Here is a 60,948-nt window from a genome sequence, read left to right on the forward strand (position 1 = left end):
TGAGCTGCTCTGTGGAAGAGAGTAAGAGATTTGAAATTGGTGGCAAAGTTCTCTCAGTACGTACAGAAAGAAGGCAAAGTCGATGGGCGCTGCACGAGAGGTGGGGTCAGAGACCACACAAACCCTCCTCAGTGGTGACATGGCCAGATGTGACTTTAGAAAGAATAGAAATACCTAATGAAACAGAAGTATCGAAAACATGCGCCACGGCGTATGTGGTGTAACTTCTAACTTCTCACGAAAAACCTCCAGCGAAGTCCACACCGCTCCCTCCTGCTTTGGGCATCGTGGGCCCTGGAGCCCAACAAGCTCTGCCACTAACTGATCTTACAGGCTTCAGCAAGTTACCTACTTAGCCTCTCTGGGCTTCAGTTTCCCCATCTATAAAATGGACACAATAGCAGTATCTACTTCAAAGGACTGTGGCAAAGATTCAAAGAGATAAAACAACTAGCCTGGCACATGGTAAGTGCTCAGTGATTGTTTGTTATTATCATTGTCATTACTGAAGCAAAGAAGAGGGGGTGGAGAGATGGGAAAAGGGAAGGAAGGAAGGAAAGAAGGGAGGGAGGGGGGTGGGAGGGAGGAGAGAGGAGGAATTTAGTTCTGCGTTTATTAGATTGCGTGGGACCACTCACCGCTCTTTTCCCTTTGATAATCCATGGCCCTTGTAATTTTGATTCTGTAATGAGAAAAGGAAAGTGATGTAACTGGTTCTGCACATCCACGCTGCCTTCCCAGCTCAACTTACCGCAGATCTTAAAATGCTGAAACCATCCGATGTAATATTGCCCGATGCTGAGACAAGAAGGACCTGCCTGGCCAAGTTCACATCGGTCAATATGTGCCCAGCAACTTGGTCCTTGGGATAAATCCTCAGGTATTCAAGGGCCCACCTCATAGGATTGTTCCACAAGCATGACCAGTAGAGTGAACACCTAGTTTTCAGCGCTCCAAAGGTCCAACCCCAGTTTTGAGGGCTGAGTTTTAAGGGCTGAGCTCAGCAGGCTCTGTGAGAAGGAGCTGAAACATGTTTGATTAGATCCATGATCCAGGAGTGGACTGAGTCAAAGGCTCGGAGCAAAGTTAATCTCTTGCATCCAAAATGGGCCTTTCAAATCCTCAAAGCAGAGTGGGTATTACTTTGCTTCTACCACGTCTAAAACAGTTTGGCCTTCAGTCCTGGCAAGACTGATCCCTAACGGCAGGTATGAGAAAGAAATCAAAATTGGCCTTGTGCAGGATGACTTCTGTAGCTTAGACAGACTTGTCATCTGCATTTGTTTTCTATTACTGTATAACAAATTACCACTAACTTAGTGGCTTAAAACAGCATAAATTTATGTCTTGCAGTTTCCGCTAGCCAGGAGTAGCTTAGCTGGATCCTCTGCCCAGGTCTCACAGGGCTACAGCCAAGGTGATGGCCTGCGTTACGTTTCTCATCCAGGGCTCGGGGTCCTTTTCCAAGACCATCCAGATTGTTGTCAGAATTCAGTTGCTTGGGGCTGCAGGACTGAGGTCTCTGTTTACTTGCTAGCTGTTGACTGGGGTCTGCTCTCAGCAAGAGGCCACGCAGTTCCTTTCAACATAACCCCCTAGGCAGTTCACAACATGGGTGTTTGCTTTCTTCCAGGCCAGCAGGAGCTCATCTCTCTGACTTCCAACCCTTTCCTCTCCAAGTCAGCCACGATAGAGTCCTATGCCATGCACAGTAACAATCACGGTAGTAACTATCCCATCAAATTCATAGACTCCACCCACACTCAAGGGGAGGGAATTACACAAGGTGTGTCCATAAGGGGTGGGAATCTTGGGGGCCATCTAGAATTCTGCCTACCACACCATCGTATCCCTCAGAGGGATAGGGACAGTGGAAAGGGATAGAGAGTACTGCTTTATGAAACAGACAGAAACTAGCCCCCCACAAAAGCAAATGAACTCTTAGTCATATACACAAGCCCCTCCAAGTACCCCAGGACTAGTCAGGTGTCCTACTCTTTTTTTATTTATTGTATCTTTTATACTCTTTCATGTTTTCAGTTCTATTTTCCATCAGTTTATCCAGTTGCTCAGAGTATTTGGTTGAAAAATTTTTCCTTTCCTCATTGAATTACATTGACTCTTCTGTCAAAATTCAGTTAACTGTGTATATGTGGGTCTGTCTCTAGACTCCATCTTATTTGCTTATTTATCTACCCTTATGTCACCACCACACTGTCTTAATTACCATAGCTTTCTAGTAAATCTTGAAATCAAGTAGCATAGGTCCTCTAACTTTGCTTTTTTTCAAGATTGCCTTTGCAATTTGGGGTCATTTGCACTTCAATATAAATTTTAGAATCAGCTTGCTAATTTCTACAAAAAAAAAGCACGTTGGGATTTTACTGGGATTGTATTGAATCTATAGATCATATTGAGAAGTGACATCATTATGTATTGAGTCTCCCAATCCCTGAATATGATCTATCTCTCCATTAATTTAGCTCTTCTTTAATTTCTGTCCACAATATTTTCTACTTTTCAGTACAGAAGTCTTGGACTTTTTTAAATGTTTATTTATTTTGAGAGAGAGAGAAAGCACAAGCGAGGGAGGGCCAGAGAGAGAGAGGGAAAGAGAGACTCCTAAGCAGGCTCTGAGCTGTCAGTGCAGAGCCTGACTCAGGGCTCACAAACTGTGAAATCATGACCAGAGCTGAAACCAAGAGTTAGACACTTAACTAATTGAGTCACCTAGGCACCTCCATTGGACATTTTAAATTAAATTATTTCATAGGTCTTTAATTTTGTGATGCTAATTTAATTTTAATTTTAATTTTTATTTTTTTAGGTAGGCTTCACGCACAGCATGGAGCCCAGCTGCGGGCTTGAACTCATGACCCTGAGATCAAGACCTGAGTTGAAATCAAGAGTAGAATGCTTAACCGTCTGAGCCACCCAGGTGCCCATGTGATGCTTTTTTAAATAGTATTTTTTACAATTTCATTTTCCAATTATTTGATGATAGAATATTGGGGTAGGCAGAATAATGATCCCCCAAAAGATGCCCATGTCCTAATATCCCAGAACCTGTAAATATGTTACATTGCAAAGGAAAACTAAAGTTGCAGACATAATCAACTGACTTTAAAATAGATTATCCTGGATTATCTGAGTGAGCCCAATGTAATCACTTGTTTTTTGTTGTGAGATGGAATTTAAAGAACTGGGGTGCCATGCATGAGAGAACACGGGATAAGAAGCAAGCTGGTGGGGAGGAGGGTGGATTCTAGAGTAATTCATTTCCCTTCTTTGGGCCACATTTTCCCCCATTTTAAAGTGGGGGGGGGGGGCGCTGGCCTGTGCACTCCTAGAGGACAGGGACTTATGTGATTCACCTCTGTGTCCTCCTCACTGGTCAGCAGTGGGCTCGGTTTGGAGAAGCCATTGATTAGCGTTTGGGGATGAATGCATTACGAATGGATGGATAGGTAGGCAAACAGGAGGCGGGATGAATAGATCTCTAAGAGCTTTTCTAGGTTCTGAGGTTGCCCCCAGGGCCCCCGAAATCGCTGAGTACAGTTTAGAATCCCACATTTTCGTAGCTTTCCCGCCAGCAAGCCCCGGCTGCGGACTCGCGCAGCATCTCGGGCGGCGGCGCGAGGCCAGCCAGGGCTTGAAGTCTTTTCTCTGAATTCATTTTCCTTCTCCTTGTCCGGAATCACTCCGCGGGGACTCCGGGCACCGCGCGCCCCCCCCCCCCCCCCCCCCCCCCCCCCCCGAGTCTGAATCCCTCCGCGGCCTCCCTCCCTCTCTTTCGGGACGTTGAAAACATCTGGACCCCGTGGCACTCCTACCTTCGGGCGCGACATGATACGATTCCACAGGACCAGACCCAAACTGCCACCTCGCCGCGCGCGAGCCCCTGCGTCCCGTTGCCAAGGCGACAGAGGGTGCCGGGATCCGCCGTGCTGATTGGATGAGCCGAGGCGCCTCCTCTCCGCGCGATTGGTGCGCCTGACCCGGGGCGCGGGAAGGTCGCGCGCCCCAGAGGCCCAGATCCCCCTATTCCCCGGACCTTTCCCTCCCAGCCCGTAGCCTCCGCGACCCGGGGGCGCACCCAGCCGGAGACTGGCTGCCTTTCGCAGGCACTTACTGCGCCTCCCCCAGCTACGTTTCGCTTGACCTAAGAGCACCTAGCCTGAAAAGTGGCCAGTCTTTGGTAAATGCAACGGCACTGTTTCTTTACTCGGTGCCTAAGTCAGTCACCTTGTCGGTTGGTCAGTTGGCAACGTGGCCAGGCACTCCTGCTTTTGCTCAGCCACTCTCTCTAATTCTTAGGCACCAACTCGATGCCAGGAGTCACCTCAACGCCTGCTGACCAGTCTGCTAGTGCCTATCCATAACAATTCATTCTTGGCACTGCAGCTAAAGAGCATTAAAAAAAATTTTTTTGTTTTTAATGTTTATTTTTGAGACTGAGCCAGAGACAGAGTGCACGTCGGGGAGGGGCAGGCAGAGGGTGACACAGAATTTGAAGCGGGCTCCAGGCTCTGAGCCATCAGCACAGAGCCCAACAGGGGGCCCGAACTCAGGAACTGTGAGTTCATGACCCCAGCCAAAGTCTGCCGCTTTACCCACTGAGCCACTCAGGCGCCCCTATAGAGCATTCTAGAACACGAATCCCATCGTGTCTCTACACTACATATAGCCTGAAGTAGCAATTTGTTTGCCATTGAACCCTGTATTGACTCCCTGTCTTTTCCTGCCTCACTTCGCCACTGTCTTGGGATCTATATACCAACCATAACTGATTAGAAACTGTTAAAAAAATGTGTTGTTTGTTTTATAACAACAAAATATAAGTTATGTAGGAATATATCTAATAAAATATATGCAAGGTGCTTCATTAAACAACAAATTATTAAGCCTCTAGTCTTTCTTTTAATTTTAAGCCTCTAGTCTTATGGCATGCCTCATTCTTGACACTGAGGATACAACAATGAACAAAACCAACAAGCAACTGCCCTTGTGGAGTGTATGTTCTCACAGGGAAAATTACAAAACGTTGAAGGACATTAAAGAAAGCCTGAATAAATGGAGGAATATACCCTGTTCATGGACTGGAAAACTCAATATCAAAAAAATGTGTATTTTCCCAAATTCAGTCAGGATTTTTGTGAAACCGTCTCAACCCAAGAGAGGCAAATATCAATGGAATAATAAGGGGATCCTAGAAACAGACACAGGTGTCTGTGTGCATGTGTGTGTGTGTGCATGTGTGCGTTTTAACTTGATGTACAATAGAGGTGGCATCATAAGTCAGTGGGGAAAGGATGGGGAGCTCAGTACATAGCGTTGAGAAACTGGCTTTCTGTAGGAGTGAAAAACAGATGCCTAATTCAAGCAGGTTAAAGAATAAATATGGCAAACAAATACTTCAGGTTATTAGAAAATATACATATATATAATATTTTATGATGTCATGGTGGAGAAATATTTCTTAATAAAGCACAACTCAGCAGAAAAAATCTGTGACCCTCTCACAATCTAAACTGCCATACAACAAAAAAACATTGTAAGTTCAACTAAAAGACAAGCTACAGGGGTGCCTGGGTGGCTCAGTCGGTTAAGCGTCCGACTTTGGCTCAGGTCATGATCTCACGGTTTCATGAGTTCAAGCCCCGTGTCGGGCTCTGCGCTGACAGTGCAGAGCCTGCTTGGGATTTGCTCTCTCTCCCTCTCTTTCTGCCCCTCCCCAACTAGCGCTCTCTCTCTCTCTCTCAAAAATAAATAAAGGTAAAAGAAAAAAAAAGACAAGCTACAGATGAGGAGGAAATATCTGCAACACATATAACAAAGGACCAGTACTCAAAGAACTACAAACTCTTAAGAAAAAGACTACTCTTACCTCACAAAAGAAAACTGGACAAAGTACATGAATAGAAAACTTTCAGCAGAAGAAACTCAAGTAGCCAATAAGCAAATTGAGATATGTAAATCAAAACAATTATAAAATATTATTTTAAACACATCATCTAGATAAAAATAAGAACATTTAAAAAAATTTTTTTAACGTTTATTTTTGAGAGAGAGAGACAGAGCATGAGCGGGGAGAGGCAGAGAGAGAGGGAGACACAGAATTGGAAGTAGGCAGGCTTCAGGCTCCGAACTGTCAGCACAGAGCCCGATGTGGGGCTCAAACTCATGAACTGCGAGATCATGACCTGAGCTGAAGTTGGACACCTAACTGACTGAGCCACCCAGGCACCCCTAATGTCAAGTATTTTTAAGGATGTGTGGAAATCAAATCTTTATATGCTGTTGGTACAGACACACTTTGGAAGGCCATTTGCAATATCTCATAAAGTTGAAAATGCACACAACTCACAACCTGATTCCACTACTGGACATATATTCTAGAAGCTCTCTGAATACAGCTGCACAACCTGGGGACTATCACTTTGAGGCAAGACGTCATCCTTCCCTAAACAAATTCTCATCCTTGTTCATAGGTTATATGTACAAGGATGTTCATTGCAACATTCTTTTTTTTTTTTTTTTTTAAGAGAGAGAGAGAGCCCAAGCGGGAGAGGGCCAGAGGGAGAGAGAAAGAGAGAGAGAGAGGGAGAGAGAGAGAGAATCCCAAGCAGGCTCCACACTCAGTGCAGAGGCCAATGTGGGGCTCGATCCCACAACCCTGGGGTCATGACCTGAGCCAAAATCAAGGTTGGGTGCTCAGGGAGCCTGGGTGGCTCAGTTGGTTAAGCATCTGACTTTGGCTAAGGTCATGATCTCACGCTCGTGAGTTCAAGCGCCGCACTGGGCACTGTGCTGACAGCTCAGAGCCTGGAGCCTCCTTAAGATTCTGTGTCTCCCTCTCTCTCTCTCTTCCCCTCCCCCCTCTCAAAAATAAATAAACATTAAAAAATTAAAAAAAGAGTTGGATGTTCAACCAACTCAGGCACCCCAAAACATTCTTTATAATCATAAGAAATATTAGAAACAATCTAAATGTCCACTCCTAGCGAGATGGATTAATAAAATGGAATATATTCTAATAAAAATACTATAATGCTAAAAATTAATGTTCCAGATCTGTATCAACATAAAAATAACCCCAAACTTACTGTTGAGTGAATAAAAGAGACTTGCAGGATGACAAATATTTTTAAAGGTTGAAATTTGTATTAATTATAAACATACAAAAGTGTATTCTACATACTTACGGATATATTGGCATTCAAAGTTTAAAAATACTAGAAAGATGCACACCAAACTCACAATAGTGGTTTCCTCTAGGGAGAGTGAAGGAAGAAGGGAGAGGAGAGGAAACTCCAACTGCTTTAAGTTTATTTGGAACATTTTGTTTTATTTAAGCAACACAGTTGAAGCCAATTAGCCAAAGTAGTCTTATCCGGATTTATTTTTTGGTTTTTGCCATAATAATAAAAGAATGTCAATACTACCATAGAGGAAGAATTTTAGGATACTTTGGGAATGCGTAACTGTGGGGTCTAACCATCTTTAATTGGAGTCAGCAGACTGGTGGGACGAAATGGGAGCTAGTCTGGTAAAGGGGATGGGAAGAGCATTCCAGACAGAGGGAATGGCATGTGCAAAATTGGAAATCAGAGAGAGTGAAGCATGTTTGTGGAAGTGAATGCCGATCAGTGACCAGGAAAGTTAGGGAAGAGGGGAGAGATGAGGCTGCCAACCCTGTATGTTTTGCTGTTTCCTTTTTTGTTGTTGTTGTTGTTGTTGTTTTTTACAAATGTGGAAACAGAGCCCTAGTGAGGAGAACAGAACCCGGGCTTCCTAACTCCCAGTCAGTTGCTCCAGGCAAATCATAATGACAATGGTAACAATGAAGATGTTTTATATGCCTGTCTCTCTACGAGGTACTTGAAATATGTCCTCCTCGGGGCGCCTGGGTGGCTGGGTCAGTTAAGCGTCCGACTTCGGCTCAGGTCATGATCTCACGGTCCGTGGGTTCGAGCCCCGCGTCGGGCTCTGTGCTGACAGCTCAGAGCCTGGAGCCTGTTTCAGATTCTGTGTCTCCCTCTCTCTGTGACCCTCCCCTGTTCATGCTCTGTCTCTCTCTGTCTCAAAAATAAATAAACGTTTTAAAAAAAAAAAAAAAAAAAAAAAAAAGAAATATGTCCTCCTCATCTCACTAGATACCTATCGAGGTTTTTCCTTCCTGTGTTACAGCTGATGATACCGAGACTCACAGAAGTTAAGAAATTTGCTCCAAGTCACAGAGGCAGAAGCCAGATCCCACAAGGCCTTGTGTGCTATGCTAAAGAGATAGAGCTTTTTCCTAAGGGCATTGGCCAGTGTATGATGTTCCTATTGTAGCTGTAATTAGCACAAACTCAGTGACCTAAAGCAACACAAACACGTGAGTTTACAGGGTTTTTTAAAAAATGTTTATTACTTTTGAGAGAGAGAGAGAGTGCACAAGCAGGGGAAGGACACACAGAGAGACAGAGGGAGACACAGAATCTGAAGCCGACTCCAGGCTCCGAGCTCTCAGCGCTGAGCCTGACACGGGGATCCAACTCATGAACCCGTGAGGTCGTGACCTGTGCTGAAGTGGAGCCACCCAGGGGCCCTGAGCTTACAGTTTTTGAGGTCAGAAGTCTGAGGTGGATTTCATTAGGCTGAGATTAAGGTGTCGGCAGGGCCGGGTTCCTAGGAGTCTCTAGGAGAAAATCTGTTTCCTTGCTTTTTCCACCTGCATTCCTTGGTTCATGGCCCCCTTCCATCCTGAAAGCCACCAATCCTACCACTCTGACCTCTGTTTCTTTTCTTTTTTTTTTTTTTTATAATATGAAATTTATTGTCAAACTGGTGTCCGTACCAAACCCCGTGCTCATCCCAACAGGTGCCCTCCTCAGTGCCCATCACCCACTGTCCCCTCCCTCACATCCCCCCCATCAACCCTCAGTTTAGTCTCATTTTTTAAGAGTCTCTCATGGTTTGCCTCCTTCCCTCTCTGTAACTTTTTTCCCCCCTTCCCCTCCCCCATGGTCTTCTGTTAAGTTTCTCAGGATCCACATAAGAGTGAAAACATATGGTATCTGTTTTTCTCTCTATGACTTATTCCACTTAGCATAACCCTCTCCAGTTCCATCCACGTTGCTACAAAAGGCCATATTTCATTCTTTCTCATTGCCAAGACCTCTGTTTCTATCGTCATATCCCCCCAGACTATTCTCCTGCCTCCCTCTCTCACTTATAAGAACCTGGGTAATTACATTGGGCCCACCCAAATAATCCAGGACAATCTTTCCATCTGATGGCCAGCTCATGAGCAACTTTAATTCCATCCACAGCCTTAATTCCCCCTTCCCATATAACATAACATATTCACAATTCCCAGGAATCAGAGCATGGACGTCTTTGGGGAGATCGTTATTTTGCCTACCACAATGAACCACACTGAAGTATTTTTTTTTTTAATTTAATTTTTTAAAGTTTATTTATTTGGAGCGAGAACTGAGATGTGCTGTACGTGTAAGATACACACTGGATTATGAAGACTTAATACACTAAAAAGGACGTAAAGTGTCTCAATAATTTGAAAATATTGACTACGGGTTGAAATGATAATATTTTTGATATATCGGGTTAAATAAAAACTTATTTACAACCTGTTTCTTTCTACCTTTTTAATGTGGCTGCTAGAAAATTTAAGATTACGCGTGTGGCCCACGTTACATTTCTGTTGGGTGGTGCTGGCCTACACTTGTAGCCAATGAAGGTAGGAACCGTCTCTGCTTTAGCCACCTCTGTGTCCCTAATATCTAGCATATAGTAGGTATTCAGTAAGCATTTGTTGAATAATTTCGTTTTTATGAGAACCCCGTGCACAGGGAGAGATGAGACAGGCAGACCCATGTATAGTGTGAATTCAAGGGAGAAAGAAATGCCAGGGAGTTTTAGTTCTCTCCAGTCACTGCATTTCAAACCGAGTTAACTCTCGGTCCTGCTCTGTACCAACATTCCCCCCACCCCAGTCACCTACTATGTAGATGGGGGGGGGGTGGCCGGACCCCCAGGAGGTGCCTGGTCTCAACTATTTTTTTCTATTTCAGACCCCCAGGAGGTGCCTGGTCTCAACTATTTTTTACATTCTTCATCTTTGGTCCTAGCAGCCAGAAAGGCTCACCTCAACACACTGAGACACAGATAGGGTAGCTGGAACCCCAGAGGGAGTTGTCCAGGGTCAGCCAGCAGGGCAGAGCTGAAGAGGGCCTGGAACCTTATCAGATCCAGGACTCTTGCCTCTAACTATATCCTCCTGGAGTCTCCTTTACTCCAAGGGACCCAGGTGTCTGTAACCCCCGTCCCTCACCTCCCTCTCCTCACATTTTAGCTCTGATTTCTTGAAGCCTCTAAGGGTGGTTATGCCTGGTCTCAGCAGATGCTGACCCAAAGCAGAAGGGAGGAAAGGATGAGAGGGAGGGAGACTGGATGGATGGATGGATGGATGGATGAATGGACGGACGAAGGGAGGGATGAATGGGTAGACTGGAGGATGGGAGGGCAGATGGCTGCATGAATTGGAGACGAGGATGGCTGGCTGGTAGGAGGCCCGCATGGGGGCGGGGCAGGAGTGGGGATGGACCGAAAGAAGGAATTACCCACACAGTGTCTGAATATGGGGGGACCCACAGTGATCCAAGTTCAGGCCCCCGTCACGTTTCTGCTAGGAAACCGCGGCCAGGCCCAGGGAGCCGGGCGTGCTGCCCCAGGGCCCGCAGGGAGGTCCGGGCAGCGCCCGAGCTGTGATCTGAGCGGCTGCGCCACCGGCCGGGGGCTCTTCCCGCCCCCGCGCCCACCCCGCCCGCGCCAGACGGTGCCAGGTGGGGGGGGAGCCCCCGCCCCCACCTCCGGAGGTGGCGGCCCCACGCGGCCCAACAAGCTGCCGTTGTCCCGCGGGCCCTGGGCCCGGCACACTGGGGCTTTGTCCAGCCCCCCGCCGCGACCCACGGTGGGGGGGGCCCCACATGACCGAGGGGGTAGGAGGAGCCTGCGGCGGCGGTGGCGGCGGCGGCGGCGGCGGCTCCACCACCATTTCCCTCCCTGGCCGGGGGTCGGCGGGCGGTGGTGGCGGCGGCGGCGGCGGCGGCGGCCGGGCAGGGGCCCCTGTTCCCCGCCAGGCTGCAGGCGCCGGGCGTGGGCCAACAGGGCAGCTGTGACCCGAGCGCTCTCCGGGCGGCGAGCTGGGGGTGCGCCCGGACCCCCGTCCCCGTGATCATGGGGAATGGCATGACCAAGGTAGGGGGTCGGGGATCGCGCAGCCCGCACCTGGCCGCCCCCAGTGTCGCCGCGGCACAGGCTCTGCCCCGGTCGCTGTGCCCGCCTCTGACCTTCTGGCCCTCTCTCTGATGCTCTGTGTGTCCAGATCTCTATCTCCCGGTGACTCTCTGACCCTGCGTCCCTGTGTCTTCTGCTTACGTCTTGGTCTTTCTGTGTCTCTCTGGTCTGTTCTCCCTGTGCCTCTGTCTCTCTGCCTGTTTCTGTGACTCTGTTTCTTGCTGGGTCTTTCTGTGGCTGTCACTCCCACACTCTATCTCTCTGGGTCCCTTTCCCTGTCTCCAGGTGTCTCTGTGTCCCTTGTCTCTGACTCCTTGGACTCTGTTTCTTCATCCTTCCCCCTCTGCCTCTGCTTGACCCTCCACCTGTCCCTGCCTTCCCCCCTCCCTCTTCAGCCCCCCCCCCCCCGCACCTGGTAAGTCCACCTCTCCCCTTGCCCCACTCCTCTGTGATCCTCCTCCCCTCTCTTCTCACCCCTGCCCAAGCTAGCTTCCCCTGGTGCCCCTCTCCTGCCATCCCCGGCCCCTCTCACAGTCCAGGCCCGAGAGGGAGAGGAGAAAGCTCCCTGAGTCCTGAGGTCCAGACACCTCACATGGGACAGAGATGGGCTGTGGGCCCCCCAGCTGCCAGGTGGGCAGGGTGTGCACCCCTACCCCACTGACCACAGCCTGTCTCTCCTGTAGGTACTTCCTGGACTCTACCTCGGAAACTTCATTGGTGAGCACTGCCCACACTGTCCCAAGGCTGTGGCACTCTGCCTGTCCCAGGCCTGTGTCCACCATTCATGCTCCAGCCCACGCACCTTGGAAGCGCTCAGGAATGGGGCCGGGGGCAGGGAAGCAATGCCAGGCTGGGAGGGAGAGGGAGCTCATGAGGACTAAGGGATATGTGGGCGGGGAATGTCCTCAGTGCAGAGGGCTCAGAACCGCCCTTTCTGCCAGATGCCAGGCAAGTCTGCACCTGCTCTGAGCCCCAGCCTCTCCCTCAGCACAAGGTCCACTCACCTCTAAGGGCTCTTACAGCCCTGAGGTTCTGAGTTGAGGTCTGTTTGGGGGTGCTGCTTCTAGCTGGGAAACTGGGAGCCTTCCCCACCCCACCACAACCTTCTACACAGAGGGGCGGTCTCTGGAGACTAGACTCTACCTCAGAAACTTGGTAGTGAGCACTGTCCCCTCCTTCCCAAGGCCATGGCACTCTATCTGTCCCAGGCCTGTGCTAAGAGACAGGCTGATCCTGAGACTCCACACATTTCCATGTGCCGTCAGAGAAAACTTCAGAGAGGGAGGGGCATCTGTGCGAGGGGCAGGGTTTTCCCCACCACGCCTGCGCCTCTCCCACCCGACCCGGCTTAGATGCTCCACTCTCATAAATCTGATCTCCTCCCTGGAAGGCCCCTCGGCAGTTCATGCCACTTGATTTCGGAGTATTAGGCTAAGTAAGCTCTGAATCCTTTTTAAGTACGTAGTCCCATGAGGGTAGGGGCCATGAAACTGCCCCCACACCCTCATACCCAGCCAAGGCTGCACCTAGTAAGCACTCAGTAAATGTGTTGAATGAAGTAGACATTTGGAGAAGGAGGGGAGGAGTGTTATTTATTCTAATGATAAAAGATCTGCACACACTGGGATTCCAGCTCCTAGAAATAGCCACTGATGGAAGCATGAGGTTCATCCCTGGGTCAGTTTACATAGATCTTTGTAGATACAGATATAATATGTAAAATACAAATGGGAACCTGTTCTGCATGCTGTTCTGTAACCTGTTTCCTATTTAATAATATATTGTGGACACGCTGGCTCATCAGCACATAGAGGTCTTTTCAATGGGCAGCACAGTATTCAAGGATGACTATACTTATTTATCCATTTCTCTTACGGTGGACGTGTAGGTTGCCCCCACTTTTTAACTATTTCTGGTGTGTCTGCTGTTATAAGCAGAACCGCAGAGAACTTCACCCTCTACACCCAGCTTTCTGTGTGAGCAAACCCCTATGTAGACAGGATTCCTGGAAATAAGAGTTGCTGGATCAAGGATATGCCAGGGAAGGGTGTTTGCCATGGAAGGGAACAGCCTGGGCAAGACCAGGAAGAGGGTGGGCTGTTACTTATGGGTGCCCCCGAGACAAGACTGAAGCGTTGGGGTGTGGTAGGACCTGTCACGGCAGGAGCATGACAGGAAGTGGCCAAGGAGCAGGGAGCTGGCAGAGGGTGGGCCAAAGTGGAGAGGGAGAGGTGGGGAGGGGAGCTGGGCAGTGAGCTCCCACCCTTCATGGCCAACAGGGACACGTAAACCGCACCCACCAGATTGGCTCAGGCATCCTGTCTCTTTCAGATGCCAAAGACCCGGACCAGCTGGGCCGGAATAAGATCACACACATCATCTCCATCCACGAGTCACCCCAGCCTCTGCTGCAGGTACTCTTTACCCCCATCTTTGGGCTGTGTGTAGGTGGGGAAGGGGGCTTCCGACCCCCAGTGGCACCCATTTATCAAGGACTTACCATGTGCCAGGTCCTATACTGTCTTCCTGACCTATACTAGGTCATTCCATTAAAAACTGATTTGTTTTACATTAGCATCCCTATTTGATCCCCTGTTTGGCCACTAGGGCCCAGAGAGGTCAAGTAACTTGCCTGAGGTCACACATTCAGGAAGCTGAGGAGCTCAGATTTGACCATCTGACCCCAGACGCCTCACCCTGAATCTTAAAGAGGACCCTACATGGGCTTCCCGTTGCCCAGCTGAATGGATGGCTACAAATGGATGATTCTGGGTTCTGTGTCTTGCCATGTAATCTTGAGCTGTGACTTCACCTCTCTGGGCCTCTGATCCCTCAGTCCTGTCTGCCCCCAGAGAGGCTGTTGTGAGGAGGCAGAGGGGCTGCAGGACGGTGAAGATGCTTTGCACATTGTAAAGCACGGCCCCCACCGGAAGGGTTGGTAACGGTTTTCTGGAGTCCTGGAAAAGAGGGGGTATGGGTGTTATAAACCAGAAGAGAAAAGTAGGAAATCCAGACCACTTATTCTGTAATCTTGGGCACAGGACTTCATCTCTCTAAGCCCCCTACCTCACTGAGTTGTTAACAGCCGCAAAACAGCCAACAACTTACAGGTGATATAACAAAGCTAGTCATATTCTTATCCCATAAAGACAGCCCGCTCCTCCTAATCTGTTAGAGTCTGTGTCACCCACTAAAGGGGAAGAACAGTGGGTAGAAAAGGGCTCTGGAGATCTGAGCTCCAAACCAGGTTCACAGATTTGCTGTGTGACCTTGGACAGGTTCCTCTCAGTCTCTGGGCCTGAGTTTCCCCCTGTGTCAGATTTGACGGTCTCTAAGAGCAACTTCCAATAATCTGTGGTGCTCAGTGTCATTCAAACAAGAAATTTCCAGGTCAATGGAGTCTGACTTTGCTTTATAGGGCAGGCTTGTTTTGGAGTATTTGGAGTATGCAGGCACTGGATTGCACAGGGAAGGTTGTCAAGTCGTGAATAGATTGACTAATGAAGCGACTGCTTGCCAGACGAGTCCCCACTCCAACCACCTTCCCCTCTTCCCACAGGCAGCCCTGCCTCCCCGTCTATTTACCAGCCAGGGTTTGATAATGGCAAGCAATCCCAAGGCCAAATGTGTTGCAAAGTGAAATTGCAAACCTTGCAAAAGATGCAGGATGGTGTGACCTTGGGAAAAGTGAGTCAGAGAAGGGCTGGAATCTCACCCAAGGCCATTAACAAATGAGGATCTGGCCTGGGGTCCCTTAGCTTGTGGCTGAGGGTGGGCCAGGCACTTGAAAAGAGTCATTTGAATATCAAAGGATTAAAAGAGGTCCTTGAGAAAAGTGATTCTTGAGCACAAATCATCTTTATGATCTTGTGTGAAGGTTAAGCACGAAGTAGAGGATATTATAGCAAGTTTGTTGGAGAAATTACTGGCAATGCATTCCTTGATTATTTTAATAATTAGCACATAGTTTGATAACCATAATTAATGAGCCATATAAACTTATTTTCATGGCTTTGTTTCTTTTCAAGGTAATAAAATGTTTTGCCCTTTTTTTAATTTTATTTTTTATTATATTCTTCAAATTTTTTTAGAGAGAGAGCACACACGGGGGGAGAAGGGCAGAGGAAGAGAGAGAGAGAGAGAGAGAGAGAGAGAGAGAGAGAGAGAGAATCCCAAGCAGGCTCCACACTCAGCGCAGAGCCCAACATGGGGCTCGATTTCATAACCCTGGGATCATGACCTGAGCTGAAATCAAGATGCTCAACTGACTGAGCCACCCAGGCGCGCATGCTCTTTTTAAAAAAGTAATCTCTGCGCTCAACACGGGGCTCAAACTCACAACCCTGAGATCAAGAGTTGCATGCTCTACTGACTGAGCCAGCCAGGCGCCCCCTGTTTTGCCCTTTTTATGCTATAGTTTTGTAATCCTCATTTGGAGGACAGTTACTGCTGTGGCCCTTTCCCACCTCTTAAAGGTCCCTGGATCCTTTTTATCCAGTCCTCATGCCCAAGTCACCTTATGAGTTTAGGATACCATCTTCTCAGAAGGTTCTGGATAGAGCTGGGAGGCACTCACACATGCTGTCTACCCTCTTCAGATAGAGAGGGCAACAGTGGCTCGGAGAGGGGTGGGAACTGGCCTGGATCATGAGGTGCTTGGGCAGCCCAGGCCAGGGTCAGGGGTGCAGCCAAGGGCCCCCCACTGCCCATGTGTGTTTTGTACTTGCAGGACATAACCTACCTTCGCATCCCTGTGGCAGACACCCCTGAGGTACCCATGTAAGTTCTCTGGATACACCAACAGATGGACAGACAGCTGCCGTCTGTGGTGATGTGGGGAGGGGGGGAGGGGGTCTGGGGAGGACAGAGAGGACTCACACCAGAAAGCTGTTCTGGGGACCCTCGCACCAGTGGTCACTCAGACCTAGTCTGTCTCAGCCATGCCCTGAGCCAATGCCCCTGGCCAAGACTCAATCTCCCAGAGCTCGGTGTCTTCAGCTGAAGAAATGGAGAGACTGTCCTGTCTCAGGACCAGATGCCCCAGCAGATCTGAAGGCTCAGCCAGTTCCTGGCCCTGGAGTTAAGATGTCTGGGCTCCAGCCAGGCTTTGCCATTTACTAGCTGTGTAACCTTGCACGAATTGCTTTCCCTCTCTGAGAGGGATCAAAGATCAGATTGCAGACCCCAGAGGAGTGGGACTCCTCTGTCTCCTCCCACTCGTTGCCTTGAAAGATCAAGATAAACCCTCTATGACAATAGGATCCGTGGGACCCACTGGAGAGGTGCTCCTGCCTCCGTGGCAGGATTTCTCATTATTGGCCTCTTTCACTGGCTGAAATGCCACCATTGTTGCTTCACACACACCTCCACTTGTACTATAGTCCTGGCCCTTATTCGCTGCATGGGCTGGCTGACCTGAGGACCCAGGGCTCTTGACATCCCATCCATCAGTGGGGAGGGAGACAACTCCCAGGAGACCTGCCCCCCAGTGCTCCCTACCCTATTGCTTTCTTCTCTAGCAAAAAGCACTTCAAAGAATGTATCAACTTCATCCACTGTTGCCGCCTCAATGGGGGGAACTGCCTTGTGCATTGGTGAGTTAAGAGAGGAATGAGGGCAGGAAGTAGGGGAACTGCCCTCCCAAACACACACTCACCCTATGGGGAATGGGGAACCTGGGAGGCACCTTCTCCAGCCTGTTGCCATATATGACAGTCCATCAGTCGTCTCATGGAGGCTGATCAGGGGCTCCAACCAGGGCTCTGTGCCTTACCAGCTGTGTGGCCAAGGCCAAAGAGGGGTTTCTCCCCGAGGCTCCATTTCCTCATCTGTGAAATAGGGAAAAGAATGTTGACCTGCTGGGCTACCAGGAGGGATAGGAAGGTAGCTTGACACTCTCCAACAGTTCTGGCTCCCTCTCCTCCCCTCTAGGCTTTTGGGGAAATAGGGCAGAGCAGGAACCCTGGGCTGGGAGACAGGACCCCTGAGTCCTCCCATGGCCCCTGGATCAGTTGATGTCATTCATCCCTTAACTTCCCACTGAGCACCTACCCTACACTGGACTCAAGGCAGCCCTGCCAGAGCCCAAATCATAGGAGCAGCTCCTCCAACCTGTCACCCTCTGTCCCTCCTTCCCGCACTCCAGCCGCCTTGGCCAACTCCCCACACTTCAAATCCACCAGCTCCCACCTCATGGGCTTCATACACTGCCCAGAATGTTCTTGACTGACCCTTACCCATCTTTCAGGACTCAGCTTGCTGGCACTACCTTCCCTAATCCCTCTCCATCCCTCCCCATTAACTAGATTAATACCTTTTCCTATAGGATCTCCTAGCTCCTGGACTCATCTTCAGAGCAGTTATCACCCTTGAATTGTTTCCGTGGTTAGCGTCTGTCTCCCCCAACCATACTGTAAGCCCAAGGATGGCAGAGACAATGTCTATTAATTCCCCGTCATGTCCCCAGTTCCTGAAAAATAACAGATGGTCAGGAAATGTGTATTGAATGGATGAAGTGATGTTTCACTCAGACCTTTGATGTGGGAGAGTGCCAGGGGGATACTCCAGGCAGAAGGAACAGCACGGGCAAAGGAAATAGGAAAACAGGTCCTAGTGGGTTCTTTGTGATGGGAGCTCAGGAGGAGAGGGTGGGAGAGCTGAGGTGGAGACCGGGTGCCTGGGGGTAGGGCATGGAGGAGATCGGACCTTCCCTGAAGCGGGGTGGGTGGGTGGGGGGGGGGTCTCCCAGCTTTGCAGGCATCTCCCGCAGCACCACCATCGTGACGGCATATGTGATGACTGTGACGGGGCTTGGCTGGCGGGACGTGCTTGAAGCCATCAAGGCCACCCGGCCCATCGCCAACCCCAACCCAGGCTTTAGGCAGCAGCTTGAAGAGTTTGGCTGGGGCAGTTCCCGGAAGGTAGGGGCTCAGGCAGAGGCAGGAGCTGGGCAGGGCTAGGAGACTCTTCCTGCTTGAGTTGAGCACCGACTGCAAAGAATTCAGCCTGTGCTTCAGACCTGGCAGGAGATTTTGCTCGGGTCTTGAACTCATGACCCTTGAGCTAATCTAGCCCCTAGGTGTATTTTGTTCGGTCAGCCAGATGTTCCCTTTTCTTTTTTAGTTTAGAATTGGGTAGCCTTTGGGCCAGACTATGGACCCTTCCATTTGACCAGGTCCCAGCACTGCCTGCTTTACCTGCCTGGAACCTGAAGGCATTTGAATGTTTGACCCCTTTGGGGAGAAATGCCATTTCCCTACTCCACCCCTGCGTCCCTGGTGAGGCCAAATCAGTTCCTTCTCTTAGGCCCACTGGGCAGAGGGCACACGGGGATGGCAGGAACCGAGGCCTCCCTCGGAACAAGGGATGAGAGACACAAGAGAAGCAGCCGCAGGAAAGCTCTCTCCGGGGTGGCAGGCTGGTTCTCAGAGGCTGATGTGCAAGGCCGCGTTAGGAAAGAGGCGGGCAAAGAAGAGGCCGGCGTGGGTGGAGTTGATGCGCAGAGAAGAGGGTCTCCCCTGCGCCGGGGGCGGGTGGGCGTCGCTTTAGCGGGTCGGAAGACCGGGTGGCAAAGGGGAAGGTGGGGGGGGGGGGGTCCGGAGAAGATAGGGAGGAGGAGGCTCGTCTAGGGCGAGGGTGAGAGGATGCTCAGGAAGGGGAGGGGCCCAGAGAGGGGTGGGGAGCTCTCGGGCCGGCGGAAGCGACGAGGGCCGGGGTGCGGGGACCCGCCGGCGGCCTGGTACCGATCCCCGTCTCGTCCCCACCCCCCTCCCTTCCCCCAGCTCCGCCGGCAGCTGGAGGAGCGCTTCGGAGAAAGCCCTTTCCGCGACGAGGAGGAGGTGCGCGCGCTGCTGCCGCTGTGCAAGCGCTGCCGGCAGGGCTCTGCGCCCGCGGCCGCGTCCCCCGCACCGCACGCGGCGGCCTCCGAGGGAACCCTGCAGCGCCTGGTGCCGCGGCCGCCCCGGGAGGCCCACCGGCCGCTGCCGCTGCTGGCGCGCGTCAAGCAGACTTTCTCTTGCCTCCCGCGGTGTCTGTCCCGCAAGGGCGGCAAGTGAGGATCCCGGCCCGCCGTCGCGCCCCTCTTCCTCCCGACTCCACTGGTCCCCTTCGGGGCTGTCTGGGCCGCCCACCGCCTCCAGGACGGGCCCAGAGCCTGTGGGAGCCCCCGCGGCGACCTGAGCCCCGCCCCGATGCCCGCCCTGCTCGTCCGCGTCCGCAGTCTGTGTGTCCTCCAACTCTGCGCGTCTGTCTCTGTGTCTGGGCCGGCCTGCTGCAGCCGCCTGGTGCCTTAGTCCTTGGGCCGGGGGGGAGGGGGCACCCGGGCCTCCACCCTTAAAGGCAGCGGGAGTGGGAGTGGGTGGGTGGGTGGGGGTTAGGTGGGCCTGGAGGATATTAAAGAGACACAGAAGCTGTCTGTCTGAGCTCCTCCTAATCATTCCGCAAGGGCGGGGGTGCAGAACTCTGCCGGGGGCTGGAGCCTGCCGCCTCCCATAAATTGCAGTGGGCAGGGCTGAACTCCGAGACTCCATGCGCTGCCCTGACCCCCCACCCCCACCCGTCCCCGGAGCCCTGGCCTCCTGAAGAGGCCCCTGAACCCCTCCTTCTCCCTGAACCTCTTTCTTCCTCTGAGCCCTTCCCTTCCTCACCAGCTCCCTCCTCTTCCCTATTTACAGATCCTAGCTAGTAAGCCATAGGGGAGTGCCTTTTTCATGCCTGCCTGTTTACATGCATGAGTGGGCTTAATCCTCGGGAGGAAACTGAGGCTCAGAAAGGGTAGGCAGCTTGCCTGAGGACAGCTAGAGTAGGGGAGGCTGGATTTGAACCTGGGCAGTCTGTGCCCTGTGGTGGTTGTTAAGAAGCAGTTCCTTAGTGCCCATTTTATTTGGATTATTTGGGGCTTTTTGGTGGTAACTTGAATATGTTCTTTATATATTTTGGATATTAACTCCTTTTTGGATAGATCATTTGCAAATACCTTCTCCCACTAAGAGCCTGCCCACCTAGAGCTGAAAGCCCCAGGGCAGCCACTGAGGAGAGAAGGCTTTAGGGCAGCCCAAGAAAGCAGCAAACTGACCCCAAGGGTACACAGAGGTCATCCGAGCTGAGTTTTCCTAACCTAAAGGTTACTTTCAACTGGGGTTGAGAGGGGTCTGAAAAAACCCTGACCTAATAGCCACTTGTATGGGGTTCCTGTTATGCACCAAGCACTGTTCAGAGACTATGCACCAAGACTGTGTTCAGAGCTGTGGGGGAGGCCCAGATGCCAGTACTGGGAGTTCTAAGATGGAGGAAATAATCCTCACCTGCTGCCCAACCTGCTTCTCAGGAAACAGGTTGGTGTCCAAGGTCACCAGCTAGCAAGTGGTGGGGCTGGGATTTGAATCCAAGCAGTCAGGCTGGGAAGTTGAGGGCACGCCATTCTCCTAGTTACTATGATTCTGCCACCCAGAAATATGAAGAGACTGACTTCAGCTTCGCACTTAGATGTCGTCATTACCCTTGGATTCAATCCTATGAAATGCTTTGGGCCCCCACTGAAGCCCTACAGTGAGTCTGAATCCTGGCCACACCCGTAGAGGTGTCAGAACTGAGTGGCTGTTGGCATGTGAGAACAGAGGGGTGAGGAGCATAAAGAAGGCCCCCCTGACCCTCAAGGCGCCCATGAAGGACAGTGCTACCAGCCTCTGGTCAATGCTGACTGGGCATCCAGCTCTGTGCTCCTTCGGAGTTTGAGTTTCCCTATGTGCACAGCAAAGGCTGCACTGCCTGACCTCTTTCAAATCGCAACCCCTCTTTGGCAATTGAATGAAAGACACAAGCCCTGGAAAATGCATAGGCATGAAAAAATTTGCATACACTTTCTGCGGGGTTGGGTGGGGGTGTCCGTAAACTCCAGGCGTAAGCTGTTGGAAGGCAGTGTGGGGAACTGTTTAGGTTCCTGGGCTCTGGGGACACAGAGACACAGGTTCAGATCCTGACTGCCCCCACATACTAGTTCTATGACCTTGTTATAGAACCCAGAGGGCTTTCACCTCTCTGAGCCTTATTCTTCTTAATCATAAAATGCGTAATTATCACCTCACCATGCCGTTGTGAGAACCAACTGAGACCCTGCAAGAAAGGCTTTAGCCTGGCCAACACTGTAGTGAGGCATCAGCAGATGAGGACTTCCAATATTCAAGGAGCTATTTCTCCAAGGGTGACCCTTGGACCACCTGGATCAGAATCCCCTGGGAGAACTCGTTAAATGCAGATTACTGGGCTTCTGGCCCAGAAAGCCTGATTCTGCGGGTCTGGGATGGAGGCAACGAGTGTACATTTTAAACCAGTCTCTGCCTCTCAATTCTGATTGGAGTTAGTCTAAGAAGCACTATGGCTTTACAACCTCTACAGTCTAGGTCCCGTAGGCTGGGAAGAACAGAAAACAGGTGCACGGGCGGGGCAATGGACGCCTCTGGGTGCCCGTCCACTCTGGGGACGGACATATCCCGGGCTACCCACCCCCTACCTTCCAATGGATCTTGGCGTCTCACCGTGCCTCTGCCCCCTCGCGCCGCCAGGCTACCACAGGGAGGGGCGAAAGGATAAGGCTTCCCGGGTGAGGGGGGCAGAAAGGAAAGCGAAACTCGTCTTTCCAGAACTTTCACTTTCGCCGCCTCCGCGCGCCACCCAGGTGGCTTCGCGATCCACTCTCGCGCTGGGGTCCCGCTCTCCCCGGGACCTGGCCCCTCCGGCGCACGGCGGCTCGGATGGCCGGCGACCCCTGGCGGAGGGAGGAGAGGCAGGTTCCCGACGGCAGGCGACCGATGGCGGGGGCCGGGGGTCCCCAGCGCTTCCGCGACTGGCTGGTGGCGCAGATCGAGAGCGGGCGCTATGCGGGGTTGCGCTGGGAGGACGCAGGCAAGACCCTCTTCCGCATCCCCTGGAAACACGCGGCCCAGCAGGGCTACCAGGCGCAGCAGGACGCGGCGCTCTTCAGGGTAAGGGGGCGGGAACCGCGGGACGCCGACCTGGAGCCACTCGCTCCCCTTATGCGCAGCGGTCTCTAGGTTGCGGTAGTGTTCCGCATATACGAGAGACCCTCTGACGCCCTCTTACAATCAGCCAGAGCTGCCAAGACCTGCCCCGTCCCACCTCCCCCAGGGAGAGCTCTCCTCCCTCTCCAGGGGGAAGTTAGATGCCACCCAAGGGGATTCCAACCCCCCCCCCAAACCAATCCCAGCAGCCTGAGGACATTTTCTGTGCTTCCCCACCCCAGTGACCTCCTCCAGGGATGCCCTCCCTCGCTTGCTTCAGTCATCATTAACTTCCTCCAAACTGCCTCCTTCCTATCAACATTTCAACTCTGGAATCTCTCTCCTGAGCAATAAGCAAGAGCCGCCACCACCCCAACCCCCACAGCCACCTGCAGCTCCCAATTCTCAGGCCTCCCCTCTCCTTTCATAGGATGAAGGGCCTGGAAAGAAGTTTCTGGTCATCAACTCCCTCACTCATAGCTCCCCCCCCCCCCCCCCCCATCTGGCTCCCCACCACCCTTGCTAACGTCACTAGTTGCCAAATCCAAGGATGCCATCACCGTCATCTTTGATGCCTGGGTGAGTTTGGGCCTGGTGGACCCTTCTTCCTTGAAACGGTGGCACTTGGTTTCCAGAATCTGCCCCCATCAACCCCCTGCTCCGTTTTCCTCCTCCGACCTTGCCACTCCCCTTCCTCAGCATCCACCCACCCCCTCATCTTTTGGTGCTCTCAGCGCTGGCTCCAGGACCTCCCTGCTCATCCCCCTCTCCCCCTCCACACAGCCTTAACATGAGCCCTACAGTTTCCAGCCTCCCCTCCAAGCCCCAGGTGTGCTGGTCTAATGGCCCCCAGAACTCTCAAACTCAGCGTACCCTCAGTACCACACTCGTCAGCTCGCCTCGACAAACTTCGGTGTTTCCCCAAGTGGAAGATGGCCCCGATTGTCACCCAGACCCCAGAACCAGGCACCTGACCCTGGCCTTTCCCCTCTCTTCCAATCTCATTGCACTCCATCACCAGGTCTGCTGGATCTTCCCACAAAAGCTTCTCTGCAATTGTCTGCTTGGACCCATTCCCACCGTCTCTCAGCAGGACCACTGCGGGGTGACCTCACAGAGCTCCCTGCTTCCCCCTGCCTCTCAGCTCTCCCCTCAGTCATCCAGAGAGATCTTCCTAAATGTAAATCTTGCCTTGACACTCCCCTACTCAGAATCCTGCCATAGCTCCCCATTGCTCTTGTGATAAAGTCCCAACTCCTTACCGAGGCTTCAAAGCACCGCATGAACTGCTCCTCCCTGACCTCACCTCTCCCCACCCCGCCCTCCCCAGCTTTAGGCCTGGCCTGACAGTTCTTTCAGTTTCTAAATGCTTCATGTCTCTCTCACTATTAGACCTTTGCACTTGCTGTTGCTCCTACCTGGAACACCCTCACCTCTCCCCCTACTCCCGGCCAACTCCCATGTGCTCAGCTTAAACATCCCCTCCAGAACCTTCCCTGATGCATTCGTCTGTTGAATGCATTTGTCCAGCTCAATGGTTTCCCCCAGCCATCTCTGATTCCTTCTGCTTCCTCCACTGGAGGAACTTTCCCTGTGCATCATAAGTGCCTTGCATGAGTCTGTCTTCTCTAGCAGACTGCCTCCAGCTACTCGAGGGGAGTGACACTGAGTGCAGTGACTGGCCCACAGAGCTGTTGAACAGGTGGTTACATGGGCTGTTCAGAGAAGGGAGATTCTTTTTCTTTTTTAATTTTTAAGTTTATTTATTCATTTTCAGAGAGACAGAAAGAGAGAGAGAGAGCAGGGGGAGGGGCAGAGAGAGACAGAGAAATCCCAAGCAGGTTCTGCTGATGCATGTGTGGCTCGAACCCATGAAACGCGAGATCGTGACCTGAGCCGAAACCAAGAGTTGGTCGCTCAACCAACTGAGCCACCCAGGGGCCCCGGAGAGGAGAGAGATTCTGAGGGCTGCCCTCCCCTTCCCTCAATCCACCGCTGACCCACACAAGGGATCCCCTGGCTTCACACCTTCCTGTGCCCCTAAGCGCAGGGGATAAAGTTTGGCCTTTGAGAATCTCCGTGCTCCAGCTTCAATCTGTCTCTTCTTTCTTAGTTCCTCTTCCCCTTTCCCACCACGGGACCATTGATCCTCATTAGTCATGGATTCCGCATTTGCCAGTTGGCTTATTCGTTAACATGTATTGGCAAGGCCAAAATCAATACTCAAGGCACTTCTGTGGCCCACAGGCATGTGCAGAATGGTGAAACATTTGAGCCCCCAGACACACACGTTCCCAGCCGAGGCCGAACAAGGTCGCTCCAGGTGTGGAGGTCACAACAGCGAACACAACAAAGGCCCCTCTTTCATCGTAGTGACAGCACTCTGTGCCCTGTGCCCAGGCCAACTTTCAGTTATGTCCTGAATAGAATGAAAAGCAAAACTGCAATAAATAAGCACTGACTGTTTGCCAGGCACCGTGCAAAGCACCTTACTTAGACCACTCATTCTATACCCCTCACAACCACACGAGGTTAGGTATTCTGGGCACCGTTTGCTGACAACAAAATCAAGCCTGAAAGCTCTCCCCACGGGCAAGTGGCACCAACCCAGAAGCTGGCTTTTCTGTTTGGTGTCCGTTTCCTCACCAGGCCTGGAACCTCTGGGATAACGAGTAAATGGGATTCATCAGTTAACCGCCTCCCCCCCCCCCCCCCCCGCCCTGAGTGTGACCAGTGCAAGTAATACATCTCCCACACTCCTCCCCTGTGGCTCCTCTGCTCCAGCCACACCGGCCTTGCTTGAATCTGTCAGCCTCTTCCCACCTCAGGACCTTTGCACTTGCTGCTCTTCTACCCAGACCACCCTCCCCCCAGTTCTTTGTCGGACTCCCTCCTTTGCACTCAGGCTTCAGCTCAAATGCTACTTCCTTCTGGAGGCATTTCTGACAACCCTTCTAAAGTAGCCCCTCATTTATTTATTTATTTATTTATTTATTTATTTAATGCCTCTACCACAAGAGTCACTCACTCTAATGTGTATAATGAATATCTTTGGTCTGCATGGTTTCTTGCAGAGTGGGCATTGCTGTTTTGTGTGTGTTCTTACCATATACACTTCATGTGGTCTATAGATCTCATTCTGTGCCTTACTCTTTTTTTTTTTTTTTTTGCTCCGGATCATGCGCTGAAGACTTATTCTTGTTCCCTGTGCATCTAATTTATTGCTCCTAGATGCTTCTAGATGCTGCACAGACTCCCTGTTGGGTACCATGACACACACCCCCAGCCCACTTTCCCAAGGGTGGATATGAGTTTGCTTTCCAGGACCAGAATCAACGCTGTCGTGAATATCCTTGCCCGGTTCTCCTCATGAGCCTCTGTGAGCATTCCTTTGGAATTAGAAATTCTGCTCACAGGGTATATTTAGACTTCATTTGACTAGGCATGCTTGATTACCATCCAGAAGTTCTGCACTATCCCAGGCCCACCACCTTCTGTATCCCCACCACCTTCTGGCATTATCCAACTCACTAAGTTTTGTCGGCTTGTGGGTGATAGCTCACATTTCTGTTTGCATCTCTGTGACACTAATGAGTTTAAGTACATTCTCATATGCTCACGGGCTTCTGGTTTCCTCCTCCCTAAACCACCCGGGCTTGCCCTTTGATAAGAACTTTTTCTTTAGGGGATGCTCTCTGTTTCCTGTTGGTTTGCAAAGTTCCTTGTATATTCTAAAATTAGCCCCTTGCCGGTTTCACACATTGTAAATGTTTTGCCTTCTGGTCCCCGCCTTTGAAATTGTTGAGGATGGTATTCTCTGCCCCTACAAGAGTTTCTCCCACATTATCTTCCACGAGCTCACAGTTTCTCCTCTAACCTTTGGTTTTCTAACCATCTGGTATCCACTCTGTATGTCGCAAGAGGTAAGGATTTAGTTTTCTGGTTTTCCAGGTAGCACATCACTGCCATTATTTTCTATCCCATCATCCTATTTTTAAAAATTGATCATAATCCATCACTTGAAATATAATGATTCCTGCTTGGCTGTCTGAAGCTGTTTTCTCTCATTAGACTTGAGTTCCTGGAGAGCAGGGACCACGTCAGTCTGGTTCCCCATTTGGTCTCCAGCTCCTGGCTCAGGCCTGGCGCACAGTAGGAGCTCGAGGAATATGTGTTGGAGGGAGGGAGGGAAGAACAGTGAAAACGATGAAGGGGCAGAGAGACAGAGGCTTGGAGGGAGAGAGAGAAGGGTGAGAGGCACGGTACACCCTCATGCATCCGCACGGCAGCAGCCCCCTCTTCCAGGCTATTCCTCCCCACGTGCCCCTGCTCGTTCCCAGGCCTGGGCCATACACAAGGGCAGGCACCTAGAGGGCATTGACAAGGAGGACCCCCCCACATGGAAGACCCGGCTCCGCTGTGCCCTCAACAAGAGTGCTGACTTCTGTGAGGTGCGTGAGCGCAGCCAGCTGGACATCTCCGACCCCTACAAGGTCTACCGGATTGTGTCCGGCAGTGCCCATGGCCCAGGTATGATCCTGCCCCTGGAGGTAGTAACCGAGGATGGCTCTCTGGGCAATAAGGAGCCTACCCTGCCCATCTGTAAACTGGGAAACGGTGGGCTTATGGAGCTTAAACTCATGCGCTGGTAAACGCAGAAGGACCCATAGACCTTCTTGGTTTATCTTCCCATTAGAAGGGATTAGGAGGAAACTGAGGCCTGGAGAGAAGTGGGCCCTGCCTGGGATCATGCCATGAGCTGGGGTACTCTTTGTGGGAGCACCTCTGTTGGGGGCTCCCCTTGAGGCCCGGGAAACAACCGGCCGTTCTTGCTCTATCCAGTGGCCAGGACTTGCGCCCCGCCTGGGAAGAAGAACATCCTCCGGAGCCGGCAGGAGCCCCCTGGAGATGTGACAGAGCTGGTGGCCCACAGGACAGACCAGGCCAGTTGTCCTGCCAGCCCCTGCAGCCTTGCCAGCTCAGTCACCTCCGCCCTCGGTGCTCTCTGGCACTGTCGTCTGTCCTGTCCTCTTCTCCAGCTGCTGCCTCGTCACCATCCCTGTCTCTCCTGCCAGCTCGACCTCTTCTTACCTCTACTCCACCTCTAGTACCACCCTCAGCCCCACCGGCCCCTTCCCTTCGCCTCCAACGTCTGCGGCTCCGCCGCCGGCTGCATCCGCCCTGTTTCCTCCCAATTCACCCCTCGCCCCTGTCATCACTCTCGCCTCTGTCCCCATCTCCGTCACCTATGTCCCCCCCTTGTCACCTCTGTCCCCTCATCTCTGCCACTTCTGTCCCCATGTCTATCACCTCTGTCCCCACCTCTGTCTCCTCTGTCCTCTAATCTCTGCCCCCTCTGTCCCCATGTCTATCACCTCTATCCCCACCTCTGTCACCTCTGTCCCCTCATCTCTGCCACCTCTGTCCCCATGTCTATCACCTCTGTCCCCACCTCTGCCACCTCTGTCCCCACCTCTGTCACCTCTGTCCCCTCATCTCTGCCACCTCTGTCCCCATGTCTATCACCTCTGTCCCCACCTCTGCCACCTCTGTCCCCATGTCTATCACCTCTGTCTCCATCTCTGTCACCTCTGTCCCCATCTCTATCATGTCTGTCCTCTAATCTCTGCCACCTCTGTCCCCATCTCTGTCATGTCTGTCCTCTAATCTCTGCCACCTCTGTCCCCATCTCTATCGCCTCTGTCCCCTGCCTGCTCACTCTGTCCTCACATGTCTCTCCCTAGCACAGTGAGCTTCACCTCTGACCCGACAACCTCCATCGACTCTCTTTACTTCTATGAGGGAAAGGGTCTTGAGCTCTGAAACCTCAAAGTCTCCATCAACCCCACTGGCCTCAGTCTGCCCAGACTTCCCTCTGCCCCAGCGAGCACAGTCTGGGAACTCCGGTGGCCCACAGTCTCCTCTCCCACCCTCATGACCCTCTCTCCCAATGGCCAGGTTGGCTCCAGATCAACCACAGAGGATAAGGACAAGGAGGGCCCCCCCAGGCTGGCCCAGCAGGGCTCCCTGCCACCAGCTGTCCCAGGCCCTCTGACTGACCACAGTAAGGACCGGATCTCCTCGCCTGCCCTTACTTCCTCCCTGGCCTCCTCCAGGATCTTGATTCAGGGGTCGAGGGACCCAGGGCAAGTTGTTCCTGGCTGCTTCCCCCCCTTTCCTAGGGTACCAGGCGCAGGACCCCACACACCGCTGGAGCCCATCACCCTCTGAGGACTTCAGCAACCCCGGTAAGGAATCTGAGGCCTTCCCCTCAGGCAGGTGCCCAGAAGTGGGGAGGGCCAAGGGGTGAGGCCAACTAGGCCCCTTCACCCAAAGCACCCAGCCCGGATAACAACAACAGCTCATGTTCGCTGAGGGCTCAGTTTATGCCAGGCATCTTTCTAAGCTCTCCCCACAGCCTGTGAGATAGATACTGCCATCGTCCCCACTTTACAGATGCAGAAACGCGCTCCAAGGTTAAGAACCTTGCCCCAAATCAGACAGTGAGGAGTCCTGGGAAGGTTACTGTGGGGTCACAGCTGCTAAGTAGCAGTGAGGGGATCAGAATGCAAAGGCCTGGCTGCAGACCCCCCAGCCTTAACCATTGAGCATCCCCCTGGCCCCTCGTATGGAGTGTTGTTTCTATCAGCATTAAACTGTTTGCTGGGAAGAAGCTCCTAGACTACCAGCGGTTAGGACTGGAAAGGCCCCAGTGTCGTGGTACATTGCCCCAGGTGTACCAGGTAGATGGCCATGTAGTTGTACCCCAGTAGATGGCCCCTATGCTTTTGACCGTGGAGCTCGAGCTACCAGTTCATTTATACTGGAAGCTGCTGCTATTTAACTGGTGCCAGTCCTACTACTGCTACTACTAGAATCCTCATCATCATTTATCCGGAGGGAGCACCAAAACTTCCCCAGGTGTGGGCTGGAGGGGCCTGGTGGGGGGGGGGGGCGGGGAGGGCGAAGGGAGTAGGGCGTGCGGTGCCGGGCGCCTCCAACGCCCGGCGCGCCCCCTCTGCCCGCCCCGCAGATTGCTGGCTGCACGTGCGGCTGTTCTACGGCGCGGAGCTGGTGCGTGAGGCCACCTCGCGCACGGCCCGAGGGCTGCCGCCTGAGCCCCGAGGCAGTCAACGCGGCCGAGCGCCTGCTGGGGCCGCCACCGCGCGTCGCGCAGGTCGGCTTCCCGGAGCCGCCGCCCGGCGCCCGCGTGCTGCAGCGCCTGCTGCGACACCTGGAACGCGGCGTGCTGTTGTGGGTGGCCCCCGAGGGCGTGTTCGCCAAGCGCCTGTGCCGGGGCCGCGTGTACTGGCGCGGCCCGCTCGCCCCGCACCGCGCGCAGCCCAACAAGCTGGAGCGCGAGCGCACCTGCCAGCTGCTCGACACGCGCCGCTTCCTCGAGGGTAAGAGCGCGACGGTGGGGCCGCGGGCAGCTTGGGACAGAGTGGCTGGGCAGAAGGGGCGTGGACAGCGGCGAGTGGGCACACAGGATGTGAGCGCAGGGGAATGGGATTCTGGGCTTGGGATGGGCACTGAAACAAGGGATGTGACACATAAGCACTGGGAGTGGGAACGAATTATAGGCGGAGGGGGGGGGGGCTTGGGCACAGATGTGGACATAGGCTTATGGGGAATGTAGGCACGGGGCGGTTTGGGGCATTGGGTGTGGGGCATAAGCATAAGACTTGGGCACATGTATTGGCATAGGGCACAAAACATAGGCTGGGCACTGGGCACAAGATAGGCACAGGTGAATGGCAGTGGGCATGGGGTGGGCATAAAGGTGTGACAGTGAGCACAGGAGCACAAGGCACAGGGCATGAGCACTGGAAGTGGGCACAGACGTGGGACATGAGGCGGGTGTAGGGACGAGGAAGTGGGCACAGGGCATGGGCACACAATGGGAATGAAGCCTTATAGGACATGGCCATGGGATATGAGCACAAGGTGGGCACTAGGTGGGATTCCCAAGCCTCCAGTCTTGGTCCCTGTAGAACTGCGCGCCCACCTGCAGGATGGCCACCAGGAACCTGAGTACCAGATCCGTCTGTGCTTTGGCGAGGAGTACCCAGGGCCCCCAGACCAGCCCGAGGAGCGACTCATCATGGCCCACGTGAGTCACCTCCAGAGAAGAATCACACCCTCCAGTCGCCTCCAAACAGCCCCTTACTGATTTCCTCCAGTCCTCAGCTCCTGACCTGATGACCCTCTGATCTGTAAGACCCTGCATGTAAAATGCCGGTGGGGTGGGGCGCCCGGAGGTCGGCTCTGTCGGTTAAAGCGATAGAATTCAGCTCAGATCAAGATCTCACAGTTCATGAGTTGGAGCCCCACATCAGGCTCTCCGCTGTCTGCGTGGAGCCTGCTTCAGATCCTCTGTCTCTCTTTCTCTCTCTCTCTCTCTCTCTCTGCCCCTCTCTCGCTCTTGCGCGCTCGTTCTACCTGTCTCTCTCGAAAATAAATAAACACTAAAAAAAATAATGAAATGCCGGTGGGGTGAGGACTGACACTAGGTTTGTGACTTCCCACCGGAATGTAGGGGGCGCTAACGGAGACAGTTGGCTCATTGCCCACCCCACCCCCCACGCCCCCTGCAGGTGGAGCCCGTCTTCGCCCGCGAGCTCTTCCTGCACTGGAAGCGCCACTACCACGGTGCCACGGCCAAGGCGGGTCCCCAGCCCCGCATCTCCGATGGTATCACTCACCTGCTGCCACAGCTGAGTCAGCACTAAGGGGTCACTTCCTCCCCCCCTCCCCTCAGAAGTCAGCACCTCCCCACCAGCGGACCCCATCCCAGACCTGCCCAAAGAGCCAGTGGACTTGGGACTGCCCCCCGCTCATCGCCCAGGTCGGTGGGGACAGCGGAAGCAGATCCCTGCCCTTCAACCTCCCCGCCGCAGAGATGCAGCCCTGGAACGCGGCGCGTGGGCAGACGGCAAGCAGCTGGGCCTGAGAAATCAGGAGGAAACCAAACTAGACCTTGAGGTTCTGGAGACAGCAGTTACGGCAGAAACAAGACTTCATTTCTTGTTGAGAGCACAAGAGGTCTGCAGTGGTCTGCTTGAGTGCCCATTTTACCTGCAACTGATTCATTAGAAGGTTTGTTTCAAGTTGGGTTTACCAGTTAGATCCTTAGGGATTAGCATGAAGCCAGACAGTAACAGAATTGCCTGGCCTCTGAGAGGTTCTGAGTTTCCAGAACCTTCCTCCCACCTACCATTGGTCTGTATTCTTATGTGGCCAGGGAGGGGTCCCACAGCAGAAAACTTGGCCTGAATGGGGCCGGGGTGGGGATGGGGGGCTGATGACTGAACCACCGGCACCGGTAGATAACCATCTTTGGGGAAACTGATCCAGACCCCTAAACACAGCAGTAAGGCAGAAGGCAAAGTTGGAGGGAGGGGTCCAGTCCCTCCCCCAAGCCCTGCTGATTTTTGCAAATGGCAGTTTGTAGGCAGTCCTTGAGAATTGGGAGGGAACCCCATCAACCATAAAGGCAATTGATCCTGCCTTGTCAGTAAAGTCACTTTCTGCCCCAGATATCAGACCTTTTTCCTTTTTTGATTTCTGACTTTGTAGGCATTCTCCTACAGATGGCAACATAATAAATCTCTTTTAGTGATACATTAATAAGCCACTTTTATGGAGGGAGTGAGCTGTATGCTTCGACAAAGGACAGAAATCAGCCGGATCACTGGTTTTTATTCATTGGACAAATGTTGGTTGAACACCTACTCTGTTCCAGGCCAGTACTAGACAAAACAGCCTGTCTCTACTCTCTTGGGGTCCATAGCCTGTTTTCCGTGGGAGGGGGGGGGGTCCAGTGACTGTCCTCTATCCCTGCTCCTTTTCTATAGAAGGGGTCATGTTAAGGAGTTATAGAATCCTAGATTCAAACCTGGATTCAGATTTCAGGTTTGTCATTCACTAGTTGTGTGACCTCAGGCAAGTCACTTAACTTTTCTGAGGCTTAGATTCCCCATCTATTCAAAAGAAGCCACAAAGGCCTTTGGAGCAGGGTTGGTAAATGCAAGGAGTAAATGCAGAGAGGGAAGTTGAGCTGTCAGGAGGCTGACTTGGAGAGTGGCACACAGTAGGTATCCTCTGACTTGGTTACTTATGGGTGGGAGAGCTTGGAGAGCATCCTTAAGATTGGATCCTGACTGTTCTAGGCTTTGCTGGCGCAAGGTTGCAGCTGGTGGGGAGCCTCAGTCCAGAGTGACATTCCTGAGCCAGGTCTAAACCCCTTCTCTGTGCTAAACTCCTGGAGGCTACTGGATTCCGTGTAAGGGGGCGTGTTACATCCTCACCACAGTATGGACAGCTGAAGAGTCGCCAGCTCCAGTTTAGAGATGAGAAACTGAGGCTCAGCCAGGGTCAGGGACTTGCTCGAAATGCCTCTTGGAGGTGGGCAGGGGTGGAGGGGGGAGGTCTCTGCCTAGATGGCCGTCCTCTCCACAGCGGTCACTAGAGGGCGCCAGAGCTCAGAATACTGGGTTTGGCGGTTCTCCTCGCCTCCATGGGGCCGCGCCCCTCACACACCGCGGAGCTAGGAGGGTAGCAGTATTGTGACCTCAAGGGCTGTGCACTGCCGGGAGAGGGGGGCGGGTCTGGGGCAGGGAGAAAGGAGACCCCAGGCCCGGAAGGAGAAGGAGAGGAGAAAAGGGGAGCTGGAGGCAGGGACTTGAGGGCCCCTGGGGCTTTTCCCACAGGACTCCCAGTTCTCTAGATCAGCCCCTTTGATTCTGCCTCTTGTCTCTCTCATCAGTGTGCATCTCTCTCTGTCTCTCTGCCCTACACATCTTGTGTCTGTGCCTGTGTCTCTGTCTCTTGGTCTTTCACTCTGTCTCTGTAGCTTTATTTGTTTCGGTGACTCTTAACTGTCTCCATATAGCGTGTGTGCGCGCGTGCGTGTCTGGCTCTGTCTGTTCTTTCTGTCTCTGTCTTACCTTCGTCTCTCTAGGTATGTCTCTGCCTCTGTCTCGCTGTGTGCGTCACTGTTTCTCTTGTTATGTCTTTACCTCTCTGTGTCTTTCTCTCTGTTTTTAACTGCCTCTGTCTCTTTCTGTTTCTGTCTCTCGCTCGGTTTGCATGTCCTGTCCCTTGCAGCCACCACCCCCCAGCACATGTGGGCTGAGGGTCTCAGTCCCTTCCCTCCTATCTCCTCACCCCTGGCAGCTGTGCAGTTTCCCAGTCCTGGCCTCCCTGCCCGCCCCTCTTGGGCCTTAGGGGAGCGGGGTGAGGGAGGAAGGGAGGGCAGCCTGGTGGGCCCACCCCTTTTTGCCTTTCCAGGCTGGGAGGCTGGGCCAGTGAGCCTTTTAACCAGCCGGGGCAGGCTGTGCGGGACACCAGCCTTGGACGCAGTGCCTGGCCCCTCTGTGGTCCCGGCCGCCGCCAGCCCGGCCAGCATGCAGCAACAGCCCCTGCCTGGGCCCTTGGCCCCTGCGGCTGAGCCGACCAAGCCTCCCTACAGCTACATAGCTCTGATTGCCATGGCCATCCAGAGCTCCCCAGGACAGCGGGCCACACTCAGCGGCATTTACCGCTACATCATGGGCCGCTTCGCCTTCTATCGCCACAACCGGCCCGGCTGGCAGAACAGCATCCGCCACAACCTGTCACTCAATGAGTGCTTTGTCAAGGTGCCCCGTGATGACCGCAAGCCAGGCAAGGGCAGCTATTGGACGCTGGACCCCGACTGCCACGACATGTTTGAGCACGGCAGCTTCCTGCGCCGACGCCGACGCTTCACCCGGCGAGCAGGTGCCGAGGGAGCCAAGGGCCCTGCCAAGGCACGCCGTGGACCCCTCAGAGTGACCAGCCAGGATTCGGGAGTCCCCGACGCCACAACTGGCAGGCAGTGCCCGTTCCCGCCGGAGCTGCCAGAGCCCAAGGGCCTAAGCTTCGGGGGTCTGGTGGGGGCCTTGCCAGCTACCGTGTGCCCTGCAACCACTGACGCCAGGCCTCGGCCACCCATGGAGCCCAAAGAGATGCCCGCACCTAAGCCTGCAGGCCCGGGGGAGCTCCCTGTGGCCCCCTCGTCTTCCCCGTGCCCAGCATATGGCTTTCCTGCTGGCTTCTCTGAGGCTGAGGGTTTCAGTAAGGCCCCCACGCCCATCTTGACCCCAGAGGTGGGCGTTGGGAGCAGCTACCAGTGCCGGCTGCAGGCACTGAATTTCTGCATGGGGACTGACCCAGGCCTTGAACACCTCTTGGCCTCAGCAGCCCCCTCTCCTGCACCACCCACTCCTCCAGCCTCACTCCGGGCCCCGCTGCCCCTGCCAGCTGACCCCAAGGAACCTTGGGTTGCAGGCAGCTTCTCTGTCCAGGGAGGTTCCAGCTACCCATTGGGGCTGACCCCCTGCCTATACCGGACACCAGGAATGTTCTTCTTTGAGTGAAGCCAGCCCGGCCTCGGGCAGTCCCTGCAGGGTGAGCCTGACTCTAGGATCTGGGGCACTCTCAAGGGACCCGGGCCTGGCAAGCCAACGACAGCTGGGACAGGAAGCCAAGATTGGAGTAGCGAACACGCAGCCAGGCCCCAGGGCCTCTGGACAGACTTGAGGGAGAGGGGAGGCAGGGCCCCCATGGGATTTACTCTGTGGCTCTCAGGGCCAATAAAAGCAGTATGATGATGGTCAGCCTGCTGGATGGTTGGGGACTGAGGGCTGGGACGCCTGGCTCTGTGTGCAGTGGCTGTGGTTGTGGGGTTGCGGGGCAGAGTCAGGGGATCCTGGGTGGAAATGTCCCATATGAGGCTTTCTCTTGCTGGGGACTTTCTCAGGGAGTTTCCCAGGAAAGTGGAGGAAGGGGGAGCAGGGAATAGGGAAGAGAGAAAAGGAGTGTAGCCAAGAGATACCAGGCAGGGGGTGAATATGGGCTGGCCTGAGGGGCTGATTCTCCAGCCCCAAACTCTGTGACTCAGCACCCCCCCATTATCTGTGGTCATAATAACTGTGACCATTTGTGGCATTTATTCTGCCGTGGGTTTGTGTATATCCTTTCCCCAGACCCTATGCAATTCAGGATGTTATCCCCATTTTCCAGTGGTGGAAACTGAGGCTCAGAGAGTTCGGGGCTCATTAGCTCCGACCCCAGATGGCAAATAAGTGGCTATGCCCCCAGCCCCTGACCCGCAGTGAGGAAGCAGGGGTGGCACATGGGAGGAGAGCTGGTGGTGACCCCCAGGGTAGGAGAGGCTTTTCTGGAATCCTGGAATGCCAACACCAACAAGGCACCCTTGCCCCTTTGCACAGACAGGGAGCCCAAGGCTCAAAAAGGCAGACCCCAGTCCCTTTGCATTTTCCACATGAATGGGGGACCTCCCTGAGCCCCCAGCTCTCCAAGGCCCCCTGATGACTCTTTAAGAAAGCATTTCTCTTATGAGGGAAGTGTGACTGTCCTGGATACAGATCAGAAGTGACTGAGCCCTGATTTTGGCCTCCTCTGGCCATCCCCCTCGGCAGAAGCAAAAGACGTGGGTATATTCGTGGCCCCTATCAGAGGAACAGACTCAGGGACCTGAAACCTCAGTGTCCCCACCCCCTTCAATACTCAGCGTTGCTGAGGCACAGGGCTTCCTTGTGGAGCCTCAATGCCCCATCTGGATCCTGGGTATAGGGAGAAAAGAGAGAGGCCAGGGATACTGGGGAAACCCCCTTTCTGGCATTTGCTGTAGGGGCTTTGAGGGTCTTCTGTCCCACGAGGTGACACCCAGGGGTCTGGAGACCCCTTGGTCGGGCAGGCGGCACAGTGCCTCCAGAGGCCCTCACTCGGGCAGGCGGCCATGCTGATTTCAGTCTCTGCTGCTCTGTCCTCCCTCAGCAGGTCCCCTGGGGCCAGGGAGGAAGCGAGCCTGGCTGGACAGTCCCTACTGTCTGGTTCCCACAGACTCCAGAGCCGCCAGGGTGGAGGGGGGACCTGCAGGGTGGGGGCTCACTGTGACCGGAAGGGGTTGGGAAAATGCCTGGCCAGCTGTGGAGGCCCTCCCCACCACGTGCGCGGGACCCCAGCCTGGAGTCCATCTAGCAATGGGGAGAAGGAGAGAGGGTTTGTTCTGTCTCGTCACGTCTAGGCAGCCTCATGGGTGAGGAGTAGGGGGAAGTCCTGGGTGTGCAAGGCATGGGTGAGGAGAGGGGAAGGAGGCGCTTGTGTGGGTTTGTTCTGAGGTGTGTGTGTGTGTGTGTGTGTGTGTGTGTGTGTGTGTAATGCACAAATAGTTACAGAGACAGGGACAAACAGATTCAGGGGGGTAAGAGTTCTTTCTCAGTTGGGTCAGGGAAAGAGGCCTCTGGCGGGCACTGTTCCCTGTGGTGCATTCCTGTGGAGACCTGGTGACCCCAGTCCCTTCCCAGCTTGTGTCCTGAACTAGTAGGAAGATGGGGAGGCTGGCCTGACGTCAGGGAGCCCCGGCCTCTGCATCCTGCTCCAGCCATCCTCTGAGGAGGTTAGCATCTGAACTGGGGTAGGGGGTGGGGGTGCCTGAGGAGAACATGCAAAAAAGTCTCAACCACACCCTGGTGCACAAATCCACTAGGGGCACGAGCCCTCTCTCCACGTCCCTCTCTGACCCCCAACATAGTCAAGAAGTGAAGACAGGCCCCTCTGCTCCAATCCCCAAGCAGGACCCAGGGCTCAGTGCCTGCCTTGGACTCCCTCTATGATTCTGGAAGTGTGCCCATTGCTCTGGGTCCTGATTTTACTTCCTTTGCCCAGCGGGGGCTGGAGGAAGGGCAGCCTGACTCTGAGTCTGCGTCCCAGGGGAGGGTCCGACATGGGAGACTGCCTGGAAGGGATCCCATCTCCAGAGGTGTTGGACCAGGAGGCCCAGACACCATGATCTCATGTTGCCCTCTGCTTGCTGCCCAGCCGGAGGACCCCACCCACTGGGCCTCCTGCCCTCACATTCTTTCCATGACCAACAGACGCCCTGTGCTCCTGCCTGGCCACCCCCACCTGGAGGAGCGGACAGTGCTTAGCAGAGATCCAGAATGCCTATGCGGGGGCCAACCCAGAGAGAGCACCTCAGTACAGATGGCCCAGACCCAGGCCAGAGAAGGCAAGTGATGTGCCCAAGGCCACACAGCAAAGCAGGAGCAGGGAACCCCTCTGCTGCCTTAACTGTATAGCTCTTGGAGGACAGGGGCTGTCCCATGTGACTCTGCTTAAGGGACCCTCCTTCCTGGAGGCTTGTCTGTCTCCAGAAGGGGATCCCAACCCCTTCCCCTCTTCCCCAGCAGGTCAGAGTGGGGAAGGGTGCCCAGCTGTCTTGCAGAGGCAGGCTAAATCAAATTCTGAAATGGTAGAATCAGTGGTATTTAAGAATATTCCAGAGCTTTTAATCACAGCAGCTTAGATTCTTGGAATATCAGTGCTTAAAGGGCGTGTCCTGCCCAATTTCTGAATCCCTTCTATACCAAGAAGTGCATGTCACGTGGGGTTCCAGGAAAGGGGAGCCCACTGCCTTCAGAGGCCACCCCTTCCCGCCCAAGTCTGGCAGCTCTGAGGGGCTTTCAGGAAGTTCTTCACCTGCTGGTCCTCCGGTCTCTGCTCTCCCTGCCCCCAGGGAAGGCCGCCACCCCCACCCGCAGGGCTGGGCCTTCCTCAGACTCCTCCACCCTCCACATTTTATCTCCCCGCCGCTCTTTCGCCCACCCGCTTCCTTCCCCGGTTTATGGCATTCCACTGTTCAGAGCTCAACGCTCCCCACACCCCAGACAGCGCCTGAGCCAGGGGCCCGGAGACCCTGTCCTGATGAGGGCGGGCCACTCTGAGGCTGCCACACTAATGAGGACAAAGGGGGAGGTTGGGCCGGCCAGCCTGTCATGTCTGCCTGCAGCGAGTATACAGAACCTTGCGATCCAGTCTTCAGCCAAAACAGGCTGTCCCAACACAGGCTCCCATCACTCCCGAAGGCCAGGCTGCCAGGGGCTAAAAGCAGGAGCTCTGGAGCCCAACTGGCTGGGTTCACATCCCAGCTCTGTCACTTCCTTGCTGTGCAACTTTGAGCAAGTGGACTTGCCTCTCTGAAGACCACTCTGTTCATTCGTAACCTGGGGGTAATGATTTCAGCTCCCAGGACTGGTATGTGCAAAGCCTCATCCTACATACCATGATTACAATTCAGCCAACAAGAATGACATCGGAACTTAAGACAGCCCCACTGAAGGGCCTGGTGACCTCAGCCCGGTCTGTCTGCCCCTTCCTTTGCTGGGGGTGGGGGGGGGGGAGGGCAAACTTCTGTCCCCCGACATCCGGAGGTGCCTAATCCCTACTCCCTCCCCACTGGTTAACTGGGTGGTGACAGGGAGGCAGCTGGTGGGGCCAAAGGAAGTGGTTCCAGGCTAAAAACAGGCCATTTAGTCACACAGCCAGAATCCTGCGTGGTGGCCCCTGGAAAGCCAAGGGCTGCCTCCTCCTGACCACAGCCCTCAGGGAGCCCTGATCTGTTTTGGATACAAATGAGAGGCTGATCCTCCTGCTCCTGAAGACAGCCAACTCACTGGTGAGTGTCGTTTCCACTTCTAGGCCCTTACGCCGGCCGTCCCCTCCACCTGGCACGCTCACTCCCCACGGGCTGACCTCTCAACATCCAGAGGCCAAGTTAAATACCACCTTCTCAGAGAAGCCTCCCTCATCCCCCTGATTAGATGCCCCTAGATTATTCTCCATCTCTGCATCCTATTTGTGTCCTCCACCAGGCACCTGTTGCAAAGTGGATTTATGCATTTCTATGCGTATTCACTTTTTATTGTGTCTCTGCCTTAGAATGTAAGCTTCAGGGAGGAGGGGTTGGGTCTGCCTTATTCATTTTACCTACTTCCCTAGCCCAGTGACTAGCACACAGCAGGCCCTCAATAAAGGTTTGCTGAGTGGAAAAATGGAGTCATGGCCACCCTCCCATTCATCCATTCGCCCTGGATTAAATCTCAGAGGAGCCCCCAGGGGCTCCCTGACCCATTCAGAGCAAAAGCCCACATCCCATGGGCCCGTGCCGTCTGGCTCTGCCCCTGCCAGCCCCGTTCTCACTCCAAACAGCCTTTGTACCTGCTCTTCCTTCTGCCGGGAACAGTCTCCACTAATATGCCCTGAATACCCTTCGATCTCTGTCCAAACGTCCTCAGAGAAGCCTTCCCAGACACTGCCCCCACCCACCCCATCAACGCATTCCAAATTCACTACTGCTGGTCAGAATTCTCCCACCTAGAGGGGCGCCTGGGTGGCTCAGTCGGTTAAGTGTCCAACTTCGGCTCAGGTCATGATCTCACGATCCGTGAGTTCGAGCCCCGTGTCGGGCTCTGTGCTGACAGCTCGGAGCCTGGAGCCTGTTTCGGATTCTGTGTCTCCCTCTCTCTCTGCCCCTCCCCCATTCATGCTCTGTCTCTCTCTGTCTCAAAAATAAATAAACATTTAAAAAAAATTTAAAAAAAAAAAAGAATTCTCCCACCTAGAATAAAGTTCCCCAAGGCCAGAGATTTGTGTCTCCTGGCTGTTCCAGACCTAGAACACTGTCTGGAACACTGTAGGGGCTGAAGAAATAGTTGTGGAACAAGTAAGCTCAGCAGTCTATGCCACCTGCTCTATCCACACACCCCATGTAATGCACTGTCTCTGGGGGGCAGGTGCTATTATTACCCCATTTTACAGACAGGAAACTGAGGCTCAGAGAGGGCAAATAAGTAGATTTGAACCCCATTCTGTGTGACCCGAGTGCAGTCTCCCTGTCATCAGCCTGTCTCCCTAGAGGCTCATGAGACCTGCGTCTGCCTCCGGTCCCCAACAGTTCTCTTTAACCTCTCAAGCCAACCTGGCCCAGCCTCCTTCTGGACTCCCTGCCTCCAGTCTCCCTCTCTCACTCACCGACCTCCCTGGCTTCAGAGATCCTTGTAAACCACAGATCTGGCCCTGTGCCTCCTTTGCTCAAAACCCCTCCATGTCTCCCTATTGCCATACTGGAATGCTCCAAGACAAGCTTGCCCTTAGCTACAAGTCTTTGGACATGTGATCTCTTCTGCCTGGAACACCCACCTCATGCCATCTGGAAAAAGCCTGCCCCTTATTTGCCCTCAGCTTGGATGTCACTCGCCGCCATTGAAAAGAAGAGAATGGGGGTTAGTGTCTTCTTCTGAGGCCCTCCAGCTTCGCCCTGACCCCCAACCTCCCACCTGGTAGGGTTCCAGACGTTGTGAGCTCCCTGGGGGTGGGGACCGTGCCCACAGTTCACCTCTGGGTTCTAGCTTGGGGCCAGGCCCAAAGAAGGGACTCAACAAACAGCTGTGACATGATTGGATGTGTCAGAAGTAGGACTGTCTGCTTTGCATCGTGACCCCACTGTTTACTGGCTGGGAACCCAGAGACCTGTCCACAAACTCCCTGAACCTCAGCTGCCTCATCTGGATGAAATACCTAAGGAAAATACCCACTCACAGGGTGAGGATGAAATGAGTTCATAAATGGAAATCACTCGGTACTGTGCCTGGCGCTCAGTAAATCGCAGCGTTAACGTGCCGAAAGGAACAGGTGTGTGGGCAGCTGCACGAATGGGAGCTCGGCGCAGGTATGCACCTCCTTCAGGGCCAACGCTGGCCGCTTCACACCCTCGGGCAACACTGTCACTGGCTGAATCTTTTCCCACCACTGCCCCGTTGGGTCCAAGGTGGCCAGTGGAATTCAAGGCCACTGGACGCAGACAGGAAGAGGCAGCGTCACCAGGCCTGGTGTAATCCAAACCAGATGCGGCCTCAGACCCATGGGGGTGGTCACTGTGGGCCTGGCCAAGGCCCAGAGGCAGGAAATAGTCTTGGAGGAACGCTTTCTGGACTGGAATCAGCCAGGAGGAGCTGTTCCATTGAGGGTGTTAACCCTTCTTAGCCCACAAGGGGGTGCCCAGGACCCTGAGCAGGGAGGGGAAGCTCATGGCCCTGTGGCCCCAGGAAGCACGTTGCAGGGAAGATCACAGCGTCAGCATTGTAACGGGCCCCATGCCTGAGGAACCGACCCACAACCAGATACTACGGTCGGTCGGGCACAACCAGCTAGGGGATACTCACAGCTGGCACCCGGGACTTGAAGAATCACAGACCAGAGCCTTGGCCCTGGCCCTGGCTCCAGCTGGCAGGCCCCAAAGAGCCATGGATTCACTCTCTCCACCAGGATGGCCCCTAGGGTGAGAAGCTTTTTCCTGCGAGGCTGCTGGGGATGGGGGTTCTAGTGGTGGTAATGGGGCTGGGGCCCAGGCCTGCCCAGAGGCAGAAACTCAGCCCCACACTGAAGGCTGCCACCGTAGCTTTTTTTCTGAGTGTGCTCTGTGGCCCTTGGAGGGGACAAAATCTCTCTGAACCCTCATTTCCCCATCCATATTGTTGAGTCTATATCCTTTACCTCCAGAGACCAGGGGAGGCACAAAGGAGGGCCCCTGATAAATCAAAAAGAGCCTTCCAAGATGCGCTCCTAGGAGGTGATAGGGACAGAAGCAGTGATCAGCCCTGTTCCACGGTTCTGGGTGGGCTTCCTTCTAGGACATGTTCATTTACTGTGTGGTCTTGGGCAAGTCACCTGCCCTCTCTGAACCTGTTTCCTCAGCTGTGAAATATGGTAAATGGGCACCCTATCCCATCTTGCGACTGTCACAATGGCCCTAGGGGTAGCAGTGGGGAGCAGAGCTGAGGCTGTCGTTTGCATACCGTAGAGGAGGAGACTGAGACTTGCACCCAGAGTCCAGGGGCCTGGGTTCTCTGCTGAGGGGCCTTCCTTGTTTTGGCCTCGGTTTCCCCAGCTGGATCCAGGCCCTGGATCTCTGCTGTGGCCGGACCTCATTTCCTCACCCCCCGCCCCACGGCTGTGACTCATCCCTCATCATCACGCTGTGTGGCCGAGGCTCAGCCTGGGTGGGGGCCAGCGACTGAGAGAACTCAGAGGAAACCACAGGCCTGGCCCAGCTGGCAGGTGGTGAGCAGGCAGGCGGGCAGGCAGGCCGGCAGGGATCTACAGCCCTGGGGGCCTTGCCCATAAGCACGAGTCCCATCAAGAGCCCAAGACAGGCTCCCCAGGCTTCTCAAACCCTGAGTGCAAGACCCCCAGGCTTAGTCCCCAAAGTCTGCCACACCCCGCCCGTGTGGCACCTGCTGCCGTGGGACGCTGCACTCACCTGCTGGTACAGGGCCAGGGTAGGGGGTGAGAACCCTGGCCTTGCCCTCCAGGCCAATATTCACGGAGGCAGGGGAGGTAGGGGTGAACTGTCAAGGTCTCGGTGGGTGGGCAAGTCCAAGATTTCTCAAAAGGTAGGCAGTGTAACTGTTAAGAGCAGGGGCTCTGGGCCCCATAGTCCGGGTACAAATCCTGGCTCTGCCATCGACGAGCTGTGTGACCCTGAGAAAGTGGCTTAACCTCCCTGAGGCTTGGTTTCCCCATCTGAGAAATGGACATAACACAGTGCCTGCCACGCGGGCTCACCATGAGTAATCAGTGCAACCATGAACACATAGAGCTGGACCAGGGCTGGTACCCAGCAGGGCTCAATGCGTTGGAACTGCTGTCCCTGCCATTCCTGCTGGAACCAGTTCACCCCGAGCAGGCAGACCCGCTGTCCCACGTAGGCCAGTCCCACCTCTGACTCAGCTGTCCTCACAGCCAGAAAGACTGTGCCCTATTAGTGTTAAGCTCTCTTGCCCCCTGGGCTGCCCTTTCCAGCAGATGGAGCCCCCTCCCCTGCATTGTATGCAGGCCTGGGGCGAAGCAGGCTGTGGCCCACAGGGAAGAGCAGAGAACAGCTCTCTCCTCCCCCTCGCCCACCCCCCCAGGCCTCTGGGGAGACCCCCATCCCTGCAGCTCCAGCGAAGGCACCACAGTCCTGCCCGAACTTCTGATGCCACCCGGAGCCTCTGTTTTCTGCTCACACCTTGTTCTGGCGAGAAGCAGGGTGTGCGCATGAGCAGAGCCTTGCTCTGGGGGACAGAAGAGTTCATTTCATGCTCCAGCTTCTGACCTGTTGAATAGCCTTCAAGTTCCTTCCCCTCTCTAAGGCTCAGTTTTCTCCTCTGTAAAATAGAAATAATAAGAATATTGGGGCACCTGGGTGGCTCAGTCGGTTGAGAGCCCCACTTCGGCTTGGGTCATGATCTCGCCGTCTGTGAGTTCGAGCCCCGCGTCGGGCTCTGTGCTGACAGCTCAGAGCCTGGAGCCTGCTTCGCATTCTGTGTCTCCCTCGCTCTCTGCCCCTCCCCCACTCATGCTCTGTCTCTCTCTCTCTCTGTCAAAAATAAACATTAAAAAAATTTTTTAAAAGCAATAATAAGCTTACAGTGAGAGAAAAATGAGTTAACGTCCATACAAGCACTTGACTGGAGCCTGGCACACAGTAAGCATCCAATAATGGTGCTGTGACAGATGAGCAAACCGAGGCACAAAGTAGGGAAGCCCCTGGCCCCGATCGCGGGCTGGGCAGTGTGGCTCCCGGGGCTGCGCCGGTAACCACCCCACCATGCACTCAAGTGCCACTAGAGTGCCCGGCACGTGGCAGCGTTTGGTGGACAGCAGTCCTCTCTGACCTCACCCGAGTGCGGGCACACACACATACAGGGAAGGGAGCCACATCCAACCTGTACATTTATTTACAAGGCACAAGCTGAGAGCAGGTTGGGGACTGCCCAATGGCTTTCCCCCTCCTCCTGGGCCTGCTGACCCCATCATCTGAAGCCGTGGATGACCCTTGGGATGAGGGTCCAGAGTGGCTGGGTTGGGCCAGCCTGGCCCTCAGGCACGCTTGGGGTGGTCTCCCTGTCCCCCAGGCCTCTCCCCTCACCCTCCGCCAGGCCTGGGCTGGGCGTCCTTCTCTCACACGGAGTTCCTGTGTGTTGGTGGTCGTAAGGAAGGTGGGCGGGGGCCGGGCCGCGCCGGGCCAGATGGTGTGTACTAGGCCTTATCTGTTGGGAGCGGGGAGGCGGGCGGGGGCATGGAGGTCCTCTTTCACAAAGCCTGCTCTGTTCCCCTGGCAGCTGGGCCTCAGGAATTGGCCTCGCTGCCTTCCTGCCCCACCAAGGGCCTCCCAACCACAACCGCAGAAGCCCCACGTGCTGGGACCCCCAGCCTTCCTGTTCCAGCTAGGAGCAAGCCCCGGCCAGGGATGCCCCAGGTGAGGCCAAGCAGGGGTCACCGGGGTAGCAATTCCAAGAGGGGGAGCCAGGGAGGGGACAACAGGGCCTGTGGCATCTGGGCTGTGACAGACGGGCCGGGGAGGGCCCTGTCTGGGGAGGCGTTAGCAGGATCGATTCAGGCCACATCTGAGGCGGCTCACGTCGGGGAAGCAGTCGCTGCGCGGGGTCGTGGGGAGCCCCGAGCCTCCCAGCCTGGCGCAGCCTTGTCCTAGCCAGCCCACCCTGGGGATCTGGCCCGTCTTCTCTGGCCTTCTGGGCTGTGTGGCCTCAGCCCCGGCCACTGTGCAGCTGCGTCCAGGCCTCAGGCGCTCCCGGGGCTCAGACCCCCAGAGCCATGAGTGCCCCCGAGCTGCTGATCTTCTTGAAGCGGTTTGCAGCACTGACGGCAATGAAGTTTTTCTGAGGGATGAGGGAGAAATGTCCCAGTCAGCCTCGGGGCAAAGGAGAAGCTGTGGTCCAGCAGAGCGTCCCCTAAGTAGGTCTCCTTCATTCCCCAAAGGCCAGGTGGAGGGAGGGTGCAGTACCCAGAGTGGCCACAGGAGGTGCCATGATACCTATCTTCCAGGACACCGTCCTTCATTCAACAGGTATGGCAGCCAAACCTGGGTACCTCTCTGCTCTAGATGCTTCGGTGGCTCCTATTTCGCTCCAAGTAAAACATAAGCCCCTTGCTATGGCCAAGTCCCTCCACCCCCTGCCTCCCATCCCTCTCTGATTTCATCTCCCTAACCCCTTGCCTACTCCCCTCCAGCCTTACTGCCCACCCCACCTGTTCCTCACACTTGCCAACCACGCTTCTGCCTCAGGGCCTTTGCACCGGCTATTCCCTCTTCCTGGAACATTCTTCTCCCCAGTATCAGCATGGCTTACTCCTCACTGCTTTCAGGTGTTTTGTTCACATGCTCTCTCACAGTGGGCCTTTCCTGACGACCCTATTAAGAAATGCAACCTCTCCCCTGGCACTCCTGAGCATCCTCATTCTTTTCTAGAGCCCTTCCTTAACCTCTTTTAAGATCCACCCCCCCCCCCCCCACCTACCCAAAGTAAGTCCATAAAAATTAAAATCCTTGTCTCTTTTGTCCACTGACGTGTTCCCCATGCCTAGAAGTGATAGACGCTTCTAGGGGGTGGGTGGAGGGTCACTACTCCAGGAGAGGAACCAGCCCGGGACAGAGAGAGAGAAAAGCCAACCCTGTTTTCCAGACAGGGCTAGGCCTGGTCGATAGAAACTGCCAAGGCAGGGCTGGTGGGGCCTGGGATCTGGTGCCAGGAGCTCTTCCCGCCTGCAGCCCCTCCCTCCTCCCCACCGTGTCCAGTGGTACCTTCCAGCGCCTCTTCATGAGGTATTTCTTAAGCAAGATCTGGGACTTGAGGCGGCGGTTACAGCGCTTGGCTTTCTCTGCCAGGTTGTTGAGCCAGGGGTGGGCGAGGCACTGGGCAGCGCTCATCCGGGCCCTGTGGGAGGGGGCAGTGCGGTGAGGATGGGCGGAATGCCTGCGAAACACCAGAGCCCAGCCGCTGCCCAGCCCTCTTCCTGCCCTGCAGTGCACGCACAAACACACACACACACACACACACACATACACATACACACACACAGGCACGCACGCACTGGGCTTGCACACACGGGGTTTGTGTCCTGGGGTGAGCCTCACCTCTGGTCCTTGACAATGAGGTTGGAGACAAAGTCTTTGGCCTCATCGGACACGGCCTCAAAGGTCTCCTCGTCAAAGTACCAGTTGGCAGAGAGAACGTTGTTTAGGGTCTCTGTGTCATCGTCTCCCAGGAAGGGGGAGAGGCCACTCAGCCTGGAGAGAGGGGATGTCAGGGGGCAGGGAGATGAAATTGGGGACCCTGAGTCACCTTTGGGGGCTCAGGGGATGGAGGCAGATCCTAGAAGGCAGCACCATGAGCTGAAAAGACTCCCAGCTTCTTTTTTTTTTTAATTTTTTTTTAATCTTTATTTTTGAGAGAGAAACAGCATGTGAGCGGGGGAGGAGCAGAGAGAGAGGGAGACACAGAATCCAAAGCAGGCTCCAGGCTCTGAGCTGTCAGCACAGAGCCCGACGCAGGGCTCGAACTCACGAACTGTGAGATCATGACCCGAGCCAAAGTCGGACACTCAACCGACTGAGCCACCCAGGTGCCCCGACCCCCAGCTTCTTGAGTGGGATAGACCTGGGTTTGACTGGCTGGGTGACCTTGGGCAAGTCACTTCCCCTCTCTGAGCCTCACTCTTCTCATCTGTAAAATGGGCATAATCATCCCAGCTTCCCAGGTTACAATGGAGAAGAGGAATGATGAGTGCATAAAAGATGTCTGCTGCCCCTCTGCCCCCACCCTGAGTCATAAAGGTCTGCTGTCCAGAGCCTTAGGCTAGGACACTGTGCCTTTAGGGGCCTTCATTTCTCCATCTACAAAATGGGTACAAAGTTCCCTTCTCTTGGTTCTCCCTAGCACTCCCAACCCCAGCAACCCCCTTCCCGAGAGAGTGGAGAGATGGGACCCACCCCACCAGGACCCCAAGGCCAATTTTGGCCCCAGCTGCCCACCCACATGCCCAGTCCCACAGACACCACATTCTCTCAGGACTCACAGCATATAGGTGATGACCCCCATACTCCACATGTCTGTCTTATCAGAGATTTGGTCATAATTCACCACCTCAGGTGACAGAAACTCTGGGGTCCCAAAATTCACCTTCAGCTTCTCGTTGGGATTATACCTTGGGGGTGAGAGCAAGAGCTCAGAGTGCAGACCCCGGCCTTCGTGCCGGCACCCTCCGCTCCTCCCCTGCCCCCTGCCCACCTCAGAGGCTTGCCCTGCCCTTACCCTCCCCCGCCCCCCCGCGCCCCCACTGAGGTGGTACCTCCGTGCCAGGCCAAAGTCAATGATCTTCACCAAATGGCCCGTGGTGTTGACACACAGGATGTTCTCTGGCTGAGGAGAAGGGGGTGGCCCGGATTGACCTCTGACCTGGCTCACCCTTCGTCCCCACCCAGGTCCACCCATGTCTCGGGCTCTCTGGAGCAGAGGCCCAGGCTGCCGGTGTGGGCGGCCGATCAGTGACCCCCCGGGCCTGCCTGTTCCAGGCACAGATGAGGACCCCGCAGCCCAGAGAGGGACTTTCCCAGGGCAGGGACTGTCCCCTCCCTGCCTCCCTGTTCCCCCCACCAATGTCTAACTAAGGCACCGGGTAGGTGCTCAGCCAAGGCTCCTGGGAATCCTGTGACTCCAGCACAGGTGAGTGTGTGAGTGAAGTTCCTGTGAGGCCGGTCCCTCCCGGCTCTGGGCCTCCATTTTCTCCTCCTGTAACCCGAGGACGCAGGGCTAATCTGAGATTGCAAGGCAGAAACCTTTTTGGTAGTTAACAATGGTTCAAAGGCAGGAGACTTCACACAAAAACCCTGTTTTCCAGATCTTCTGCACCTCCCGAAACAACAGAAGCCCTCGCCTCATGGCCACACACCGCTCGGGGTGAGTTGTCAGTGATCCCCGACGGGTGCTAGTCCCCTGGTTCCCCGGGGGCCTTCACGGCCCTGGCCTGGCCCGTTACACATCTGGGCTCTGTGGGCGTTTGACTAGAGCACCCTGACAGCATGCTTTCTAAAGGCGCTTTCTGAACCGAGGCATCCGCTCAGAGCAGGACTAATGACACCCGCTCACCTGGTGTTCGAACAAAACAGAGAAAGAAAAGAAAGGTCCCAGGGTGCGATCTTTTGAGCGAAGTGACACAGACTCAGACCTCCTCCTGGTCTGAGAGTTCCCGAGGAGCCCTGGGAAGGGCCGTCGGGCCATGGGTCACCCAGCTTACTTGACCACGAAACCCCTCTTTGAGGAGAAACTTACTGCTCTCCTGAAAAAACACATTTCAGGATAGAGAGGCTTCAGAATGAGCTTCTTCCCAGGGCACTTCATTTTAACTGGGGACCCTGCTCTACCCCAGAGGCAGTGGCTTTCACGGGGGGAACAGGAGGCCTCCAATGCCACGTGCAGGCACCAGCTCTGGCCAGAAACTCAGGAGTCACCCTGCTCTTTCCTCTCCCTGCCCTCTGCCCCCTCCCCCATCCAAACCCTTAGCAAATCAGACTGGCTCTAGCTTCAGAATGTAGCCACCGTCTGGCCACCTTCCATCCCTGCCATTGGTCCTGGCCGCCACCCTCTGGGCCCTTGGTCATTACAACCACCCCTCAGATTCCCTGCCGCCACGTTGGCCCGTTGGAACCCATCTCCTTACTCTCCTGGCTTCACTTGTCAGGGCGGATGCTCACAGCACACCCGCCCCGCGGGCTGTCGGAAGGCGCATACGCCCCAAACAGCTCTGACCCCAAATGAGCCCGCGGTACAGGTGCTGGCCAGCCCCGGGCCTGCTCTGGCCTTTGCATGCTCCTCCCAAGTTCACCTCGTACGTCTCCCCGTTACTCTCATGTACTTTTCACAACGCTTTTCCGGTTTCAGATGATCTATTTGAGGAAGGTCCGTTTCCCCCACTAACCTGTAGGCCCCCCCGGGGGGGGGGGGGGGGGAAGCGGCGTGTCCTTCGCCATCCCTATGGTAACGCCCGTGCCCAGCACCGTGCACAGCAGCACAGAAGCAGCCTAGCACCGCACAGATACTCGATACATATTTGTTGAGTGAATGAGCGAAAGGACTATCCACGAGGCCAGCGGGTGCTAACCCACCGCAGTGGTCATGCTCCATATTCTCCACCAGCCCTGCCGATTATCCTGCAAACGTGACACCCAGCACTCACGCTGCCCCTGCTTACTCAGCACCACCGCCCGCATCGCCGAGCTCCAGCTGACCACAGCTGGCATGATGCATAAACCCGATTCGCTCTGTCCCTGACCCCCTACCTGCAAGTTACTGAGCAGGGTCAGAGGAGGGATGTGAATATCCTCTCACTGAACGTTTTTGTTAGTGCCTGTCACGTGTGTGTTGCCGCACTGATGCTATACGTAATTGATTTGTTTTTCTGACTCCCCTTCTGGAACATAAGTTCCCAGAGGGCAGGCGTTTTTATCTGCTTTGTTCACTCCTGATCTCCACCACCTAGAACACTGCCTGGCAGAGAGTAGGCCCTCCACAAATACTTGTGGGATGAATCAATAAACACTCGCAGCGCCTACAAGGGGCCAGCACTGAGGTGGACGCGTTAGCAACACTTAGCAGGTTCATTGCGTGAGACGGTGCGCTTGGGGCTCCCAGGACTGTAAGAGATGTGTACTTAACACTAGACTAGACACCCTGAGAGCTAGGACCAAGTCTCTTTCACTCTGTCTTGTAGCCCTGGCTCCTGGTACTTAGTGAAGACTCAATAAACCCTTCGGGATCTATAGATACAAGGATGGAGGGAGGAAGAGAAGGACCGACGGGAGGGGCGGAGGGATAGCTGGTTGCCACCAGGTTTCAGGTGGTCGGATGCTGCTCCTGACCCCTCCCAGGAGGCCCCAGCTCCAGTACCTTGAGGTCCAGGTGCAGAACCCGCATCTTGTGCATGAAGAGGATCCCATCACAGATCTGCCTGACAAACACCATGGTGTCCACCTCAGTCAGCTGATAGTCCTCATCCACAATCCTCTCGAAGAGCTCGCCGCCCTCGATGCTGTGTGCACAGACCCCTCTACAAGCTTGCCTCCGGGCCGGCTGGCACCCCCACCCGGTCCCCTGCCCCACTGCCAGCACTCACTACTCCATGAACAGGACGATCTCGTGCGAGGTCTCAATGGCCGCGTAGAGCTGGATCAGGTTGCGGTGATTCAGCTGGTTCATAACCTCGATCTCAAGCATCACCATTTCCTGGGGACCAGGGAAGCCAGGGGCCCCACCTGAGTGTCACCACTCCCTGTCCTCCACCCTCCACCCCTCTGCCCTTGGCCGGACCTGTTGGGCCTGGTCCGGACCACTGCCCGGCCTCCTCCCTGCTGGCCTCCCTGCCTCCTGTCTCTCCCCACTCCCGAGACTGTGTCCTTACCCCTGGTCATTCCTGCTGGGACACCATTCCTTTGCCAGATCTTCCCCTTCTCCTCCCGCCTGAACACGGGGGTGCCCGAGGGGCAGTCCTCCGCTCACCACTCTCCCCGGGCATCCTCCTCAAGCCCCAGTACCTGCCGTTCTATCCAAATGTAATTGATCCCCAAATACGTACTTCCACCTCTGACTGCACCCTTGAACTCTAGGCACCAACAGCTCCAAATGCCTAACTGCCATTCCCCTTGGATGTCCAAGTGACATGCGGAGTCTCTCAGGTCCAAATGAAACCCTCGATGTGGCCCCCTCCCCACAACTGAGCTGCCCTCAGCTTGCCTGTTAGCAACAGGGCATGACCCCTGGCCCAGGTGCGCAGGACAGAAAGTTAGAGGCTATCTCAGATTTCCCCGCGTTCTTACTCCCTCACACCCGCCATCAGGAAACCCTCTTGGATTACAAACCCAGTCAGTTCCTTCTCACCTGCTCCATCACTGCCTTCCTAGTCGAGGCTGCTAAACTGTCACTTTCAGAGAGGCTGAAAGCCACCTGTCACACCGGTAGCTGATATCAGCCATGGTAGGAATATTTACACCAGGGAAATTGCCAGATGCCACGAATCAAGCCTCTCCCCCTGCCCGCCCCCTTGCCCCCCAGCATCACGTCACTGCCCAAATTTTTCCCATTTTCCTTGTGATTCTACTCCTTCATTCGTCTCTCACCGCGCTCGTCACTTCCCCAGAGAGGCCTTGACCTCACCACCCTATCTTTATGGCCCCCTTGGCCCCCCACTCCCTGTACCCTGCCTCGCTTTACTTTTCCTGCTAGTGCGTCTCAGTGCCTGACACCATGCTTTGTGCTTGTTTTTAGTTGTCTGCTCCTCCTCTCTAGCTTGTCAGCCCATGAGGACAGGGACCCACGGACTTCACCACCGTGTCCCCGGCACCTGGCACAGCGAATGGCGCAGAAAAAGTACTCAGGAAGAAAGCAGTCAAGAGCTGACTCCAATTAATGTCCACAGCACATGTGTCTTGAGCGTCTAGGCCGAGCCAGGTCCATAACAGAGGCCTGGAGACCCGGCAGTCGAGTAGGGGAGTTGGAGAAAGGCAGAGTCACGTAGAAACTACACGCCTTCCCAGTGTGCATAGAGCCGTGACAGAGGGGCAGGGCTGCAGGCCTCTGGAGCTCCTTCTCATGCTCTTCCCAGGCTCCAGGCCTCTGCAGGTGCTGGGTCTCTGCCTCGAATGCCCATCAGCTCACTTCTCGGCTCCCCTGCCTCAACCCAAGGGTCCCCAGCAGGTCTCTGCCGTTTCTGGCCTTCAGGCCTTTCCCCTCACGGTTCCCCTCTGGTTGAAACTCTCTCCCCTGCCCCGCCACTGGAATCAGCTTCTGCTTCAAGCCTTTGTTCTAGAGAGACCCGCCAGCTGAATCAGGAGCCTTCTCCACAGCCCCTTCCTGACCCCCGCCCCAGCTTTCCTGAGTTCCAGTCCTCACCACAACAGGTTGCTAGACGGTCATCACCTCCTCACACACCTGACTCCCTCCCTCACTTCACGTGAGCCTCTGCCCACATTCATTCATTCATTCATTCATCCACTCATTCACTCATTCCTTAAATAAACACTGCCCTTGGCCTCCTCTGAACCGGGCCCGGGCTGGGTGTGGAGGCACACAGCTCTAGACGGGGCCTGATTACCTTGGCATTCCCTGAAGGCAGAAACCACATTCACTTCCCTTGGGGACCCCAAGGGCCCAGCACAGGGCCTGGCCCAGAGCCCACACTCATGAGTGTTTGCTGAATTGAACCAAACAGAAGGCCTGAATGTCCTGTGCCTAGAAGGGGAAGTCCCAAGGATAAGTTCACTAACTGAGGCGTCTTGTTTATGGGTAGGGGCTTCAGGCCCTGTGGCAGGGTTGTCTGCCTGTCCATCTGTCTATCTGAGTGACCCCTTCAGCAACATCAAGGTCCACACAACAAACCCCTGGTGGAGACATACGGGTAGAGGGAGGTGAGAGGTACCCACTCCCCACTCCAAGGACCCCTTCACACTCCCATGCAGCCAGCCCCTACTACCTTGTCTTTGGGCGTCTGTTTCTTGATGACCTTGGCTGCCAGCTTGAGACCCGTGGCTTTCTCCGTGCAGGTACAGACTGCTCCAAACTTGCCGCTGAAGAGAGAAGAGGTTGGGAGTGAAGGGGTTCCCGGGGACACAGGGCTGAGGTAGGGGGCTTGTGTTCCGTTCCCGTCTGGATCCCCCTCTGTGACAGTACGCTTGTCCCAGCCAGCCTGGCTCCATTCGGAAGCTATGAGCTCCACTGCAGGGACAGGAGCTGAGCCACAAAAACCACGGGCACAGGACAGGTCGGCTCATCCAGAGGATGGCCCCTGGTGTGACAGCTCACAAGCTTGTGGTAAGCATGGGCCCTGGGGCCCTGGGCAAGTCACCTGCGGGTTTTTTTATGAAGCACCTTGCGGGGATCAGGGTGGTGCCTAAAACTGAAACAGCCAGGAAAATACCATTCATCTCCTATGGGCAACACTGAATGGCCGATGGTGTATCTGTGTGAGAGACGGGGGCGTGAGTGCATATCAACCCATGTGACAGCTTGCATACGATGGGGGTTATTAACCACGTAGAAGTAATTGTGTCCACAGAGATCATGTCCAATCGAGGTGTGTGGGGGCCTTGTACATGAAAGACGTGAGGCCCTGGGTGCTCGATGTGCTCCTGCCTGTGGGCCAGGGGCTCCGGGTCCCAGCTCTCACCCGCCCAGCGCCTCCTTGGAGTTCAGGCTGAATTGACTGTGGATGTTCCCAGGCCTCAGCTCCACGATGCGGTGGGGAAAGGGGGCTGGGGGTGGCGGACAGTCATCTGGGGAGGCAGAACAGAGCCATCAGTCGGTGGCAGGAGCTGCTGAGGATGTACCCCGGCACCACCCCCTCCTGCCTGGCCTGGGCCCCATCCAGCAAAGTTCACCAAGTGATGATACCTGGGGGACAGCTGGCTCCAGGATAGGGGCTAGGGGGCCCAGTTTCCAGTTTCAGCTCTGCCACCAACACACAAAATGGCCTTGGGACTCTGTCAGAGGGGGCTCAGCTTCTCCTGGCACAACAATGGGGACAGCTGATTGGATTTCTTAGGCCCTCCCACATTATAAGGTAGGAAGTCTCCATCCCAAGCTATCTGCATTTCCATTAAAGAAAAAAAAAAAAAAAAAAAAAAAAGGCGGGGTGGGGTGGGGACGATAATGGCGGAGCTCCAGATCAGCGTTACTATGTCTGAATGATGGGGTAGGTGATTGGACCTGCCTACCATCCCCTCTAATAACACCACAAGCTGCCCCGAGCTGGGCACCGCCCAAGGGCAGGGCGAGGGCGGGGGGGGGGGGGGGGGGGGGGGGAGACAGGGAAGGCGGTGTTTGGTAGGGAGAGGCTGCCACCTAGCGGTGACGACGGGGAACAGCGGGCCCTGGCGGCCCACAGGCTGAGTCATCGGGAATGGAAACCTCTTTATAAATAGCAAGAGGCAGCAGGGAAGCCGGGCTGGTGATACATTTGACGGCCCTTGGAGGTTGTTCAGGTCCCGTCACCCCGAGGATGTGATTTCTGAAGGGGGCGGGGCAGAGGCTCTGCCGCTGCTTGGGGGAGGAGGCAGTGCTCCTGGCCGCTACCCAGCCGCCAGGCCCTCCCACCCTGTCTGGGTGGCACCGTGCCGCTGACCAGGCGGGCTGACTGGGCTTCCATGGCACCTCAGCCTGGAGGAGGGGGGTGTCAGGACACTCTGGGCTCTCCTGACCCCATCTCACCCCACCCCCACCCCTGCTGCACCCCTGCCCAGGCCTTTTCCCTACTCAGCTGATCCCCAAGCCCGCTCATGCTCTATGTCTCCTCCTTAATAAACCACTAACCCCCCAGCTCCTTGTCTGACCATCAGTTAAGGCCACTCTACAGTCCTGCCCCATCTCACGTGCCCAGCTTCCTTGGTCACTGCTCCCATACACATACACCTGTGCTCCTCAGTTCATGAACCCTCTATGGCTCTCATGACCCTCCCTACCCCCTCCAGGATGCAGTTGAACTACCAAAGCTTGGCCTTTGAGCTCTTCTACAGACTGACTTTAAATTCCACTGTCCAGAGAGTTGGTGCTGCTCCAAAACCTGCCTAATCCCCTCCCCCCTCCCCGCAACCCCATTGTAGACAAAGTAGAAGAGAGTGCAAAAAGTGAGCTCTGGAGTGGGTCTGTTTGGACAGGTACAGATCCTGTCCTGGCTGTGGATTTGGGGCACTCGCTACGTTTCCCCTTCCCCAAGCCTCGGTTTCTCCATCCGAAGGGACCAGGAACTTGTACTTCTTAGAGTTATATGATACTCAGCGCTCCAAACTGGGAGACATGGGGACATCTGGGGAGCCCCTCTCCCTCCCCAGCCCCCAACCTGCCCCTGGCCTACCCAAAATCTGGAAGCAGTCCTCTTCCTTGGCTGTGGGACCAAGGGCCTGCCCCACCTCCGATTTCTCCGAGGGAACAGCCTGGAACTCGATCCCCCTTGAGGTGTCCCCTTGCACCTTAGCCTGGCCATCCTGGCCTGGAGCCTTCTCTCCTGCTTCCTTCTGGCTGCCTGCCGGGATGTCCTTCCCTCCTTCTGCCACTGTGGCTGGCCCGGGATCCGCGGGGCCGGGGGTCACAGGCACCCCTTCAAAGATGAGCTCTGATGCCTCCTTTGGGGGTTTCTCAGCTGGCAGCTTCTCGGGCCTAGAACATGACGATGCAGAGATGATGCCTTTAGCAGTCAGAGCTGTGCTTTGGCCTCCGGGAGGTCTCGATGCTTCCAGAGCCTCTCCTGCAATCTGGAGCTAACACAACCCCCCACCGCTCCCTCAAATGCATGGGGTGATGCATCCAAATTCACTTTGAATGAAGTCAAGGGACATTAATAATACCATAAATGTCTGTGGTCACTATCTTGACTATCAATGCACTAATAGATCATTAATATCTACTAACAGGATTGTTGTTTTGGTTAATTGTTATGTGGCTACAATTAGGGACAGCGTGTGGCTCTTGATTCACGAAGACCGTGGTAATTCAATAGATCATGTATCAATGATATCACGGTATTAACTGATATTAATATATAATTCTGACTGATATGGTGTTACTACTGTGGTTTATAATACATCTCTAATATCGTTCATGTGGTTAGCATTCAGGTAAGTCTAACAGATTGCCGAAGACTGGTGCTATATCATGCTTATGAAAGTATTAGTAATGATCTATCAATCCGATTATTAGTCATCTTTTCGCATTACAGTAAGAAGGTAAGTTATCTTCCCCACCCACCCACCCCCGCCCCGATATCTCAGTCCTGCCCTTGGCTAGAACCAAGTTCATGGAGGAAGGGAAACTCTGGACTCCAGATGCTTAGAGAAGAGGTCTTTGAGGACCTCTCTGTGTTGACATTCCTGGTGTCTACGAACGCTCACCACGTCCTGGTTTCTGCAGGGGCACAAGGTAGTAGAGCCAATGCCCAGGACAGATGCTAGACTGTCTCAGAACCGCCCAATCTAGCACTGAACATGGTGACAACAATGCCCAAAACAGAGGAGCTACGCATGACCTCTGGGGCCAGAGCCTCAGACCCGTCCCCACTGCTGGACAGGGGGCATTCACCTGGAGATGATGGCAGGACAGCTCGGGCTGTGCAGAAAGGCAGGGGAGCCCCTCCTGGCCCCTGCTTGGCCCTCGGCTGCCTTCTTGTGTACCTTGGGCTCTCCGGGGCCCTGGCTGCCTGAGGTCTCCTGCTTGGCCTTGGGCTTCTTGACACTGGCCTCCGCTGTCGCGGTCTGCTGGGGCAGGGCTGCTGCTTGCCCAGCGCTGCCCTCCGCGGGGCCCCCACCCAGGTCGCCTTCTCCCTCGGGGCCCTGGCTGCTCGTTGAGGGTTGGGCCGGGGACCCGTCCCCTTTCTCTAGGGCATCGGCTTTGGCGTCTTTCTTCAGGGTAGGTGGAACAGGTTCCTTCTTTGGGTCTGGGGGCCCAGGTTTTTTCTTTGCATCCGGGGGACTGGTTTCTTCCTTTGGGTTTGAGGGGCCAGGTTCTTTCTTCCCATCTGGCGGCCCAGGACCTTTCTTTGGATCTGGTGGACCAGGCTCTTTCTCCGTAGCCGGGGGTCCCTCACCTGCTGTACCTTTAGGTGCTTTGTCTGCAAAGGAAGTGAGACACCAGTCAGGATCCACCCACCACCCCCAGCCAGGCTGGCCAGAGACCAGCTCTGGGCCCAGGTCCCTACCTAGGCAGCAATTTGCAAATGCTGGTCCCACTGAGCCTCTGGGGTCATCTGATGGGCTCTAGAGATGGGCTGCCGGGATCTGGGAGGCCCTTTTGGGAGACTTCTGGTCCTCTAATGCACCTTGATGCCCCCACCGTCCCTTGCCCAGGATGTTTAGATGCCATGCATGGGGGCTTCCCATTTTCCCATTCTTTCCAGGGAGGGCTTCATGCAGGCCCTCAACCCAGCCCAACGTCACCCAGAGATAGTTGTAATTTCTGGGTCTTTCATACGCCATACAAAAAGGCCTGGGGCACAGAACTCCCACTGAGGAACGGGCCCAGCCCTGGATTCAAACGCCCCTTCCCAGGCTCCTCCCTCTGTCTCCTGCCCCAGCTTGGCACCTGTCGATGGGCTCTGGATTCCCAGCTCGACTGCTCCGTTTGCTGTCGCCATGAGGTAGGGAGGCGTGTGCTTCTGCTTGTCTAACTCAAGTCTTTCTAGCTGCAGAAAGAAGAGTGAGGTGTGTCAGGCTGTCAGATTCCTCCTCTTGTCTGGCCGAGAGGAGCCAGGGCCAGCTGACTGAGGGGAGAAAGGTACCTGGAGCAGAGAGGGGCAACTTGAGGGCCGTCTGACTTGCAGCGGCTGCCCAGAAGCAGTCCTGGGGCAGTTGTAAGGGATTGGGCTGGGTGGGCAGAGGCGGAGGCAGGGGCGCGGGCAGGGGAGGCGGGGACGGAGGAGAGGATCTCTTACACCAGGGGCCATGCAGCTCGGACTGCCACCACCTGTCACTCTTGGCCCCCGTTCAGAGGACACGGCATTCTTCCCACAGACCGACTGGGGGGAGAGTAGTGTTGGGAGAAGCAGGAAGAGAAAAGGGAGGGGGACATCTGGGGCCCTGAGGGAGCAGCCTTTTCCCAGGCCTTGTCTGGTGTCACCGGCTTGGACAGGATCAGGAAGGGGGCCTGGCACACCAGGGGGTCTTGGGCGGGGCTGGAGGACAAGGCTATGCTCAGGCCGGGCCCTGGCTCTGCCCACCTGCGTGCCATGTCTCCTGGGGTTTCCCAGAAGCTGGTTAGAGCCATGCAGGCCTGGGGCTATTCACCCTGACCCCCCTGCCCAGCTCTGCGCCCATGATCCCTGCCCCTGGCATCCAGACCTACTTGGGGCATCTTTCGGTAAGAAATTGTCTCGGGGACATTTGCTCAACATGCCCATGGGCCTGAAAGCCTTTTCTTTTGAAGATATGTTTTTCTTGGGCTCCCCAGGAGACAGAGGCTGCCCCAAGCAGCAGTGGGAGACGGTCAGTGCTCAGGGCCACCCCACCAAGCAGATTCGTTCTCCCCCGAAGCCTGTTTGGAAGGAGGGGGCTGCTGGAGAGCCTTTTGCAAGGGTCCTCCAGTGCGGTGGTGACCTGGGGGCCACTCAGGCCCGAGGTAATCAAGCTGAGATGGGATGAGGAGAGGTATCCAAAGAGGCTTCCATCATCCAGGGGCTGCCTGCCCAGAGCCTGTCTCTGAGGGGGACCTTGAGAACTGGCTGAGCTGAGTGTCCCGGAAATAGCCCTGGAGTGGGCGTCTGGGTTCAGGTCCTCGCTGTGGCGACCATCCTGTCCCTCCACCCGTGCTCTCCCACGTGGAGGAAACCACCCCTGCCCTCGGAGGGAGGGGGGCGGAAATGACCGAAGGAAGCAGCACGTCTAAGCAAGGGGGAGATCACGGAGCGGTAAAAAAGATCGAGGACGCTGTGAACGAAATGATACGAAGCCATCTCCAAAAGGGGGGGGGGGGGGGTGTCGCGATTAAAGCCATGTGCAGAATATGCTATCATCGGGGCAAAAGAGGGTGATCTCTATAATAACACACAAACTTTCACTGTATTCAGGTAAGAATGTCTTTGGGGCAGTAAGGAAGAAACGGGGGATCGGAGGTAGGAGGGAGACATCACTGCACACCCTTTCACTTTTTCTATTTGGACCGTGAAGTATGTGAACGGAATACCAGTCAAAATGAGTGATTTTTTTTTTTTTTAAGGGAACAAATGTTGGGGTTGTTGGCAGAAACTAATAAAGACCGAAGTTGGAGTTCCTTCTCCAGTCTTGGTGACTTTTGCCCTTCCTGGCCCACCTGTCCTCCGTTTCCCTCCTTCGAGGTCCAGGTGAAAGTCTGCCTCTTCTGGGAAGCAAAAATCCTCACGAATGCCTGTCTAGTACTCAGCAGTGTCCCACGGCCTTGTTCCCAGTGCTCTTATAAAGATTCACTCACGTGATATTCAGAACAACCCAATGAGCTAGGTACTATTCAGATGGGGAAACTGAGGCACGGAGCAGTTAAGTCGCTTATCCAAAGCCATATGGCTTGTCAGGGGCTGCATTAGGATCTGAACCCAGGAAAGGAGTTCTCTTTTTTGTTTTTTTGTTTTTTTGAGGGCCTGCGGTTAGCTGTCTCCATGTTGTCTGAAAACTTCATCTTCGTGATCACTGTGGGGCACTGCCATCCTATTCCCTAGAATAGAAGACGGGGATCAAAAGAGTAACTTGCCCAAAGTCACTCTGCAAGGAGTAGAGCCAGAAATGTCCTTCCTCGAAGCCCAAAGTCCTCTTTCTTCCCTAAAATTTCCCCGGCCTGTGTCTTGCCCGCCTCTCCCTGCCAGATATCCCCTTTGTGGTCTGATGGCGTCCTGAAGGTTGAAATGCTTCCTTTTAATTTTTTTTTAATGTTTATTTATTTTTGAGAGAGAGAGAGGAAAAGGGGCAGAGAGAGAGGGAGACACAGAATCCGAAGCAGGCTCCAGGCTCCGGGCTGTCAGCACAGAGCCCGATGCGGGGCCCGAACTCACGAACCGTGAGATCATGACCCGGGCTGAAGTCAGACGCTTCACCGACTGAGCCACCCAGGCGCCCCTGAAATGCTTCCTCTCCATGTCTGTTATTGGGAGCCCCTGGCATCCTACTTGGTGGTTCCCACAGCATGTTCTGGTTTAGCTTGAAACGCTGGACGCTCCTGCTTTGGCCTCCTTCAGCTCCAGGCTGATCCCACCATTGACAGTCTCTGGGAGCCCCCCGAGGGCAGGGGCTTTATGGTGCTCACGTGTGTCCCCAGCACAAAGTGTACTGCCAAGTCAGTGTTTGGTGAGTAAGTGACTGACTAGCAGGGCTCTGGACGGGTTCTGTGGGATCTCTCTAGTATGATGGCCCTTGCTGACATTCCCGTGTTACTAACTGGTTGTCGGTACTGATCAGTTACTGAGTCGGTGCACACTAAGTGCCAGGCCTGACTCTGCCAAGGGCTTTACCCAGCTCACTGGATCCTCACAAAGGACTCCAGGGCCAAGGATCAGGCCATTTTAAAGGTGCGAAAGCTGGGGGCGCCTGGGTGACTCCGTAGGTTAAGCGTCTGACTCTTGGTTTCCGCTCAGGTCACGATCTCACGGTTCGTGGTTTTGAGCCCCACGCTGGGCTCTGTGCTGACAGCGCGGAGAACCTGCTTGGGATTCTCTGTCTCCCTCTCTCTCTCTGCCCCTCCCCCACTCACGCTGGCTCTCTCGAAATAAACGTTAAAAAAAAAAAAAAAAAAAAGTGCGGAAGCTGATGCCGAGAGAAGGCAAGAGACTCTTCCCAAAAGTCACACAGCCATTGAGTAGCTGAAAACTGTTCAGATTTGAATCCAGCACCACCTCCTGTCGAGACCAAAATCCGAGCTGGGACAACATAAGCGGCTTTATTTGCTACATTTGTTACTGTTATGCTTCCCAAATAACTGGCCTCTCTTAAACTCTTGGTAAGCGGGTGAGGCCCCGGGGTAAGCAACTTTGTGACAACACATCTCCAGGGCAATGGTTAGGAGCTCTGAGATCAGCCACTGAGGCGTGGACAAATGCAGTCGCGTTTGAGCACCTCCCTCATAGGGGGAGGTATATACACCCTGTAGAACATGGGGAGGAGACATTCTAAGTGCTGTATAAATGTCAGTTCTTCTATCCCCATTTCTCAGATGTGACAGGAAAACTGAGTCACAGGGCAGACTCACAGAGTTGGGTTTGAACCATCTAAGCCAAGGCTCAGCGCAACACCCCTCTGCCCCATTGCCTCTCCCAGGGTGGCCGGGAGCTTTAGGGAGCACACGGTATGTAGAGCGCTTGGCACGGTGCTGGCAGCGTGATAATGTTGTGGACGCCCAGGTAGAGGGCTCAGCTGTCCCTGCGGCTCCTCCACAGGCTCCTCCACAGTCCTTCCCCCGCTGGGATG

General features: G+C 54.7%; 5 protein-coding genes across 6 annotated transcripts in view; 3 read left to right on the plus strand and 2 right to left on the minus strand.

Annotated features, from left to right (window-relative positions):
- The window catches only part of TTLL9 (tubulin tyrosine ligase like 9), a 41,663-nt gene extending 37,735 nt beyond the window's left edge, over positions 1-3,928 (minus strand). For both annotated transcript variants that reach the window (XM_049650945.1, XM_049650944.1), the window contains exons 1-2: positions 3,834-3,928; positions 639-682 (exon numbers count right to left, since the gene is read on the minus strand). In XM_049650945.1, the coding sequence (XP_049506902.1) occupies positions 639-682; positions 3,834-3,848 (59 nt within the window). In that variant the 5' untranslated portion in view covers positions 3,849-3,928. The remainder of the gene's footprint in view (positions 1-638; positions 683-3,833) is intronic.
- A 6,941-nt stretch (positions 3,929-10,869) lies between these two features.
- DUSP15 (dual specificity phosphatase 15) lies at positions 10,870-19,625 on the plus strand. Its single transcript, XM_049650948.1, has 7 exons — positions 10,870-11,265; positions 11,988-12,021; positions 13,636-13,718; positions 16,034-16,083; positions 16,824-16,898; positions 18,053-18,224; positions 19,086-19,625. The coding sequence occupies exons 1-7, from the start codon at positions 11,245-11,247 to the stop codon at positions 19,356-19,358; spliced, it is 708 nt and encodes a 235-aa protein (XP_049506905.1). The 5' UTR covers positions 10,870-11,244; the 3' UTR covers positions 19,359-19,625.
- Positions 19,626-19,710: 85 nt separating this feature from the next.
- Positions 19,711-32,675, plus strand: LOC125936700 (interferon regulatory factor 4-like). Its single transcript, XM_049650949.1, is given in 9 exon segments — positions 19,711-22,283; positions 26,660-26,849; positions 27,162-27,262; positions 28,278-28,383; positions 28,502-28,567; positions 29,353-29,420; positions 29,422-29,722; positions 30,314-30,432; positions 30,917-32,675. Coding segments are annotated over 9 exon segments (1,317 nt in total). The 5' UTR covers positions 19,711-22,052; the 3' UTR covers positions 31,052-32,675.
- A 92-nt stretch (positions 32,676-32,767) lies between these two features.
- On the plus strand, positions 32,768-34,960 carry FOXS1 (forkhead box S1). Its single transcript, XM_049650947.1, has one exon. The coding sequence runs from the start codon at positions 33,446-33,448 to the stop codon at positions 34,718-34,720; it is 1,275 nt and encodes a 424-aa protein (XP_049506904.1). The 5' UTR covers positions 32,768-33,445; the 3' UTR covers positions 34,721-34,960.
- An 8,955-nt stretch (positions 34,961-43,915) lies between these two features.
- MYLK2 (myosin light chain kinase 2) lies at positions 43,916-57,456 on the minus strand. Its single transcript, XM_049650950.1, has 13 exons — positions 57,107-57,456; positions 56,559-56,636; positions 56,108-56,462; positions 54,888-55,189; positions 53,205-53,310; positions 52,512-52,605; positions 50,160-50,269; positions 49,934-50,075; positions 47,340-47,410; positions 47,067-47,195; positions 46,126-46,278; positions 45,793-45,925; positions 43,916-44,869 (listed from the first exon to the last, which is right to left on the minus strand). The coding sequence occupies exons 1-13, from the start codon at positions 57,156-57,158 to the stop codon at positions 44,789-44,791; spliced, it is 1,806 nt and encodes a 601-aa protein (XP_049506907.1). The 5' UTR covers positions 57,159-57,456; the 3' UTR covers positions 43,916-44,788.
- Positions 57,457-60,948: the final 3,492 nt, after the last annotated feature.

The sequence above is a fragment of the Panthera uncia genome (genome assembly GCF_023721935.1).
Source record: "Panthera uncia isolate 11264 chromosome A3 unlocalized genomic scaffold, Puncia_PCG_1.0 HiC_scaffold_11, whole genome shotgun sequence".
Taxonomy (NCBI): domain Eukaryota; kingdom Metazoa; phylum Chordata; class Mammalia; order Carnivora; family Felidae; genus Panthera; species Panthera uncia.

Bases quoted from the DNA above. Each gene is read 5' to 3' on its own strand.
- FOXS1 (XM_049650947.1), top strand. From the start codon at position 33,446: ATGTGGGCTGAGGGTCTCAGTCCCTTCCCTCCTATCTCCTCACCCCTG.
- MYLK2 (XM_049650950.1), bottom strand. From the start codon at position 57,158: ATGGCGACAGCAAACGGAGCAGTCGAGCTGGGAATCCAGAGCCCATCG. The intron at 52,606-53,204 runs GTGAGAGCTGGG...TTCTCTCTTCAG, and splicing joins TCCAAGGAGGCGCTGGGCGG to CGGCAAGTTTGGAGCAGTCT. The intron at 46,279-47,066 runs GTGAGTCCTGAG...CCCTCTCTCCAG, and splicing joins GGGGTCATCACCTATATGCT to GCTGAGTGGCCTCTCCCCCT.
- DUSP15 (XM_049650948.1), top strand. From the start codon at position 11,245: ATGGGGAATGGCATGACCAAG. The intron at 12,022-13,635 runs GTGAGCACTGCC...TGTCTCTTTCAG, and splicing joins CTACCTCGGAAACTTCATTG to ATGCCAAAGACCCGGACCAG. The intron at 13,719-16,033 runs GTACTCTTTACC...TTGTACTTGCAG, and splicing joins CACCCCAGCCTCTGCTGCAG to GACATAACCTACCTTCGCAT.